Here is a 72,089-nt window from a genome sequence, read left to right as displayed (position 1 = left end):
GACTGCTCTGAGCTCCAGTATGAAACTGGAGATAAGCCAGTTGAATGTCTCTGGGTTAAGCTTAGAAGCAAGAACAATAAGGGTGATGTCATGGTGGGTGTCTGTTATAGACCACCAGACCAGGAGGATGAGGTAGATGAGGCTTTCTTCACTCAACTAGGGAAAGTTTCCAGTTCACAGGACCTGATTCTCATGGGGGACTTCAATCACCCTGACATCTACTGGAAGTGCAATACAGCACTGCACAGACAATCCAGGAAGTTTTTGGATAGTGTCGCAGACAATTTCCTGGTGCAAGTGTTGGAGCAACTAACTAGGGGCCATGCTTCTCTTGACCTGTTGCTCACAAACAGGGAAGATTTGGTAGGGGAAGTAGAAGTGGGTGGCAACCTAGGCAGCAGTGACAATGAGATGGTCGAGTTCAGGATCCTGACAAAAGGAAGAAAGGAGAACAGCAGGATACAGACCATGGACTTCAGAAAAGCGGACTTTGACTCCCTCAGGGAGCTGATGGGCAGGATTCCCTGGGAGGCTAATATGAGGGAGAAAGGAATCCAAGAGAGCTGGCTGTATTTTAAAGAAACCTTATTGAGGGCACAGGAGCAAACCATCCCCATGTGCAGAAAGAATAGCAAATATGGTAGGCGCCCAGCTTGGCTTAACAAAGAAGTCTTTGGTGAACTTAAACACAAAAAAGAAGCTTACAAGAAGTGGAAGCTTGGTCAGATGACTAGGGAAGATTATAAAAATACTGCTCGAACATGCAGGAATGAAATCAGGAAGGCCAAAGCACAATTGGAGTTGCAGCTAGCAAGGGACGTGAAGGGGAACAAGAAGGGTTTCTACAGGTATGTTGCCAACAAGAGGAAGATTAGGGAAAGTGGGGCCCCTTAGAGAATGAGGGAGGCAACCTAGTGACAGAGGATGTGGAGAAAGCTGAGGTACTCAATGCCTTTTTTGCCTCTGTCTTCACAGACAAGATCAGCTCCCAGACTACTGCACTGGGCGGCACAGAATGAGAAGGAGGCGAACATCCCACAGTGCTGAAGGAACAGGTCCAAGACTATTTAGAAAGATTGGACATACACAAGTCCATGGCGCCAGATGCAATGCACCCAAGGGTGCTGAGGGAGTTGGCTGAGGTGATTTCAGAGCCATTGGCTATTTATCTTTGAAAGCTCGTGGCAACAGGGGGAGGTCCCTGAGGACTGGAAAAAAGCAAATATAGTGCCCATCTTCAAAAAAGGGAGGAAAGAGGATCTAGGGAACTACAGACCGGTCAGCCTCACTTCAATCCCTGGAAAAATCATGGAGCAGGTCCTTAAGGAATCCATTTTAAGACACTTGGAAGAGAGGAAGGTGATCAGGAACAGTCAACACGGTTTCACCAAGGGAAAGTCATGCCTGACCAACCTGATTGCTTTCTATGATGAGGTGACTGGCTCTGTGGATGTAGGGAAGGCGGTGGATGTAGGGAAGGCGGTGGATGTGATATACCTTGACTTTAGCAAAGCTTTTGATACTGTATCTCACAGTATTCTTATCAGCAAGTTAAAGAAGTATGGGTTGGATGAATGGACTATAAAATGGATAGAGAACTGGCTAGAGCATAGGGCTCAACGAATAGTGATCAATGGCTCCATGTCTAGCTGGCAACCGGTCATAAGTGGAGTGCCCCAGGGGTCTGTCCTGGGGCCGGTTTTGTTCAACATCTTCATCAATGATCTGGAAGATGGGGTAGATTGCACCCTCAGCAAGTCTGCAGATGACACTAAGCTGGGGGGAGTGGTCGATACCCTGGAAGGTAGGGGTAGGATACAGAAGGACCTAAACAAACTGGAGGATTGGGCCAAAAGAAATCTCCTGAGGTTCAACAAAGAAAAGTGCGGAGTCCTCCACTTAGGAAGGAAGAATCCCATGCACAGTTATAGACTGGGGACGGACGAGCTAGGCAGCAGCTCTACAGAAAAGGACCTGGGGGTAACAGTGGATAATGTTGCTGCACGAATTCCTGCACATGGCCTCCCCTCGCACCCCCTTCATCCATTCAGGCTAACAGTCAACGCACAACCTGACCTTATTAGGGCGTTACCATGGAATCGGCTGCACCTTTGGCTCCCACATCATATATGAGGAATGTAACTGACCAGGGGAGACGAAACTCCCCAGCAACCAGGAAAACTGCAAGTGTCCCCCGGCCAATCCGGTGCTGGCACGAAGCCCATATCATGTTCCTTGGCCAATCAGTTAACCCTTCATGTCCCATTTAGTCCATAAAGAGGGGTTTTTCCCAAGCCCCCACGGAGAGTCTCATCGAAACCAGCCTGATCATCTGGTCCCGATTCTCCCCGCTCATGTCTCCCCCCCCCGAGCGTGAAACGTGTTTTGCCAGCCGAATCGAATAATGCTGTGGATATTAGTCTGGTGAGGAGTTAACTATCAGTCTGTATTTTACAGCTACGTTGTCTGTTTAACTGCCCGTTTGTGTCTTGCAGTTAACTGTCTGTGTGAAATCTCTGTGTGTCTGTGTAAAATCCTTCTGTCTTGCAGGTAACTGGCTGTGTGAAATCTCTGTGTGAAAGCATTCTGTCTTGTAGTTAACTGCTTCTGCCTCGGTGCCTTATAGTTAACCGTCTGTGTGACCCCCCCTTTCTGTTTCCTGCAAGCAACTAATTGTCTGTGTAGCGTAGTGGTAAGTGTCCCTGTCTGCTATGTGGGAGACCAGGGTTTGATTCCCAGGCAGGGAACCACTGTCTGTTCAATATTAGTTTAGGTCTTTATAGTTAGTTGCCTGTTTAATACTTTTTTATATCAATTTATGTTTTGTGCTTAATTGTTTTATATCCTTTTATATTAGTCTATATTTTATAGTGAATTGTTTGTTTAGATGAGTATAACTAGTTAAAAATCTATATAACTCCTGTGTTTAAAATAAAATTCATTTATTCCCTAACTGACTCATTATTGACTCTGGGGGATCACTAACCTGTCGGAACAGATAAAAAGCTGGATATGAGTCAGCAGTGTGCCCTGGTTGTTAAGAAGGCTAATAGCATATTGGGCTGCATTAATAGGAGCATTGCCAGCAGGACGCGGGAAGTGATTATTCCCCTCTATTCAGCATTGGTAAGGCTGCATTTAGAGTATTATGTCCAGTTTTGGGCCCCCCCACTACAAAAAGGAGGTAGACAAGTTGGAGAGAGTATAGCGGAGGGCAACAAAAATTATTAGGGGGCTGGAGCACAGGACTTATGAGGAGAGGCTGAGGGAACTAGGCTTGTTTAGTTTGCAAAAAAGAAGAATGAGGGGGGATTTGATAGCAGCCTTTAACTACCTGAAAGGGGGTTCCAGGGAGGATGGGGCTAGGCTGTTCTTGGTGGTGACAGATGACAGAACAAGGAGCAACGGTCTCAAGTTGCAGTGGGGGAGGTCTAGGCTGGACATTAGGAAAAAGTTTTTCTCTAGGAGGGTGGTGAAGCACTGGAATGGGTTACCTAGGGAGGTGGTGAAATATCCATCTTTAGAGGTTTTTAAGCTGAGGCTTGACAAAGCCCTGGCTGGGATGATATAGCTGAGGTTAGTCCTGCTTTGAGCAGGGGGTTGGATTAGATGACCTCTGAGGTCCCTTCCAACTCTAATATTCTATGATTCTATGACAATGGCCGAAGCGATCGCCCTGCTAGCAGCATCCGCTGCATCACTAGTCGACTGAAGTGCCGCCTTAGCCACCGCCACCCCTTCCTACGACACCGTGGCGAAGTCTGCAGCCTGGTCCGGGGGCAACCCCGAAGAGAACCTCTGCAGAGAGGACCAGAGGTTCAAATTGTACTTCCCCAGGAGGGCCTGATGGTTTATGACCCTCAGCTGTAGGGCATCTTACGCCCGAAAAGGTCCAGCTTCTTGCTGTCCTTGTCCTTGGGGGTGTTGCCCTGGCCGCCTTCATGATCCCGCTGGTTCACTGCATTCACTACGAGCGAACCTGGGGTGGGGTGCATATAAAGGAACTCAAACCCCTCCTTAGGTACATAGTATTTGCGCTCAGCGCCCTTCGAAGTGGGGGCCACTGAGGAGGGGGTTTGCCAGAGGATCTTGGCTATCTTCATCACCCTCTCATAAACAGGAAGGGCCAGTCGTGATGGGCCTGCTGTCTCAGAAACCCCGAAGAGGGGGGTCCTCCTCCTCCGACAATTCTTTAATCCACTCTCCTCAGAAGGTCCTGGTGGGCCCAGAAGTCAAAGAGGGGGGCCTTATGGTCCCTGGCCGCCGTCTGATCCGGAGAGGAGGAGGAGGATTGTGGAAGGGCCCCTGTAGAAGGTCCTTCCTCTGGGTCAGACCCCTCCTCCGAGGGGTGGCCCTGCTGTGGACAGGTCGGTGGGGATACTGGTTGGGCCACCGAGGAGTGAACCGAGGTGGTCCCTTGACCCATCTGTGTACCCCAGGGCCCCCAATATGGCCATTGCCAGGGGCTTTGGGAAAAAAGTTCCGGGAATCTGTGCACGGGGCACACACACACCTATAATGGAATGGATATGAGTAATCACTCGAAGAGAGAACTGCTTTTTAATACCCAAGGGAAAAAAAGGGGGGCAATGAGAGAGAGATGGTGGCATTCACAGAAAGGATTGATGTGGGCTAGGTGGCTGAAGCTTAGTGCATGTCTACACTGCAGTCAGGAGATGTGATTGCCTCACATGGAGCCATACCCAAGCGAGCTTTTATTGGACTAACTCACTAAAAATTGTGGTGTAGCTGCAGCAGCATGTCTAGCTTCCTGTATGTACCCAGGGTCCCAGGTGAGCTTGTATTGAGGCAGCGCCCCTGTGCTGCCACAGCTCCCCTGTTGATTTTAGTGTGCTAGCTCAATAATGGCTACACGTGCTGTAATCACCCCTCTTGACTGCAGCACAGATGTACCCTAAAGGAGATGCAACAATAGAGCTATAAAGCTGGTCTCCCAAAGTGCAAGTTTGTCAGTCAAGGCCAGATCTTGATTTAGTCTAGAGTTCAGCTCAGGCTACAGTTATCAAAAAGCTAGGTCTTTAATTTTGAATGGCTTTAGAAAAAATGGATCTTGACTTATTTCTGATCTTTCCCTGACTGGTTTTAAATTAGTCTGTAGCTCACAAGTCTCATGCTATGACTGCAGCATGACAGCGGGTTATGCCAGTATGAAGTTGCAATCATATTTGGGTGGGGGGAGGGGGGAATCCTCTTACTGGATATGTCTCAGCCAATGTTACAAAACTGGTTTTACAGGACCAGAAGGAGAAAGCATTTAACACTTATCCACTACAGCTCAAGGGATCAACAAAAATAGCTTGGCAAAAGCTCAGGACCCACACGCCTAAGGCACAAGGAGTGCTAATCTGTTATGAACATCTTAATTAACATTTGTGTTTTGAAGATAGTGCTATATTTCATGCTAAATGTTAGTAATGTGGGCTGAGATCAGAATTCCATATTTACTGGCTCTTGCTTCAATTTTTTTTTTTAATGGTGGGTCTAATAGTACTGGGGGTGGGAAACCTTAAAACACTAGCAATCACAACAGACTACAACTGTGTTCACCTAAATGTGATACTGCCTTACAAGGAAACTCTCTTTTTTTCATGTGAATTCAAGTGACACATTTAAGTGACCATGTCTGTATAACAAGTAAGAAGATAAAGAAATACAAGGCAAAGCTTCATGCCAATAGTTTTTCTCACAGCAAGCAGATGAGCAGCTACTGAAGAGTGGTCTGCTATCAAGTATGATGGAAAATGTGCTACTCAGTGCATTTATGACTGCTCGTAACCTGCATTTTGTATTTTAAATGTTAATGTCTCTGGGGCTGAGCACGGTGCATGACTGAATGTGATTGCGTGGAGAACTCCAGCTACCAGTAGGTAACCCAGTTTTTTTTCAGCTTAGAGAAAAAAACTCTATCATCTGTTACAGAGAGTTGCATGGACAAGTGTGTGAGAGCTCTGGGTCATTTAGAGGCTAAAAGGTACTGTCAAAACTTGTGAAGGATTTGTTCAGGCATTTATTGGCTGTTCTGTTCAACCTCATGGTTGAAAATAAAAGTATGTCTGTTTGAAACAGTGAGAGTCATTTAAACAAAATGAAACATGGATCCATGTCCCTGAAGTTTATTTATCTAACATCATTTTACTAGGAAGCAGTAGTGAGATCAAATGGTCAGATATTTTGTGAAGCTTCCATGGTTGTGTGTACTAAACTGGAGTCGCTGATTACTATCAAGCGCACTCAGCCAATTTACTATCTGCAGTACAAAAAGAATCCAACATCCAGTAGTGACACTCTCATATGTTCGACACTGCAGGGGCAGAGACATGGTCACCCTTTGGCAGACTGTCAGTGGTCATTTCCATCCTTTTGGTTTCTTGTTACTGCATTCAGGAAGGCCATAATGCATACACCCGCACATTATAATGCTGGGACTGGGAGCTGATTAATGTAATGCTCACTGTGTGAAGATTAATTAATGTAATGCTCAATGTGTAGAGCCTTAGTAATTTATGGGCCTGATCCTAAGTACTTCCACTATTGTAGGGTTTTATACTGCTGCCCATCATTGAAGTATCTGAACCCTTTCCATCAAAAATTGATAGCAAGAGCAAAGTCTCTAATGGACTTCATGAAGTCTCTGGCATATCTCCCTTTAAGGAGAAGCGCAAGGGGTGGGAAGAGTTTGGGAATCAAAGGGGTGTTTGAACTGAGAGTCCCTTCTGGTAGAAAGGCTTTCTTACACAGGAAGGCCGGACGCTGTTTCTTAAAGACAGCAAGACTGGATTGGCCTGATCTCTGGAAGATTGTTCCATTGCCATTTCCCCTTTACAGAAAATGCTGTGTTCCCAGCTCTCATGTACTTTATCTGGGGCTTTAAGATCTGTATTGTCCCAGGGAACAGTTATCTCTGTGGTTCATAGATCAAAATTCAATATTTAATGTAATAATAACTTGATCACACGTGGCTAAGGTCTGAGTACACCCCAAACAATGACAGTCTCTCCAAACGTGTCACAGTACCTCAGAAAGTTCTAGACTCTCTCAAGTGGTGAAAGGACCCACTGAAGATATGAGGAAACCCGTCTCATCCCCCATCCTCAAAGATCCTTACAACAGATGCTTCCCTTCTGTAATGCAGGGCTCACCTGCAAGGAGCCCAGGGCAAGTGGTCCGCACGAGGTTATGCTCCACATCAACATTCTGGGGCTGAGAGCAGATCAATATGTTTGTCAACACTTGTTTCACACCATACAGGGCCACTCCATCAGGGTAATGCTGGACAACAGCACTGTTTTATATCAACTGACAGGGTGGAGCAAGACCACAGTCCTTATGCGCAGAATTGCTAAAGCTGTGAAACTGATGCATTTTCCATCAAACAGAAATCTCAGCTGTCTGTCTCCCAGGCCTGCAGAATACAGCTGCAGACTCCTGAGTAGACACCTTCTTCAGGACCACAAATGGAAGCTCAGCAATTCTGTCTCCCACAGCATCTGCCAAACGGGGGGTCTTCCAGGAGTAGAACTCTTTGCGACCCCAACCAAAATGAAATGTCACCTTTTCTTCCCTAAGGAGGAGGATATGGCTGCAACTCTTCGTGAGATGCCCTGATAATACAGTGGCCCTGTACTCTACTGTATGATGATCTGCCTCTACCACTAATCCTCAAGACCTTATTCAAACTGCATCAGGAAAGAGCTAGGGTTATTCCCATAGCACCATTGTGGCCAAGACAAGCGTGGTACTCAAACCTCCTCTACCTCTCTGTGTCTCTCTGACTTCCTCTCACAGAACTCAGGGATCCTGAGCCATCCCAATCCCTCCTCCTTGAACCTGAGAACATGGTTCCTAAATGGTACTTAAGCATGGAGCTAACACATTTGGGTAAGATTCAGCCAGTTCTCCTATCTAGCAAGAAACCTAGTTCTCGCAAAACTTACCTTCAAAAGAGGAAACGCTTCTACTCCTCATGTTCTCTTCATTTTTCCCAAGCCTCAGATTCCACTCTCCAAAATCCTGGACTACCTGTTGGATTTAAATACTCAAAGTCTATCAATGAGGTAAATTAGAGTACATTCAGATGCTACCACAGCCTTCCACTCAACCACTGAAGGCTTCTCAGTCTTTGTCCACCCTACATTTGTCCAGCTACATTCCTCAAGGGTTTACACAACTTGTTTTTGCCCATATGGAACATGAGCCCCCAGTAGGACCTATATTTGGTTCTCAATGCCCTGAGAAAACATCCCTTTGAACTGATGGCTACCCACCTGTTCTCTCCTCTGTCTCTCACTCAAGTTTTCATTCTTCATAGCCATCACTTCAGTTAGATGAATGGGAGAGCTCTGTGCTCTTATGGCTGACCTGCCATATACCAACTTTTATAAAGACAAGATCACACTGCAACTTCATCCTGAATTCCTCCCTAAGGTCTAATCAGCATACCACATTAACCAAAAGATTCACCTGCCAGTGTTCTACCCAAAAGCTCATGCCTCCAGAGAAACCAGTCTTCATACACTAGACATCAGAAGGGCCCTCACCTTCTAGCTTCACAGGGCTAACACTTTCCAGGCCTCTCCTAGGCTACATTCCACTAGAGCTCAGTCCACATCTATAGCTCTACTGAAGGATATTCAGAAATCTGTGGGACTACAATTTTGTCTTCTAGTCATACATTTGCCAAGCATTACACCATCTTACCTGCTTCCAAGGATGATACTACTTTTGGTGACAGTCCTCCAAACTGTCTTGGACTTGCCTCTTCAGCTCCCAATTGAGTTACTACTAGAGAGTGTCCTATGGTGGAGCATCCAGAGGGACATATACTAGAAGACAAAGACATTGCTTACCTTATGGTAACTTGCGTTCTTTTAGATGTTTCATCCCTATGGATGCTCCAACTACCACCCTCCTTTCCCTTGGATGTGGAGGCTCTGCTTTCGTGGTCGAGAAGGAACTGAGTATCTGTGAGCCAATGCCTCCTTATATGGCCTTGTTTGGAGGCCCCAAGGTGCTGCTCTGTGCAGGCACGGGCCTAAGTACACTGCCTTGCATTCTCCATTTGAGAGAGCACAGGCACATCCTATGCTGGAGCACCCATAAGCACAAAACATCTTTAAGAACTCAAGTAACTGTAAGGTAAGTAACCTCTCCTCCTTCATCCAAGTTTATTTCCTGTAGGCTTTCTGACATTTTAAAAGTGAAGGTGATTGCATCAATTGAGAACGAAATATATAACTCTTATCAGCATACCACTGGCAGCTAAATCCATGGCATCTCACTATCTCACCCAATAGTCTCATATAGATACTGAACAGAAGGGAATAGTATGGATCCCTATGGGACACTGCAAGTGAGGGCCTTTGGAGAGATGGAGCAATTACCCATCTCCACTCTGAGCTCTGCTGGAAAGGAGCAACTGGAGCACTGGGCCATCTACTCCTGCTATGTCATGTAGGCAGGTTAGTGCAGTACCTTATAGTCCATTGTGACAAAGGCTGCAGAGAGGTCCAGTAGCATAAGCAGGGAGACCTTAATTGTGTTCATGGCCATAAGAAGATTGTCTTTTAGTGCCACTAGATCAGTTGCTGTGCTGTGCCCTATCTGAAACTCAACTTTCTCAGTTATTTTGCCCAGGAATTGAAGACTGAAGACAGAATGATCATTGGAGACATCTTTGGGATCAAATTGGCTTCTTGGGGTTTGGGTGAACTATTGAATTTGTCAAGGAGTTTGGTAATTGTGCTTCTCTGAAGGAGGCATTGACTATTTCCATTCTTCACTAATTTTTACCAGCCAGGAGGCACTTGGATCCATGTCACAGGTTGTGGCTCTAATATTTTTCAGGGTTTTGGCAAGTGTGATGGGGCCAAACTCCCATCAGGGGTGGTAGGTTGATGATTATAGTCTGGTCAGGCAGGACTTTCTTTCCTAGTTAGCTCCATATGTATTCTACTATCTATCAGTGAATTGTGCAAACAGCTTTCCACAGTAGTTGATGCTTGGGTCTGGTGTCTGGGTTATTCCGTTTGGATTTATTATTCCATTATGCAGAAGAGTTCTGCTGGTTGAGATTCTGCTAAACTGATTGTGGAGGAACAGAAGGGCTCATTTTGTCTTCTTTCCTGCCATTGCATAATCCTGTAATGGTTGTTTGTGCTGTTGGCAGAGTGATTCAGAATGTGTTTTGTGCCATAGGAATTCTAACTTTCTGACTGGGTGATTCACCTGTTGTAGTTCATCAGTGATCCATGGTCAGTGGTTCTTGGTCTGTGTGTGAATAGAAAATGGCTTTGAGGCCAAGGTATCAATGACAGATTCATAGATTCCAAGGCCAAAAGGGACCATTGTGATCATCTAGTCTGACCTCCTGCATAACACAGGCCATAGAGCTTCCCTGAAATAATTCCTTTTTTGAACAAGAATATATCTTATTAATAAACAAGAACATCATGTGATTATGTTAATACCTGGACTCTTTATTTGAGTGGCTTATTATCATAGGCATGTTGAAAACCTAGGGAGATCAAGAGTCTTTGGGGGTAGACCAACTTTTGTTGCTCACTACCCTGGTTGTAAGGAGGGATGGCTGTGATCTCTGGCTATGTCTAGACTTGGAAGTAGGGGGTGTGACTCCCAGCTTAAGTAGGCATACTCCCACTAGATCTTATTGAGCTAGAATGCTAAAAGCAGTAGTGTAGCATGGGCAATGGAGAGTGGCAACATGGGCAAGCTGCCGAGTACCAACCTGCCCAGACCCTGTGAGTACATGTGATGGGCTGAGCACTTTAGAGGATACTTGGAGGACTCAGCGGTTGGATGTGCTGACCACTAACTTGTACAGAGGCTTGTGGTGGCCTGGAAGGCAGTGCTTGTTGTGCCACATGCTGGCGGTTTCAGGGAGTGGATCCACTGCAGGCACAGACAAGACTTCCTACCATTAAGGGCAGGTGATGGTGAGGTGCCTCACAACCCTGGGTACCGTCATTGAATGATGTCTTAGTGGTGTAAGCAAGGCCAGCTGCTTTATCTAAAATGAGAACATACATGGTGCTGGTTTTATGGGCTGCTGATCTTGCATTCAGCAACAGGAGCTTCAGGCTGTTTTCTTTTACTGCTCTGTTTAATGATCTTACCAACTGAGCAACTGGTTTCAGGTGCCTGATTTTCAGATTTGTCCTAGTGCATGGTGTTCTTAGGGGACATCTCCACCCGGTGATGGTGGGTTTGGGGAAAGTGTGAGGTAATGGGATTCAAGTTCCTTTGAAGGTGTTGGTGTTCCAGTTCTCCAGATCCCCAGGGCCTGGCAGTATTGTGCTGTGCTGGGGCAGAGCTGAGCCACTTTAGCAAGATAGTATTGCATCTCACTGGATTGTGGCTGCATGTTAGATAAGTGTTATAGGAAGAAACAAGACCTCAGCATCCAGGGCTGTCAGCATTATTACACCCTTCAAAACTACAATACTATTTGCTTAAAAAATATTAATATTGGCTAAGTCCTTTTTCATTACTTAGTTAGGAAGGTGATGGTCTGAGGATTTTATAATTGACTCCTGCAGCATAATTTAAAGGGAAAATTAACAAAAGGGTGAGCTTGGCATGGTACTGCTAACAACCGCTGTTTAAATGAAGAGAAGAGTCCTGCAACTGGACTTTTGAATATACCTTGAAAACCTTGGCCACTATAGATGCTATCTTTTAAAAGCCAATGCCCAAATCTTTAAAATGCCATATTAATATATCCTGTTTACTTTGACAGGGGCAACTGTCTCAGAAGGTGTGCAATGAACTTTTGCCCATTCAAAATGGCACACACAACTTCACATTATCCCAGCCTCTATGAAGCCTGTCATCTCCTCAAAAGCCAGTAAATTGCAGTAGCATGTTCTGTTCCTCGGACAAGCTTGTCTGCCTTTTTTAGTGCCAACATCATTTGAAAGCCATCAGTAACACTGCAGTGAGGAAATCTTTTTTAATCAAATTCATTTGTCAGTTTTCATCTTCCCACCAACACAAAACTTGCTGCCAGGATACACGACTGAGGGATTTCCAAGTCTGAAAGTGGCTTTTTATGATGCTGCAATATTTAGGAGATGTATGGGGAAATGATAGTATCTTGGCGTACTGTTGTTCACTGAACTCTGCAGAGAGGTTTGATTTAGTCTGTCAGAGTTGGACTGCCTCACAAGAATTCAACTGGTCTATAATTATGATCCTGGCTTTGGTTTGCCAGAAAAATCATAGTGCATAAATGTATAATGTTGCTTATTTCCTGCTTCTACACAGCTGCCACGTTTACATTCCGAACCATAAAGATTTCATATGAAGTAACTACAAAAAGTGTTCAGCCTAGTTTCTGGATTCCCTGAAAGGAAATTCCTTGGATGCCGGGTTTCCTAATAGGATTCTCATAAGGCAGTTTAGTACTCCATGAAAGAGCAGTTACATGGATTGTTCTAGATAACGTAATTAGAAGAACAAGTGCCAAAGCTATGTGAACAGCCAGAAGTATCTGTCCAAACTAAACTAATCCAACCTGGAAGAGAATGAGGAACAAGTTTTTTCATGGATTATCAGGGTTTGGAAAATTAATTCTATTCTATATCAGTTCTTATACTGTGCTCATCCCCAAAGTGTCTGAGTGCCTTCCAGCACCGCATTAAGCAACATGACTAACATCTGTTGTGTGTGTTCTCTTATCCTCTCCCCAGCATGTGCAGTGGAATGATTTGTTCTGGAATTTTGTTTATAATACACACACACACACATTACCATATGTTTCTTAGGCATATAGTAGTACATGTTGCACTTGGAGCAGAAGGTAAATGAGGTTTGTGATGATTCTTTGTTCCTGTGAGAGACAATTCTACATTCTCAGAACAGCCCCTGAGAAAGCTCTGTCTCCTGCACAGATCGGCTTTACCCTTACTATACAGTGTTCCATTGTGACAAAGCATAGTTGTTGACCACAGTCTTTATCTGTGAGCTTTAGAGGGATCTTCTAGATAGTCTTGGCCCAGGCCATTGAGCATCTTGAAGGGAATGACTGAGACCTTGAACATGACTCAATTTTCTTTATGAAGTTCACGGAAAGAGCAAAGGACAGATCTGATGTGTTCATGGTAGCCCCTGTTGCTTAGGAAATGTGCTACAGTGTTCTTTACTAGTTGGAGTATCCAAAGGGCTGAGAGCTTCATGACCAGGTATATCACAGTGCTGTAGTGTTGATGGAGGTGATGAAGATGTGAATAACTGAGGCTAGGTCATTATTTGCCAAGAAGGGATGGACTCTCCTACCCAACTGGAGAGGATAGAAAGCTTTACTTGTGGATGCAGTTATGTGAGAGCTTAGCCTCAGTGAGGAATCCAGGCAGCACTCCCATGCTATGGACCGAACTGACAAACTCTTCCACATGCTGTCCTCTGCCTACCTGCATCACCTCTGTCTTGCTCAGGCTTAGCTTCAACCAGCTGCTGTTCAAACATGAGCTGATTTCATCCAAGCACTAGGCCAGGTGTGGTCATATATGATGGACAGGTAGAGCTGCTGGCACTTGAGTCCATGTCATCTGACCAACTCACCTAGTGGTTGAATGTAGATGTTGAATGGAACTGGAGAGAGAATTGATCCTTGTGGAATTCTACAAGTGAGGAGCCTAGTGGTGGAGATGCAGTTTCCCATCATTACTTATTTGATGTGTCCCTCCAGGAAGGATTCAAACCATTTTAGCTTAGTACCCTGGGGCCCTGCTACCTCCCTTAGGTGAGACATCAGTATCATATGGTCAACAGTGTCAAATGCTAAAGAGAAGTCCAGGAGAATGAGAATGGATATCTGCCTTCTATCAATTGACAAGAAGAGATCATCCATCAGTGCCACTAAAGTGATTTCAGCTCCACATTTTGGCCTGAATCCAGATTGTGCCAGGTCTAAGGTATTAGCTCCATTAAGATGAGCTTGAAGTTGGCCTTTGGCTAGCTTCTTTGTGAGCTTGCTTAGGAATGCAAAGTTTGACACTGGGCAGTAGGTGACTAGAATGGATGTATCAGGGTGCGTTTTTTCAGTGTCAGTAGACTATTGCCTGTTTGAAGGAGGAAGGGAAGATTCTGCTTCTGAATGGCGTGTGGGCTATTTTGATCATGAGCGGCACCAGTTATTCATGATTCTCCCTTACAAACCAGGAAGGCCCTGTATATAGGGTTCATAGATCTTAAGTTGAGACTTTTTTAGGGTGTCTGGTGCTACTTGATGAGTGCACATACAGGACTCCAAGAATGAGAACAGGTAGGGAGTTCCAGGTTGTTTGAGAAGCTTTCCCCAACGTTTCTGATGTTTTCAGTGAAGTAGGAGTTCTTCACATCACTTGGTATTTAGTTCTAATGCAGGCTGTAGACGTTTATGGTGGATGAAGCGGTTTACCACTCTGGATAATTCTTTGGGGCAGGACTTGGCAGAATCAATGGAAAGAGTTAGGAAGGTTCTCTTGGCCTGTAATAGAGCCTCAGCACAGACTTGGTGGATAAGTTATGTTTCATCCTGCCTGCATCAGTCTTCATTCCTTGTCCTATGGGTAGAGTGCTCTTCTACTTTAGCATGCTTTAGAATTTGGGGGAGTTCATAAATCCTTCACCGTCAATTCAGGATTATTGGTCTTTCTTGTTGTGTGGGAGCTGGAGGAGCTCTGAACACTGCCTTAATGAGGTGATGGTCTGTCTCAGTCAGTGGTGGTGGTGGTAATTCTGATGGAATAAATGGGCCCAAAGAGATAAAGGTGTTAACATGAACCTATAACTGTCTGACATTAAACAGTTTTAAACGAGGTTCAGGGTTTGGTATACAGAGACCTCAGCCTGCTTAGTATCATGGCACAAACACTATTAAAAATCTTTTAAATGTTTTATAAAAGACAGAAAAGAAGAAAAACAGTTCAAAGCATTTGAAATGTAATTTTAGCAACATCCCTTGTTCCCTTTCTCTTTAGCTGTAGAGAGTCTTTAGAAGGAAAAAAAACTTTTGCTTTTTAGGGAAAAGCGAAAAAGTTAGTTAAAATACGTGGAGCGGTTGTTGTTGAAGTCTGATCCTGTTTCCTAAAAGACAAAACAAGACACACACACACACACAGAGAAATGGGAGAGAAAAGAACAGCAAAGGTAGAAAATGCAGCTTGTCTTTGGTGTTGACTCTTGAAATTTCACTGTTGGAAAAACACAGGCATGGCACATGGTCTTATTAGCCACTCCAAGACCTGGCAACTCCTATGAGCATTGGGCTATTTAGGTCATTTCTTTTAGTTGCCTCTTTCTGCTCAAAATACAATTTTGGCCGATTAAGGCAGACTCTTATTAGACAGAAGGCAAAAGGAAGATAGGGAAGCGAAGAAATAAGAAGGGAAAGGAAAAGGACACAATGAGGGAGAGAAGGGGAAGACAAAATCTTACGTCCCAGGTGGTGTTTGGGATTTAGCCAGTGGAGGTGGCAATGTCAGGTGGCCCATTCTAGTCAGGATATCTCTTAGGATCAGGATGACAAAGGCCCGATGGAGTTATGGTAAAGCCTGGGGTCCCAGACGGTGGGGCTGGTAGCCATGATGGTAAAGTTCCCTGCAGTGGTTGCCGGCAGACAGCTTCTTCTTGATTTAACCACACCCAATCCCCCCAAATACTTTTCTTTTAGGTAATCCAAAAGAGAATGATGGGCAAAATAGCATTGTCCTTGTTATTTTGGTCACCAATTAAGCCTAATTTCTGATGCACCAATTTTAATCCATTGATTTTCCGATGGACCAGCTTCTGTTAGAGAGACAAGCTTTTGAATTTACACAGAGCTCTTCTTCAGACTCGTATAAGCATGAAAACTTGTCTCCCCAACAGAAATTTGTTCCAATAACATGGATATTACCTCAACAACCTTGTCTCTAATATGCCAAACTAGAAATTGTTGTGCTAAAACTCATCCAACTTTTTAACTTTATATTGTCTCTCGTTTCCTTGGTTGTGCTGTGTTTACAGGTGAACTGGAAAGCTAGTTTAAAAAAAAAACAAAAAACTAGAATAGCTTAAGAACCAGTTATAGCATGCCAATTAGTTATAGCACGTAACGTTGTAGCTCATTTTACATACTAAGGAAAAGTGAAGGGGGTGGTCATAATCTGAAATTTGATTTTTAACATCAATTAACATATTTTGATGTGACATGACCAAAAGTTTTCCTGGTATCATGGATCTAGAGGCACAATTATGCTTTTCGTGTGGGACAAACTCCAAAAAGTGAAAACTCCCAGTGCCAGATGGGGGAAGAAGAAGGCTGTACTGATTTTTCACAACACCTTTGCACTACCCTTCCCCTGACCATAACAAGTTCTTACCTGTGTTGTTGTAGCCTCTAGGCCAGGGGTGTCAAACACCCGGCCCTTGGGCCAGATACAGCCCACCAACCTTTTTGCTCCAGCCCCTGGGAGATCTCGCGGCATCGCATGCTGCCGCTAGAGAGTACGATGCCCCGAGATCTCATGGCATCGCGCACTGCCACGAGATCTGTGTGCTCTGGCAGCAGCGCATGGAGCGCTGTGTGCATGAGACACAGCCTTCCAAAAGTGCCTAGTATTTCGATTTGGCCCGCCATAGCAAATGAGTTTGACACCCCTGCTCTAGGCTCCCCGGTCACCTTTCCACAGCCTAGTACTAGCGCACCCCCCACCTCCTCCCCATGTCTCAAACGCTAGGTACCCAGTAGGCCTTTCCTCCACCCCTAGGCGCACAGAAGCATGGCATTTAAAACAGACTAAAGAGCCCCTCAGGGGTAGCCGTGGGTGCTCCTACCCAGCCTGTTGGATTCGCCCAGTCTCTGCAAGCAGGGACAGCAACGACCCTGCTGCTGTTTTTTTTCCCCACTAAGGGCTGGGCTCCCCTTCCCCTCTCGCCACAGCTGTGCAGGAGCTGGGACTCCCCCCAACCCCCGCTGCGCTACAGCCCTACCTCCAGCCGCAGCGGGGACTGGCGACGACCAGGGTTACCCCACGTGCCCCGCCCCGCCCAACCCGCTGCCCCCGCCTTCTGAGAGGCCCGCTCCAGCCAGCCTAGCGCTCCCCCCCGCCACGTGCGCTCCTAGGGCGCGCTCTCTCTGGATCACTCAGCTACGCGCATGCGCTGTAAAAGGCGACGGTGGGACACAGGGCACACGGCCTCCTGCGGGGAATACGCCCCGCCCCCGCCGTTGGAGGGGCGGGCTGCTGCTGTCAATCATGACGGGGCACAGCAGGGTAGGTTGCGCGCGGCAAGCTGGGTTGAGCAACGGAGGAGGCCCCTAGCGTCTCAACCGTCCTTGTCCCTGCTAGCTGCGTGGCGCTCTCCGCAGACGCTCCCTAACGCCAGTCCTTGAGCAACAGTCGGAGCGTGCCTTGATATTGTCAGACGCTCCCTGGCCTTCCTCGAGCCAATCGGAGTCCTTGCCTAGTGCGATGGGCGGAAAGCCAGGCGATGTCTCCTTAGCAACCGAAGCGAAGCCCCGTACCAGCTTCTGATTGGTCGATTCAAATCGATTCTTTGCGTTGGGTCAAGGAAGGTGCACGGTGCCGGCGGCGGGAGGATGCGGCCGGTTGGCGGGATCAGCCCGAGCTTCGTGGCCCAGCAACGGATCCGGCAGCTGGAGCAGAAGCTGCGAGTGAGTGCCGGTCAGGGGTGGGGGGGGGGTCAAAGGTCACGGGGCGGGGCAACGCTCGGGCGGCGTCTGGCCCCGCCCCTTTACGGCGGGGGGGAGCATTGGAACGTCTTGGTGTGTCATGGCAGTGGCGTCATAGCCCATCTCCCCACCCCATAGGCTGTCTTCTGGGGCTGGCCTGGGCCAGGCCCTCCCATTGGTCAGGTCAGGGGGAGGTGGAAGGGGTGTGGAGCAATAATGAGGTGCCAAGGGGGGGGCCGAGTCCAGCCACTGACTCCCCCCCCCCACACACACACACTCTGAGGGGGAGCCAGTGGCATCGCCCAGAGGAGCTGTGCCTGGAGACCAGACTGACCGAGGGAGTGGAAATAGGCCCCACAGTTGCAGAGCACCCGGCCTCCCATCCAGCTTCCTCCTGCTGGGGTGGTGGATGACCCTCTGGTCCAGCTGCAGGTGGAGGTTGATGAGGCAACGTTGTGGGGCTAAGGACGGAGTGTGCCTGGGAAAGGTGCAGCCAGAACCTCAGGAAAAGCCGGAAGAGGGGCTGCAACCTGGCACATCTTACATAGATGTGCGCCTAGGTCTTGCTCCTGTTGCAAAAGGGACAGGTGTCAGGGAAGTTCAAGAACTGCAACAGGCAGCCACCCGTGCTCACAGCCCCATGGAGGAGCTGCCAGCTAATATCCCAGGTGGGCTGTGGAACCAGAGTGGAGCTGGAAGCCGTGGCTATGCTGCTCAGTGATGCACCCACCATGAGGAAGCAAGGCAAGGGAGTAGCACCTGGGCAGGTTCTCATCTCTGTGGCCTCCTGGGTGCTGCTGCTCGCCTGACACCTGGTGCTGTGGCCCCTGGTGTGCTTGGCCATGGGCAGTCTGGTTCAGCTGGATGCTCCAGAGTCCATGTTGAGGAGGAGCGACATGTTCCTGCCCCAAGTTCCATCTGCTCAGGGCGCCAAGATGAGGTGCTGCTCACAGCAGGATTGTGCAGATGTTCAAATATGAACCTGTGGCCTTTGCTGTGCTCCTTGGGTACCTTAGCCACTTCCTGCTTGAACACACCCACAGGCAGAGCTGTATTAAGTTATAAAGGTATGCCTGGCACCCTGCTTCCAGAGTCATGTGATAAGATCAGAACCTCAGTTTCCATTACAAGAAAATGTTTCTAGCCCTCCTGGTTGCTAAGAAAAGTTTGAAAATGTGACCTGAGTATAACCAGTGCTGTGATGTCTACCTGAGTCTATATCTGCCTCCACCAAGGAGATAAGCAGTAGTCACTAGAATCATGGAAGATGCTACCTGGCCTCTTACTCACCATCAGAACAGACCGGGTCTCTGCTCTGGAAGGTCCTCGAATGCTCAGGCAGGGATGCCCCACTAAGCATTGTAGGATTAATTCCCCTTTGATGGGGCTCAGATGCTCAGGGCCTTTTGTTTCCAAGGATCAGCTTGAGGAATTTTGAGAGAAATAGTGGCCATCACCCAAGCACGTTCCATTTAGAGCACCAGAATGAGCTGTCACTCCTGGCAGATTGTGCTTATCTATGTTATATACTCATCCTTCTCCCTTTTAACATGCTTTGAATAGCAGTGAAATATTTATCAATGCCAACATTTAAATTATCATTGGTCATCTGAACTAGGGTCACAGTTTACCAAAAATTAAAATATAAAATTGAATCCATGGTGAAAACTTGAGACACTTCTGGTTTTCCCAGATAACATTCCTTTTCAGCATCTTCTGGCAATCTGAAAAGAGCAATATCATCTGCTTTCCCAACCCAATTTGGCTGTGTAGAAGAGAACCCCCTGTGGTTTCAAAATTGGGACATTTTCTTTGTGTTTACAACTTTTCTCTGCATTACCAGGAAAGTATAATCTGTACAGATCATTGAAATACAAGATTGAGTGGATGGCTGTTCTTACTGTAAACTGCACAAGTTATCAAGAATTTGAGTACTTGTAATAAACGGTGTGTTCACTGATTAAATAACAGATGTGCATTAAACTAGACTAGGGGTTCTCAATCTGGGGGTCATGAGCGGGCTCCACTGACCTTTTTTACTCTTTTCATTTTTTTTATATATATTTCTAGCCTTATGATAGCAGAAGGCATCTTGAAAGGTGAACTGAGCTTTAACTGATGCAGTGATGCCTACATGAATCTGCACATAGCCTGAACAATAGCTCATGGATTTTCAACCTGGGGGGCATCGCACCCAACAGAGTTGCAAAAAGGTGTTGTAAATACCCCCACTTTCCCAAGTTGCTAAACCAGCTAGTTTGGAAGGGAGTGCCAATATGGGAAAATGGGTCTCAATTTTGAAAAAGGTGAGAACCAGTACCTAGACAACTTAATAAATGGAAATATCACTTAACTGATTATAAAAATGTATATTAAAGAAAATAATATTAGTGTAAGTTTATATCACACCACATTCTTACACTGCAATATTCATGCTGCTGAATAATAAGTGCATGATTGTCAAAAGATTATTGGCCTGACTACATTCAGAAATAAATTCAGTTTTATTGCTGAAGGTGAGGATATATGAAAACTAACCTATCAGTTGTTGCTTTTGGGTTTTTTTTTTTTCCAGGCTAAAGAAGAAAGAATAGTTGTGTTGGAAACAGAAAATGCTCTTCTTCATCTGAAACTTGCAGAGGTAATTATATTGTGCATGTTTAATTTCTTGTAAAGTGAGTGGAGATGTATCCATGTTGTTTGTGAGTTGGTGCTAAAACTCACTACCTAAAGAAAAGTTGGAATCCATTTTATCATGTTGAAAACCTGTCATCTTCCAGTGAGGTAACCTTTCAAAAGACTGGGACACAGCATCACTTTTTGTGAGCACAAATTTTTGCTGAAACGTTTTCCACACTTTCTTTAATTGCAGGTGCAAATCAGGTAAGTCAGAAGTACAAGTACTAGGATACATGCCTGTACTTTCATGTCTTCAAAAATGAACTGAGGGATTAAACATACATTTCCAAATTTGAGCACTTTCACACTGAATTACCTGATTTCTGCTTGCAGTTGAACTGGATGTGCAAAATGCAGGTACAAATATTGAGGGTGCAATTTACACCCACAAAAAGGAGGTCACTCTTTTCAAATATTTGGCCTTAAGTAGGTTGCAGGAACCAGCATTTATAATTAATAGGCTTATCAAAGATGCTGTATTGAGTGTCTTGATGGTATTTGGGTACATACATGTCTTGTGTTGGAGGGAGTAAAACAAAATGTCACTGAAGCAGTTGGAAAAGCCTAGCTATGGCTAAACTAACCCACTTCCTTTCATCATACCACAGATTAGAAGGGACAACTATTTCTGGAGCAATTATTGAAATAATGAACAATCCTCATAAACAATATTTTGCCTCTTCAAAGCTGGGACTCTAGAGATTTAAAGAAATTTGAGTAGTTGTTTATTGTGCAAAACCAGTACTGGCTGTGTGGATTAGAGGTAATAGTGACTGTCAATTGAGAAGTTCTAATCCAGGCTGAGTCATTAAATCGCTGTGTGACCTCAGGAAAGCCACTTGCCCTCGCTGTGTTGGTTAACTCTGCTGGATGAAATTGGGTTTAATTAAAAAAATAAGAAGGCCTGACTGCAAGCCAGATGGTGCATCTGAGATGACTTTTGCTGGGTAGACACAAAAAATACTGTACTTTATTTCAGAGAAATCTATTTCTATTGTGTTTTATAGCATTTAGTGAAGATATTCTTAGGAATTTGAACTGACCTTTTTATCTCAGGCATGCAAGATGGAGACCATTCTAGATAGGAAAGTGCATCAGAAGAAAGAATGTATCTTGTAGACAAGACACCCTCCTCCAGAGCCAAAGCCATATGAGGGCTTTTCTACATGGTGTTTAGTCTGCACCAGAGTGTTTTATCTTTTAGTTTGCACTAGTGTGTCATGCACTCACTGACCCATATGGCCCTTGCTGGCTCACACTGAAAGTTCACTGGTGTACATTAATGCAGTCCTGTTTCAAACAGTACTATATTAATTTGCACTTAGGGAACTCTTAGCATGTGCCAGCGGAGTCTATGCGGGTCAGTTAGTGCAGGACACACTAATATGGACTAAAATTTACACCTCTCTTGTGTGGACTAAAGCATTACGTAGGCAAGTGTGAGTTAATATTCTGCCTCCTGGGCTAACGAAGCAGGCAGTTTGTCACAAATCTAGACATTGCTGCTAGAAAAATACATTCCAGAGTTTCACTTGATAACTGCCAAATAAACTGTGTGGTTGGAGCAGATAAAGGTGTATGGGGAACACATTGAATGCACCACAAACAGGAGGAAACATTGCCAAATGGTTAATGACACTGGAAATATCTTTTTGCTTAGCTTTGTACTTGCATTTCTGTTAAGACAGTTACGTATAGAAAAATATAATATAATCTGTGATGGTTTCAGCATTTTCATGATAAACTTCAGATCCTTTCCTCCTCCTAGAGTGGGGGGAGGAATTTCTATTTTACAACCTTGAATATCCTTCCCCTTTCTCCCCACTTTACTCTTTCTTCCCCTAATCTGAAAGCCCCCAGTAGAGCTGGTGCTAATTTTTACCCCCTTGGAAATTTTCAAGGAAAACAAAATAGGTTTTTGAGGTTTCATTGAAACTTTCCATGTGAAATTTTGAATCTTCAGTGACAGATTTTGGCCAAAGATGGGAGTGGTGGTGCTTCATGGGAGTTGTAGTTTGCTCTTTGTGTCCCCATTCTCCTCTAGAAGTAGGAGAATCTCTCTCTAACTCCCATATTGCTTGTTGCTCCCAATTTTTAACACGTAAAAAAATAATCGATTACAGTGATTTGAGAGTCGAATAAGCAGAAACTGCTTTAGCACTAAGGAAAGGTGAAAATTGAGTTGATTCACTGTTCCAGCAGTTATCAAACTGTGGTCCATGGAGTCCTTACAGCGGGCGGAAAGCTGGCTAGTTTAGTAGTCACATAGGCCCAGATCCTCAAAGGTATTTAGGCACCTAAATAGGTTTGAGAATCTGGGCCATTAGTGCTTTTTTTCTTCTTTGTTGCCAGTTATTAAATTTCATTAAAAGATTTTTTTAAATGTAATATTTTCCTGTTTTCCTTTATCATGTAAGCAACTGTAGCTGCTCCAGGGATGTTCTGTGTTTGGATGGGTCCTGCCGTTGCTTTATTGCAGTCCTGAATAGAAGGGGTTCTGCTCTGGGAGACAATTTTTCTATTATATGTGGTCCATACTATGAAAAAGGTTTTGAGAACTCCACCCTGCTTGGATAAGTCCAAGAATCTTTTGGAGAGTATAAATCATTCTTTTCTTTTGTTTTGGCAACAATTCACTGAGCATCATGTTGCTCTTGTTGTCTTCTGTGTGTCAGCTATAATTGGATCTTCGGTTCCACCAAACTGTTGTGGCAAATGAACTGAATTAAATCAAGCCACTGTCTGGTTCGATTTAGTTCTTTATTGTCACTTGAAGTGGTGTTGTTGCAATCTGTCCTGCTATCTTAATTTAAACAACTGGAAACTGCAGTCACAACTCATTTACAGATTGAATGAACTTGCAAGCAAATTCCATAATAGATAGAACTGCACTCTAGAAATAAGAAAAAAAGAGTACAAATACTAGTTAAGCAATGATAGATGTCAACATCTTGTGGGGGGAAATTGGAAAAAGGGGTTAGCTAGTTTCAGTAGTGCCAAGAATGCCTGTAAATAAGAGTGGTGACTGAAAAGTGCTTGTTTTTTAATATTATGTAGGATATTGCTCTGCAGAATTTCACAAGTCCTCCTCTGCAAAGATTTCATAGTTCAGTGATCTTCAGTATAATGAAAGTTGTAGTTCCAGTTCAGTTATAAAACCCATTTTTTTTTCTTCTAGTTTAATTTCGAATAACTTAGGCATAAAATATTGCTTTTCAATTAAGTTTACACTTTAGATTTTCAATATTAATTTTTCTACATATCCTAAAAAAATTGGTTTGGCCACTTTAAACTGATGGCCCATTTTACCACTGTATTATTCGATGTTTACACCAGTGTAGCTCCACTGATTTCAGTGCAGTTCTGCTGGTATAAAACTGGAGTATCAGAGTGGTAAATCAAGGTCTGAGTGTTTAATAAAATTGCTTCAATACAAATGAAAATTCAAGGGAAATATAATCCAATAAAACTTGGCTGAAATAGTAGTACAGATCTGTTTATAGTGACCTAAACCTGGCAATTCAGAGAGTAAGCTGAAACACCATCTTTTCCATTGTGCCTGTGAAGTGCAGCACATATTATATGGTTTTCAATGTCATCTGCTGATTGACAAACCCTGCAATAATTAGCCCTCCTGTTTGGGAATAGAGAAGAAGAGCATTACAGCCTTCACTCCCATTTTTAGTGTTAGTTTGGTTTGGTTAAGGTAATTACATTTTCATAGTTCGAAGGAAAACTACTGTAAAATTTGGTGACTTGTATTAACCCCTTCTTTTTTTTTTTTTTTTTAAACATAAAGCCAATGAAGCATTGTCTTTTTATACATAATGGATAAAACATGGTCTTAGTTGGTTATTTTTTAAAGTATGGTCTTCACAGACTGGTCATCCATTACTGCAAATACGGAATTTACTATAGTAAAGAGATGGCATTTGAGTGCCTGTGTTCTATTCCCTGGCTGCTGCTAGTGTACAAATCTTCTACGTTAGACAAAAACATACACGTACGGAGTTGTGAATCTTCCAAGTGACATTCTTAGATTTTTTTTTTAACAGAGTCGAGGATTGATTGGCAGAGGTACTAATGAAGTGGCACAGCTTTACTTTGTTCATGACAAGCAACAGAACTTGCATAGATGCACGAGCTCCATTATAATCGAGGTTTATGGAGCAATGCAGGTAAAGAATCTTAGTAATAATGCAGAGATACTCAGTGCACTGAAGCAGTTGTAAAATATGTTAAAAAACAAGCAGTCAGTTCTAAGTCTAAGACAATTAATTTCTGAAAGATAGCCTGATGCTGTAAAATCTCTGTACGTTGCATTCCCATCAACTTCATCAGCAATTCCCCATATGAAGGGCTTGTGGGATCAGTCCCATAAGCAGTCTATCATATTTTATTGGTCAGTGTGTTTGTGTTTTACAGTACCTAAAACTGACCTCATTTTCAAGGCAATGAAGACACGAAAGCTGTCCACCCAGTTATATTAAAAGATGTTATACGTCTGTTAAAAGGTACTGACTGCAAACAGGCCGTAAAACTGTGGGTTTCTCTCAAGAACACTTGCAGATGTCAACTTTTTTTGAGGAATATGAGTCTCTGAGTCGATGCCTAAAAGCCTTGTATAAAAGGAGTGCATCTGACCTGTCTTTAAAAAGGAGAAATAACATAAAAGAGGAATGTGGTGTTTAATAAATGAAATGTACTAATCTTATTAGAGTGACCCTTCATAGAAAATCTTGAAATAATATTTTAAATTTTAGGTTAGATAATGTGGCAGAGTTGATTGGGATGCAACACATTGGACTGTGATGGCTTTCTATCAACAAGGAGATAAATGTGTTACAAGAGGCAAAAGCTCTCCAGATACAATTTTAAATTACCAGTATTCCTAAAACTGTAACTGAAAAACACTGGATTTCTTACTCTGTTGTATTCTGTGGCTTTTCAGAGGTAAAGCTGCAGTAGAATTATTTTTAACCTTCAGTGCAATTTATTGTCTTACCATTAAAAATTAGTCAGATAATTAATTCAGATTGAAAGGCTGACTATGTAGTACTAATAATATCAAAATACCAAAGAATAATACTCAGCACTTTCTCATCTTCAAAGTTCCTTAAAAAGTATTAACCATCACAACATCTCTATGAGAGAAATCATTATTAACCCCTTTTTGCAGATTGGTTAGATGCCTTGTCCAAGAACCTAGAAGGAGATTTCCTGACTCCTAGTCCTACAGTCAAACCACACGTCTCTCTGCATTTCATTTATTTTTATTCATTTATTTCAATTTTTAACTCTCAGTCTGAGATGCTCTGGTTGCTCTTACACATAATGAATATTCACATTATACATTGTATAGATGCATTCTAGTAATAATAAACATCCTAACCCACACTATAAAGGAGTCTAATCTTTGTAAAATGCATCTTCCTTCATATCAGTTAGAGGAAGTGGCTCATTATAGAAAAGTCTGAGGATGAGCCAGGTAGGTAGCTATTGAACAAAGTGTGTAAAATGTGCAAAGTAAGAATATATTAATAACCAGTTATTTACTTATTTTTTAAGTATTTGTCTTTAAAATTACTTGTGTTTGTGATTCATAAGCATGCAAAGAACACAGTTACTGTATCTTGGTTTTAGTTGATAAATAAAAAAAGATACTTTGTTCCACATTTAGGGCCTGATGCTGTGATGGTTTGAGCATTTGCTATGAAATGCTGAGAGCCCTTATTTCCTGCAGAAGTCAATTGGAAAGGAGATGACTCAGAATCTTGCAGGATCAGTCCTTAAATAAATCCATTCATTATATGAAATATAAAAATTCTTCTTGGTTGTGATACCTGGCAATAATTATTTACATTACGGATATTTTACCAATTCCCCAACTGCTGTTTTTACATCTTTAGTAAGATGTTGTTTTCTGCTTATTGCACAGAAATTTAAGCAAGAACTGAAGAATCTCCATTCATTTGCTCTTGAGCTTGCAAGAGACTTTCAACATCAATGCAAGAATGATCTTTACCAAGTTTTAGCTGCTGTCCAAAGGATCCAGCTGAAGAATGAAACTATGCAAAGTAAGGCTCACTGCACTTATGTTTCAGACATATAACACTGACCTTACATTTCTTATCTTTTTATTTGGTTTTGACACAAGTGTCACTTAAATTTTAGTATTTTTTTTCCCTTTGGGCTTTTAGATCTTGAGCATTCCTTAGATTTCGGTCTGAAGCAGGTATTACCAAAAATATGTATATAATCATATATTTTCACAGGACAGCATGCCTGACAATAGTTTGGATCTATTTTTTTATGCTGATTGCAGCTTCTACTAGACTGCTGAGTTGGCCCAGTTCTAACATTTTTAATGTGAAATTTTCAGGCTTGTTATCTTGACTATTTTGGAATAGTAGAATAAAAAATGCATTACGTTAGCTGAAACTTTGTACTTTTGACTGTACCAGGGAAAATCTTAGGAAATTTCAAACTTCTCAGAATAATGTCAGAACACAGGACAAACTGGATTTTTAATTTTTTTTCTGATGTTTTTAGGGGGAAAATATATACTTCTTAATTAAAAACAGACACACAAGGAACTGTGTAAAATGACACTATAAGGACTACATTTTCAAAACTCAGTGCCTGTTTGACTTGCAGAGCGTGTATGAATGCTAAAGCATGCATTTGTGTGCACAACACTCTTTGTATGTGTAACTCAGGCACCAAGGCCTTGATTATGCAACTAAACCATCCAATGTGGACCCCCGCCCTGCACATGTTCAGAACTTATTGATGTCAGTGGAACCCCACACAGGCCTAAGGGTCTGTGCTAGCAGGTCTGATGGCAGGATTGGGGCCCAGATTTTTGAAAATGTAAACATAAAGGTCTGATTTCATTAACCCAAAATGCAGGAATAAAAAGTAAAAACCAAAATGTGTTGACCACTTAACAATTCGCATTGCTATACCCAGGTATTGCAACACATGAGATAAATTGTCAATTTTTATGCTGCAAAAAATCAGTTAGGTCTGGGTCTTAATTTGACCCCAGTAGGATTACTCATATCACGGTAGCAAGCACAATGCCCAGTGGCAAGCGTCTGCAGAATCAGTCCCAACTAACTTTTCCCTGGTAGTCCGACAGATGAATTAAACAAGGACTATGTACTCTGCATGGATTTAGAATTCTCCACTGCCAAGATGATGAAAACAATTAAACAGACCACCTTTGATACAGCAATGGAGAACAAAGTAGAAAACTGAACCACGATTAGGCTGAATGCTCCAATTTATTAGGCTGTGGGGGGCAGTTAGCCCATAAACAAATACAATGTAAACTAGTTTAAACTAGTTTAAAAATATTCTGTATAGGTTCCCACAGAATCCTCTGGCCTGTTGCTGTTGACAATCCTTAATACATTCTGTGATGTCACTTCAACACTTATCTCAAAATAGCATGTTGGTGCTTGGGTGAATTTTGTGTTCTTAACTTGCATTTTGCAGTTCATTGTTATTAATTATTATGTATTAAGGATAATATTATGTACCCTGCAATATAAAATATTAATGTTCTGAATTAAGCCCCAATCCTGCATTGTAATCTATGTGGGTGCAGCCACTGACTACAGTGGATCTGTGTAGGAATACAGCAGTTCCACCCATATGGATCAAAATGCAGGATTGGGACCTTATGTAACAATGACGTTTATAAGGATGTCAGGAAGTGGCAAGCTATTAACTCATGGAAAATGTTTTCAAATGTAACACTTAAATATTAATAATGGTAAATAGTAAAGATATCCAGCGAGGCCCAGCATTAGCACAAAAAATATTCTCGTGGGATAGATTTGGGTTTGAAGAACTCAAAAGACTGACCAAATGCACACAAATTCTAAGTTTTTAAAAATAAATGCAAATATGAAAGGTAGGAGGGACTTTTCTGCTGTAAATTTGTTTGACCCAAGCAAAATGGAACTTGGCATGATACAAAGGATATGTGGTCAGATATCCATATCCCTCTCAACTAAATGAGGTGGGGGTAAGAAAGAGTATGAATGATACATTGTCAGTATTATAAAACTTAACCAGAATAGGTTCACGGATCATCATGGAAGGGATTCTATCTGGAGACTAATCCATTTGGTAAAACAAAATAAAATTGGTGGGCCAATTACACAATCTTTAGTATACTTAACTAATATAAAGAGACCTATTCAGAATTATTGTCCTGAGATGTACTTACTACTAGCAATCCCAAAATATGTATTCCAGGGAGATCATGTGTTACCTGTTTAAACTCTTATATAAAAGAGAGGCTCAAGCTGACATGCTTGATAGGCAATTAACCATAGAAGACATGTACAAACATTCTGAGTATGTAAATTGCCAGACTCTGATGGATATACAGTGAACTGTAAAACAGTTGTAAAATAACTGAGTTGAGTAGCCCCCTTATTAGAGATATTTAATCTCAGTCTGAAAACTAGACATTGCCATCTTTGCTATGTGAAGTATGAATAATACTAATTTCCAAACCAGGAACAGACCCATTATTCTGTCCTTATTGCCATAGTTCCTTAGTTAATATAGATGCTATCATTTTAGTAAAAATATTGACAGATTGACTGACAGGAGTCCTCCCAAGACTCATATAGCAATGAAGCAGGTTTTGTGATGGGTGGCAAATTTTTGAACATTTAAGACTCTTTAACTTAATCCATCATACAGATACTATCTGAAAAAGGCCATATCAGTGTCTGTGGACACAGAATAGTCTTCAAAAGATGGAAGAACTAGTATTGTCACTGCTTGGCAAGTTAGCGGTTATGAAGGAGCAAATTCTAAATCCTGTAAGTGACCAAGTGAGTAACTGGGGGAGGAATTATTATACCACTCCTAATAAGCTACACATAAGTTTTATGAAAGCCACTGTGGTCCAGTCTCCTTACACAGGCTCCTCCTTCCTGTGGTGGGGAGGATGGAAGACCATGTGGAGCAGCTAATCCTCTAGCCCACCCAAGCACTGTCATTCAAGACCTTCCTTCCCCCAGGAGCTGAGCTCTGCATCATGCAGGAGATATGCATTCTCTGCATGGCCACTAGGAATCCTGTGTTCATCCACTTCTGCACAGCCCACCCTCACCAGCTCTGCAGCCTGGGATGCCCCCTGTGCCTGGACGTAGGGGGGCCTGGATTTGGGTCCAAATGAATGTTCTCCCCAGACTTTCCTGTCCCTTCAAAATGTTCCTTCTGAAATTAAGAACAAAACCAAAAAGTCTGCTTCTTTAAAAACTTGAATCAAATCACTCTCAGGTTCTTGTGGGGAGATTAAAAACCAAACTAAATCTCTGCATAGTATAAAAATAATGCAGTATCCTAAAGAGCAGTATTACAGACAAATAGAGCATCTGATAAAACCTATAGATACCATCTGGTTAGGACTAAACCAATGTGTAATGAAACCAGTTACTCAGGCTAGTGCTAATCATTTTTAAAAGATAATTAATTTTAGCCCTCTCCTGGAACCTCTCTTTCAAGATAACTGTAACAAAATCAAAAAAGCTAGCAATGTGAAACGTATTGTATCATGGCTCTCTATTCTAGAAGGCAGGGGAACCATTTTCATTGAGTTTATTGGCCTCATTTTAAAACTTGGACCGAGTATGGAAAGAAAAGATTTAAAATTATGATATTAACATGATGTTTGCAAACCATCACTCACGTTCATTCTGCTTATACATTATACCCTTTCCCCCACCCTGTGTCTGTCTTGTCTACTTAGCTAGTAACCTTCCAGGGGCAGGGACTGTCTTATTTTGTACAGTGCCTAGCACAATGGAGTCCTGATGTTAATTTGGGTTCCAAGGCACTACCATAATACAAATGTTAAATAATAATAAGTAACTTCTAGAGTGGCTCACAGCTGCAATAAGCAGGAATCCCAGGAGAACACAAATGATAATGGTAACAAATGGCCTGGTTCATAAACAAATAGTTCCACACAAGAAAGGCTTAGAAGTAATTGCCTGTTAGAAAATGGGCTTTGTGGAGCTTCCATTAAAAGGGTTTATCTCTGCTGCATATAAAGCCTCACAAAACATGAAAGGCATAAAATTATGATGCTTTACTCCTGTATGGGAGTGAGTGTTGGGAAAGCATGTATGAAAATACCAGCTGTCAGGTGCAAGAACTTGAAATAGGGGCTTATACAGTGCTTGGATAAACACAGGTTGTCGAAGACCTTAATTTGTTTTCTTCGGATCCCAAGGAATCATCTGTCTTTTTTTTAAAAAACAATTGTGACAGCTTAGCGATCTTTGTGACAAGCTGGCTGTTGAGTTCTGTTTTCACAATTACTTTCACAACAAAAAAGGCTAAAAAATATTTTTTTTAAAAAACTCTAAAGCATGGATTAAGTGGAGCAGAGCTTGTAATGTTCACCAGACCTCTCGCAAAGGCTCACCTCACAGAGATCACCTCTAATAACTAAAACCATTTGCTTTCCAGCTTGCTAAAAAAATAGTCCTATGTGCTAGTTCTTAAAGAGGATTAGTGTATAAAACAAATGAGAAATTTTTACATCATGCTTTAGATATGAGGGGCTTCACTTGAAAAATCTTATGTGAGGGAACTGTGCCAAGTGGTCAAGTTCAGGCTTATAACAGAAAATGCCTTGCAGCCTAGCCGGAGGTCACTGTTAAAATTCCATAATACAATTCCTTCTCTGTTGGTTTCTCCAAGAAAATTCAAGAATTGAGTGTTGCTGCATATATTTTTTTTTTTAAATATTACTGTCTTATGTGCCCAAAAGGAGTAGTATTCTATTTTGACTTCCAGGATAACACTGAAAATTTTAACCCCTCTATTGTTTAGGTTTAACCCAACATTAACTCACAAATGATTTCTCAGACCAAGTTAGTGTTACTAGCTTTACTGAATGCAAGAAAGGGACCATTCTCCATTCAACTCCTGTCTTGCCTTGCCCCTCCAACTGACAGCTTGAGGCACCCCTTCCTAATTTGCACACTGGAAAGTACCTAAAGGCTGACAGCCTGAGGTGTACGGATCTGGAATGGCAAAAATAAGATCTGAGAAAATTCCAATATAAAACAAATGTTTAAAGTTTTCAGATTTTTAGATTCTAGCAGGGAGTATAATTCATATGCTTGCCAATTGAATTTTAAGATCTCAACATAACTTCTTTATAAAAAGGTGAGTACGGCCTGTTGGCATTATTGCTAGCCCAATTCTAGGGCTACATTCCTGGACTTCTGTACCTCTTCATCACTGGTCACCTCACTCATGATTTCTTGCTGGGGTTCCTGCGGGGTTGCTTTCTCTGATAGTTTACAGGTTTTTCTCATCTGCCACATGGATCTTTCTGTGTTTTAGGCCCTTTCAGTGTGAATGTAATTAGGTTGAAACAAAATCTTCTGTGAGGTTGGAGACCTTTTACTCTGTCCTATACGTCTTTCTTCAGCTTGTGTGAGGAGGACTCTCATGGGATTTCAAAAGATTAAGCTTTCTATAAAATCCTAGAAATGAAGAGTACTCAGCATTTTATGGAGAACATTTTCAGCTCTGTTTACAAGGGTTTAGCAGCACAATAAATGAGTTGCATGTCTAACTCCCTGCCTACTGTATTGAAAATTTATGCTCAGCTGAACAAGCAGAGGCATGAAGCAATGACTCTTCTGCCTTTGTTATATAAGTATAGACTCAATTTTCCAGGACAGTCGGACTCCAGTTCCATCCCATGTGAAGTATTTTCTCAAAATACTTCATGTCATTGCAACTTGCATAAGATTTGTACTCTCCTGTCTATTTGCCAAGAGCAAGTTCATGCCTGTCTGTTCATGCTAGAGCTCTCCCCAGCTTCCATCTTTTTAACTCCTTAATAAGCCACCCACTGTTGCAGCTGCCTTGGCACTTTCCCTCTGCATAGGAGGGGAACACATGCTCTTATTGATGCTTAATGAGCCTGCAGTAGAGGTGGTTAGAATGGAGTAGATCATCACCTGTTTGCTCAGTGGAAGAAAAAGCACATCACCAGCGCAACATGTCTGATGTCTAACAACTAAAACAGCAGGAATCCCAAGGTGGCCCCTGTGCATTGGTCTCTCACATGGTGATAGATAGCTCTGGCCTACCTGGACTGGCAGATCTGAATGATCTTTGAATGCCTCTTACATCTAATAATTTAACATTTTCAGGGTTATATGTGTGTGTGTCTGTAGTAATTGTGCTCCTAGTTCACTTAGGTGCTACTGAAAATCCTACCTATATACCCAAGAGTTTGGGTTTTTAAAATGGCTTTCTTCTTCCAGCATTCCAGACAAAAGCATTTGATCTTGAGCAGTCTTTACACGAAATTAACGAGAGATACCAGCAAGAAAAACAAAAGAGAAAAATACTTCACAACAGTTTAGTGGTAAGTATCTATAATGAGAGAACCAGTGTGACCTGGCAATTATAGGCATGATTTCCCAAACATCATAACAAATGAATATGCTCGTACTTGATGTATCAGACCCTTTGTCTATATACCATATGCTTCTTTACAGAGGTACATCAGCTTTTTGCAGCAGTCATACCATGTTGTTCCTAATCAGAAATGTCTTTTAAATGTAGTACTTGTGCCCATTATTCTAAAAAGGAGAATCCTTGGAGCATAACCTAGTCTCCCAGTTCTCCTCCCTCACAAACTCTTATGCATGTTCTTAAAGTAAAGCATGAGTATGTCAGGATCAGGGCCTACATGCATATCCTCTTTTATTGATTTGTACTAAATACATTTTTTATATTATAATCCAAGGAACTGAGGGGAAATATCCGAGTGCATTGCAGGATCCGTCCCTTACTGCCTTTTGATACTGCTTCTGGACACTCAGTCCCACAAGATAGGTAACTTACTTCTGAAATACTATTCTTTTAGTTGATGCATAAAACAACGTACAGAGAGAACAATGTGGGGTTTGTGCGGGGGAGTGAAAATAAACATTTTCTTGGTTTCTTGCTTTTTCTGTACTATGGGAGGACTATAATCTTACTATAAAATATATATTATAAATATTTATGAAGGCATTGCCAACATCAGCCTTCTCCTCCTCCTCCTATCAAATTGGTAATGTGACATTAGAGAAGGAAATCTCTCATTTTTCTCTTGCTTAGTAAAATAGTTGTCTTCCATGTGGTGTTTTGTGATACTGTGGATCAGACTCACTGCTGGCATAAATAGGTGCAATTCCATTGTTTTCCATGGAGTTGCATCTTCCTACACTACAGGGGGATTTGGTCCTATAACTCCAGTTCATTATACAATTACCTGTAAGTGTCAACACATCTTGGGATGAAAGAGGAAAGGCAGGATTAGGTTTGAGTAAGTAAGAAGCAGGTAGTTGCTTAGATGGCTAAAGGAAAAGAAGAGAGGGATTAAAATAGCAAGTGAGACTCAGGACAGAGCTATGTAGGTGGCTAGACACCAACCACACTATGATCTTCTGTGGTCAAGAAATGACTATCCCTAGAAACCACAATTTAAAACCTGTGTGTGTGTGTGTTTGTGTGTGAGAGAGAGAGAGAGAGAGAGAGAGTGCGTGCGAACGCACCAAGGTATAAAGCTGCTCCTTAAGGCCCAGCATGTAAGAGGGCACAAGGAGAACCTAAATCCCCTGCCTATTTCTTGGCTGATCTGGGAGCTATAAAAGCACAGGGGATGCTGCCAGGATGGCTGCTCAGATGAGTTTGTGTCCTCTCCTTCTCCCCTTACTGAAAGCTGCAAAGGCCTTTAGTGTTTGTTAGTATGTGCAAAGTTGTTCATTTTGAATTTTCCTGTTAATAAAGCTAACCATGAGGAAAGGGCCTTAGACATACCTGTAGTCTGGAGTTTTATTTTACCTTCCCTAGCTGATGTATCTATCTGCCTGTTGGCTCAGAATATATTTGAAAAGCCCATTTATTTTTGCCAAATCTGCTAAAAATATAAAATAATTTTAAGCATTAAAAAAAAACATATTTAGGAAATTTCAAGAAGCCTGATGAGGAAATTTTATATAATCTAGGCTTGTACCTGTGAGGAACCTGATCACTGTTTCTGTGGTCCTCTGAAATAATAATACGTTGAGCTGCAGAATCTCAATGCAAAACAGAATAGATAATACCATACATATGATCGCTATGTCAAACTTTTCTTAATGTGCTGAAACACTTACACGCATGAGTAAATTTACACATCAGTAGTCCCAGTCAGTTTTGGACTAGAAATGTATATAAAATTATTTATGTCAACAAATGTTTGAAGAATCCGATCAAATACTTTAAAAGAAAGTGTCTTATCTAGTTGAATTTACTAAACACCCCTTGTTTTTTATTTTGCCATTAGAGTTTCTGCATCATTAGAATGGTTTGCATATAGCTGTATTCTTAATTTGGTTTATTGTAAATTTGCTTGTTTATGTAAAGTCCTTTATTGTGGTTAATTGCAATTTAATACTATATCTATTAATAAATAAACTATGTAGTTACTTTGTGGTTATGATATTACTACAAAAGTAGTGAAAATTCCAAGATTCGTTTTCAAGATGTCATTCTTGACATTTTTTAGATAATTACATAGTTCACAGACATTCTGAGTGTTTTTTGGAGATGAATGAAAAAAATTATGATTTTGTTTCTTCCTCCCTTCCCACCCCAATAGGCACAGAAAGCTTTCGGAAAAAGTAGCACATGCTGCTGATGATGTGAGTATATTTAATAATAAAAGTATATTCAGAATCCGGAACAAATTAAATGATAGTAGAAAAGAGACAAACGAAGGGGAAATGTCTAAAGCACTTTTGAATGAGAAGGGCAGTTCATTGTTTGTCTACCTGCTTTGCTTCTTCACGCAAAGTAATTTGGTTTGAGTAATGAGCAATGAAAACAAAATGTAAATTGTTGTGGTGGTTCCATTTCTAGTGAGTAGCTAGCTCTGTGTCCTGCTAGCCAGTAGACCCATGTTCAGGAGCAATTTCAGAGTTTATATATAGATTCCATACAGCTCAGGCCCCACAAATTACTATTTCACTACTGATCAATATGGGTATCAATATGCATCTGGAAGTATCCCACTCCTGTGGATCCTGAATAGAGTTTCACCACATCTTCCCCTCCAATTTGATCCCTGAGCATTTTTTATCCCAAAGTATGTTCAACATTTATCAGTACAGGACAAAAGAGTGGTCTTAATTCTGCTCTCAGTTATGCCAGTGTAAAACTGGAAATAACTCCATTGCATCTAATTATTCTCACTTATCCCTGTTGTATGCCAATGTAACTCCATTTACTTTGTTAAATTACATTTGATTTGCAGTGGTGTAACTGAAACGAGAAAAAGGGCCAGTGGTGTTAGGCTTTACACTGGTGTAGCTGAGAGTAGAATTTGGTCCATTGTTTTTGTTTGAATCCTAATAAACAGAAAATACTGAACATTGCTAAGACATTGGCAGATGAGTTTTGGACATATTTAAATATCTATTTAGGGTCCAGAAGACACTCCCTTCCAGTTTAGACCCATGTTAAAGCATCCTGGAACCAAGCATGTTGACATTGTCCCTTTAAAGGAGTATTCATACATTGATTTCTTTAGTGGAAAAGTAAAAATGATCTAGGCAGATATTTATGGAAGAGTGGAACAGTCTGAGTGAACAGCATAACTCTGCAGCAACTCTAGAGAAAGTAGGATATGTGCTTTATTGTTCAGTATGTTCTCAAACATTGTTAAAAGTGTCATACTGCTACATATAACATAGGTTAACCAAATGTCAGTCATGTCCTCTATCAGCAATGCACACCCTTAACAGGCTGGCAGTGTTTACATGAAACAACCCACCCTGCCAGCAGATGTTGATTCTTTTGGAGAAAGCATCATCTTAGGTTTTCAGAATCAGTGGCCAGCTCATTAGCAGGTGATTTGTGCTGCTGGATCCTGGCTTCTGATAAGCCTTATGGTGCTGGTGGAATGGAACCTGGGTTCTGCTGGTGCAGCCATGTAGGGAATCAGACCTTGTCTCGGTGTGTAATTTTCAGACTGCTGCAGACTTCCTGCCGTCCTGTTGAGCAGCTTGTGCTCACTGTAACTATTTTAAAAATGTCAGACCTTTTTCATTTTTGTTATTACAACATAGTTTGCGGATCAGGATGGAAATATGATATCCAAAGAGTTAGCACAATCACCAACAAAATATTATATTCACGCATGTTAAAGGGGCCTGGCTTAAATCCATGAGAGCAAGGAGATTGAGAGTTGAGGCTGCAAATCCAGATGACCTTCCAGCATTAATTGACACCCTTACCAAATTTAAAAGTTATGAGTTGAGGGTGGAGTATAAGCTCAGGTTCTAGCCTTAATTTTTTTAGATGCTATAGTTTTCAGTCAGATGCTATGCGTTACTTATATGGTGTGTAAGTGTGTAGCCAAATTTCCTTTTCTTAGGGTAGTGCTTAGAATGCAATTGAAAAGTTTCCAAAGTATCTCATGCATTTAAATCTTCCTAATTATAGCTGTACTAGAATGGACACTTAGATTAATACACAATTAGGAAGCTAATGATATATCTGAAGAATTAACTAGAAAGAATAAATATATTGGGAAATAAATAATGCAAATAATATAATTATGTAGATAGTGTTGTTGCTGCCATGACTTACATATTGTACTGTAGAATGCAAAGTCCATTTATGAGCTATTAGGCTTTAATGTGTCAAGAAGACCTATGTAGATAACTTTTAGTATATGGATTATTCCAGATTGTAACAATCTCGTGGATTATATGACAGGCTAATTTATAACAATTTACTTATATCAAGGCCTAGGTTTTAGATCATATAGTTCATAGATCACTGACTTTATAAACTCCAGTGGGCCAAACTGTCCTTATGCTTAAAAATCCTTATGAAAGATCCCAGGAACATGGTTATATGCAAGGGCCTGGTTTTAAAATGAAATTTCTGGGAAGCTGTGTTTTGTCTTTGTAAAAGACTCTGTTGGTTTGAATTTTTTTATTTGAAATTTACTGATTTTAAAGACTCCAGTTTCTGATGGCACATCCTTAAAATACCATGTCCTGACATTTTTTATAAGATTAAGGTTTTTTTAAGAAAATCTGTTTTTTCTGCTTCCGTGTCATTGTTGATAAGGGACTTTTCAGCTAGGGAGAAAGTGAGTATAAGGGGGGGAAATATAATTGACTATACACTACTGACTGTCAACTTTACAAAGTAAACAAACTTGGGAAAAAAAGAGAAAAAATGTTTTTCACCAACTTCTTTTGGTCCTAGTAATCTAGGTGTTATGTGTAACTAGAGTAGTTATACAGTTTTTCAAAGACAAACATACTTTTTTGAGTTGATGGTGTCTCTTTAATTACAGCCCAAATACTTTTGTTTTTGGAAATGAGTTAGCCATTCCCTAGACAGACATTTCTAATTTAAAGGAGTTTTGGGCAAGACAAGGGAGACACTCCTTGCTCCTGTTATAGGTACTGAGCTGAATAGTTCTCTTATTTAAATTGATAGGCTGTAATTATGACTGCCTTTCAGGACTTTTTTGCTCATCTCTGACGATCCTGAAGGTGCAGGTTTCAGGTAAGGACAAAAGTCCTAGCTAGACTTCAAACTCAGATGTTTTGACGATTCTCAGATGATTAGAGCATCAAATTGGGTGTTAATACTCCTGGATTCTATTCCCTACTCTGTCACTGACACATTGTAAGATCTTGAGCATGTCATTTAACCTCATTTTCACCATCTGCTAATGGGATATAATAGTATCTACCACACAAGGATGTTGTGAGGCTTATTGTTTGTACTGTAAAATTATTGTAGATACAGTGATGAGGTACTCTAATAGTGTAAAATATGATTATTTATTGCATATCCCTCCTCCATCTCTGCAAGACCCTGTCAACATTAGAAGCACATTAGCCAGAACCTGGCTAGCACTGTTTCCTAAATCATTGTAGGTAGGGCCTAATCATATTATAAAATATTTTACAAAATTGTGCTTGTAGCATGGTTAGACACCTAGCTACACCTGTAGAGCACATATGCAGCATAAATACAGGTGTGTTGGGGGATCAAGTCACAAGATAGTTGTTTCTCTACATAGTAAAATATGGTTTGCTCTTACAGATGGGGTCTAACTATGTTTTGACCACATCCCTGAACTATGCTTGAGCTCTAGATATGTCGTGATTCCATCCTGTCTGTACTACAAGACTGAGCTGAGTTTTAAGCATGACAAAGGGGACAGTTGCACTGTAACCCCAACACAGATATATTTTAGCGGTGGGTGGACCCTTGCTACCTACCTGTCAAGAACTGTGTTGAATAAGGTTTTGCTTTACACAGATTGAACTGTATGTAGGCAGTGCGGAAACCTGGACAAAATGACCTTGGATTTGGGGTTTTTGAGACTGTTCAGAGAAAAGTAAAATTCAAGTAATTTCCATCCTGTTTATTTAGGGATTCTTATAATTAAATCTGGAGAAGAGGCAAGTGATCTTTTTTACAATCTTGTATGTCTTGTCTTTAGAGTCATTATATCAGCTCCAAAGTATAAAAAGGGTTTAGGTTTTTATTGGATGTACAGCACAGTATTTCTTTTCAATTTCTGAAAAGATTGCTGAAGATTTTAAAGCCTTAGACTGCATCTATAAATAAAATCATTTTCATATAGAGAATCTGGCTATTGCATGAGAGCTCCAGGGTGAGTGTCTCGAAGGCATTTTCTTATTTAATTCAGATCTCTTGGTTTGTGAGATTTGAAAGGGCATATGTCTGGGTTTTCAGATTGTCTCATTCAACAACATTTGCTTGGCAAGGCTGCGTCTTTGTTTTCATGTGTAAGCCTAACTGTTAAATTGAACAGTAACAACGACCTGAGCTTGTCTCTTGAAGCTTGCTAAGTGGTGATGGCAGGTGCTTCTTAGAGACTCTCTTTAATAGAAGTTATCAATCTGTTTAAGCTTTGGAAGGATGTGGGTGTTAGGTGTGCACCAGGCTGACCTTACTGGGGGACAGATCAACACAATGAGTAGCCCCAAAGTTGTGTGGCTGCTTGGGTAAAGGAGAGCTTCTATAAATGAGGCTAATACCTTCTGCACTCTGCAACTTCTTATCCTCTACTTGTTCCTGTTTCTCACTGAGCATGTTCTGCCTATGGGATTGACTCTAGTGCCTTTGGTCTGTAGGGAGGAGAGATCAACTGGCTGCCTTTTTTTCTCTGTTAAATAACTTTTAAAACCTCTTCTCTTTTGGGGTGGTCAGGAGGAAATGGGTGGTGGAAGAGAGCCTTACTTCCAGTAATGAAGATGATGCAGAGAGACTTCCATTGTATTTTGGGAATAATACTGGGTGAATCCTTCTCTTCTTGGATAACAGCTCTGTTATGGGCCTGTCAGCCCAGCAGACTTCATCTTTGCATCTCACAACTCATTTAAAAGTCTTACCTTGGTTCCCTGGATTTCACGTTGCCAAAGCGCCTCACATTGGGGTGTCAGGGACAGACTGAGAATATTTATGCTGTATCCTGACATCATTTCCATGAGCCTAATTGCCATAATGGCATTTGGACTGGGCGGAGTCTGACTCTGCCACTGGAAGAGGAAGCACCCTGTATAACAACCGTAGTGATTTCATGGCCACTATTGACATGGGAATTGCCCCCTCTGGATATGGCTGTGTATCTAGAAAAACTTGCAGAGCTTCAGTAGGCCAGCGGCAATGGAAGCTGTCTTAAGCCATACTGAGCCCCTAAAGAAGGAAGGTTACCATATATGCCCTTATCAAAATCTCTGCGCACAAACACATTTTTCCTTCCTATGCTAAACAGTTGGGATTTTTTTCTCTCTCGTTATCATCTTGGAAGGAAACTCGTCTGAAAATAGATTCTATTTCTGAATCCAAAAATATTTTTGTAAATCCACTGCCCCATCTCAGACTCCTCACTTTCTCTGCACAGCCAGTTGATTGCTTTTCCTGTTACAGTCCCATCTTTCTGCCCTCTTCATTTGTCAGGTACACCAGCTAGCACTGATATGTAACTTAGACCAAAATTTATTTCTCTTCTAAATTTGCCCAATATACTGGCCAGCGTATGTCAATTGAATCTAGAGGGTGAGTTTTGCTGTAAATAGATCAGCAATGGTACACCAGCACTTACTTGTCTGGAAGCAGTACTGTTGGTAAATTCAGCGTAAGAAATTCATGTATGTAGTGTTGTTGTCTCTGATTTATTAGCTGCATGTATGCTGGGCATATAATTATGTAGAGACATTGATTCAACAATGTATGCCATCATTCAGAGTATTGGCGACACACTCAGCTACTGGTTTGAGTTCTTATTTGAAAGGTATTAGTGTTACCTCGCCAAGTTAGTTTTCTGATTCTGTGTTATTGGAAACATAGTAGACTTTTCTTCTGTGCTCCCAGCAAAATCTAATAAAATCTCAGGTAGCTGTGAAAACTCCTTGGAATTGGATGAGTTGTTGTTAAAAACATTTTATGTGCCACCCCTTGTGCTGCTGGGGAAAATATTGTTAATCTTTGCGATTTTTATTTATTTTTGTCTGAAGTTAAAAAAACATTTGAGGGGAGCAGAAAAGTACTTCAGGATTTGAGTTCTTGTGTAACTCATGCCAAGGTGCTGCGATTGCACTCTGCCTGGGTTTAAAGAGCCACTGACACTTGGGAAACTTTAAAAACTACTACCTAATACATTTAGAAATTGTATTTTACTGAAGTCTCATTAAACATCAGCAATTTTACTATGTTCCTTTTCTCCACTGTGGATTACCATGATATTTCTAGATAATTTGCATCTGCGGTTCAATTGTGGGCACAAAAATAAGAGTAAATCATCAAGTCCAGAAATGGCATTTTGCATATGAGGTCTTCTGTATGAATAAAGAGTACCACATGCAGTTAAAATAGTTAAGATGGCTATGACAAAGGTTATTGGTCCTTATGATTTAAGGTAGAACTATAGGGGGAAAAGTCCTGAAAACAGTTTTTTTCTGTTAGGTTTTGAACAGTCAGAATTTTCTGACTGGCTCAGTTCCTGCATATAAACTGGTTGCTGGCTATGGTCTTGAAGAAAATTATTACTATTTATTATTATTATTTATTTGTATTGTGGTAGTTTCTAGCAACCCTGGTACTGGACCAATACCCCCATTGTACTAGCTGCTGTACAAACACAGAACAAAAAGATGGCCCTTGTCCCAGAGAGTATACAATCTAAGAATTTACAATTTAAGTGGTTAGCTGCATTCTGGAGATTTTGTGCTTTTTCTCTGACACATCAAGAATTGTTGATTGTTGGAAATAAGATATAAAGTCAGTTCTACACTTACAATGCTGCAGCTCAGCTGTGCCACCATAGTGCTTCAGTGAAGATGCTACATACAACAATGGGAGAGCTTCTCCCGTCAGCGTAGGTACTCCATCTCCCTGAGTGGCAGTAGCTATGCTGACAAGAGAAGTCCTCCTCTTAACATAGCACTGTATACCTCAGGGGTTAGAGCTGTATAACTACCTCTCTCAGGGGTATGAATTTTCCACACCCTTGAGCAACGGAGTTATATGGACTTAAGTTCCTAGTGTAGACCAAGCCTGAGACTAGGTATTTTTTTCCAGTGTGATAATTCCTAAATTCCTGCTGTATGTTAAAACTTTAAACTCAGTAAACATATATTGTCAGGAGACAAGGTGGGTGAAGTGCTATCTTTTATTAGACCAAGTTCTGTTGGTGAGAGAGACAAGCTTTCACACTTACACAGAGCTCTTTTTTGGGTCTGGGAAAGGTAATCAGAGTGTCACAGCTAAATACAAGGCGGAACAGATCATTTAGCATTAGTAATTAACACATTGTAAGAGACCATTCAAAGTGAAGTGGCCTGTTAACACCTTTGCCGCAATAGGATAAAAAAGGTGGATTAGCGGGTTATAGATTGTTGTAATGACCCATAAATCCAGTATCGTTATTAAGACCATGATTTTCAGTGTCTAGTAAAGTTATGAATTTAAGCTCCCAGGCTCGTCTTTTGAAGGTATTGTGCAGGTTTCTTTTGAGGACAAGATTTGAGAGGTCAGATATGGAGCTATCGTTTTGTGAAGAATGTTCATCCACAGGTGACCTGGTGTTTTTGTCTTTCATCATTTTTCCATGAGAGTTCATTCAAGAGTGTAATGATTGTCTGGTGTCACCAACATAGTAGCTATTGGGGCATTTGTGCACTGGATGAAGTACGTCACATATTGTGAAAAGCATGTGTAGGACCCATGGACCTTGAAAAGTGTGTTGTGGTGGGTGTTGGTCATTGTAACAGTGGAGATATGTCTGCAGGTTTTGCATCTGTTTTGTCAAGGTCTGGTGCTGCTTTGAGTTGGTGGGTCCTGGTTTGTGGGAAGCTTACTTCTGATGATGATCTTAGAGAAATTGTTGGGGTGGTTTGAAGGCTATCAGAGGGTCTTCTTGTTGTTTGTATTTGAGATGTGTGTGTGTGTGTGTGTGTGTATGTATATATATCTATGTTCTAATTGTAACCTCTTTGTTTTTCTGTTAGGAAACTGTCCTTGTAAAATGCAATCGTCCTGGTCATACTTTGATCAACAAGACGTTTCAGTTTGAAAGGTGGGTGGTCTTGAAAAGCTTTCTGGATTGTTGTGAGATTCTGTAAATATGAAAATTGATTTCATAGCAGCAATTAATAGAATAAACATGCTCATTTTTCTCATTTATTTGGTGATCAGGTACTTCCCATGACGCAGTACACTGCAGAAATTAGATTAGATAGTATCTTCATCCTACAATTCCAAATGAAGACGAGAGCTAACATTCTAAATTTAATATCTATCTCAATTACTTGTATGGCCCTCATCACAGTGGTATCCTGAGCTCCTCACACATTGTTAATCCTCACAACACCACTGTGAAATAGGAAAGTACTATTATCCCCATTTTACAGATGATCTGAGGCACTGGGTAGATTAAATAATTTGCCCAAGGTCACAGAGGACATCTGTAACTGAGCCAAGCATTAAACCCAGATGTTCTCTCTTCGAGTGATTGCTCATATCCATTCCAATGTAGGTGTGTGTGCGCCCCGTGCACAGATTCCCGGAACTTTTTTCCCTAGCAAGCCCCGCATGGCCAGCTCAGGCGCCCCCTGGAGTGCCGCGCTCATGTCGCGGTATAAAGGGCACTGCTGGCTGCGCGGGTCCCCAGTTCCTTCTTTCCGCCTGTGACGGTTACTGGAACTATCGCCTCTTGCTGTGTGCAAGTAGCTCATTCCCTCGTTGTTTGACTGTTTTCAAAGTTTCTTGTTATAGTAGTAGTTATAGGGTCGTCAGTCCATACGTTCACGTCGCATTACGCCATCGTGGAACAAGCGAGGGAAGACGCAGGGTTCGGCAGAGCCGTGCTGTCTAGATCAGGTCACCGATAACTCCTACCCTCCTCCAAGGTACGGCTACGCAATCACCTACATTGGAATGCATATGAGCAATCACTCGAAGAGAGAAAACAAGGTTACTTACCAGTAACTGTTGTTCTTCGAGATGTGTTGCTCATATCCATTCCAAACCCACCCCCCGTCCCCGCTGTCGGAGTTGGCAGAAAGAAGGGACTGGGGACCCGCGCAGCCAGCAGCGCCCTTTATACCGCGACATGAGCGCGGCACTCCAGGGGGCGCCTGAGCTGGCCATGCGGGGCTTGCTAGGGAAAAAGTTCCGGGAATCTGTGCACGGGGCGCGCACACACCTACATTGGAATGGATATGAGCAACACATCTCGAAGAACAACAGTTACTGGTAAGTAACCTTGTTTTTTGAGTCCTAGTTCAGTTTCCTGTCCACTAGTCTATCCTTGCTACCCACAATGTATAATTATAGTGGAGCGCCAGCTCTGCTATAATTAAGGTTGAGCGTCACTTTCTTTTCAAAGGTGGACTGATTTAAACTATCCAAAAATCCATGTACTGACTTGGATTGTCTTGAAATTTGCCATTTCTCATGCAGATGCTGGATAGTGTTGGTGGTCCAAATTTCAGATCATTTGAGCAAGGGATTCCGCAGATACACACACCCCTAAAAAAACAGCATTTTATAAAAATTAACTTGTTCTTGTAAAATTATTTTGTCGACAGTTGGGGCTCAAGTTATGGCTCTGATGCTCCCTGCATTGATCTCAGCTGCCCAGGATTTATCTCAATTAGTGCATGATACCCATTGCACCTTTAAGGAAGCAATAGTGAAAAAGTTTTTAAAGGTAGTTTAGAACTCCAGGTCCACATGCACCAAATTTATGTTCTAAAAGAATGAAATGCACGTGCCACAAGACTAGAGTTCTGTTGAAGCAAGAGGTTTTCCAGTATGATGTCTCAGTAGTTGCATAGCTCAAAGTGACATGCTTAATGCAGAGTTAAGGTTACGCAGTGGTGCCTGATGCCCCTCCAAAATGTGGAGAATGGCTAAACTTAAACCTCTGAAAACCAGGAAATGAAGAACTAAGGTAACACAAACTTAAATCTGTGAAAACCAAGAAATACAAAATTAACGTATTCACTGCATCCGCAGCACAATCTTATCTCTGCCCTCCTGGAGCAATACTCCAACACACCAATAATACACAAACTAGCCCTCTGGCCTCACAGATGCTGCCGAACACTCTGGGAGAGCACATAAGCACTGTGAGTTTAGGTCAGGTGTAGCAAACAGTATCTGCCTACATTCAAACACTGAACTTACTCCACACAAACCACCTCAGAGTGGCAAAATGTTGCCACCCCTTCACCCATGTCCTGAGGATTCCTTCTGAGTCATTGCCTTCACTTACCCCTCACTAAGCCCTGGAAACCATTGTCATGAATGCCACTAGATTGTTGACTATCCCTGTGGCACCTCTACTGACACAGCCTACAGAACTCAGTGCTGAAATAAGGTATGCTTGATCCTTCAAAGTACACTGGCAACTCTTCTCCTAACAGGCATAGTTCTGCCAGGCTGCTTCAGCTATTCCCTCCACCATACAATACGGCTACAACTAACACACTGAATGGCAGTTGGAATAACCTACAGATAAATGCTGCAATTCAAATCTGTGGTGCACAACACAGATAATGGCACATTTTCCTGATTTTCAGAGGTTTGAGTTAGCCCCTGTCTACATTGTAGAAGTGCAAAGGCATCACTGGGCAACCTTAACTCTGTGTTAACAAAGTTTTTGGGCATTTAATATAGGTATAAACTCCTGGTGTTAAAGATATGCCACAACATATTACTGTGTTTGCAGTACCTTTGCAAAGCACTCCAGAGGTGATGTGATTCTGGACATGTGGTGAACATCCACATAACCAGGAGAAGGATTTAAAAAAAAAAAAAAAGTAAATCCCCTCCAAAGAATGCTGTTCTTGGGGAATGATTTTTCAGTGTCCCAGCACAGCTCATTTTTATAAACAGTAGAGCATATGGTTCTTATGAACTCAAAATGTTTATTTTTTTAGCAACTTTTTATGGAACTAATAAATGTCAAAATATTTTATTTCAGTTCAGGAAAAAAATTCCATCCTTCAGCATTTTATGCTTTTTATAATTTATCAGTAAATCCGTTAACAAAATAAAAAAAAATGCTAATAATTTTCAGAATGAAATTAGCATTAATAGCTGTTTGGGGAAGAATCTGTCGTCTTTCAAGTAGAATAGGTAATTTTGTACAAACAGATTCCTTGGGTTTACTGTACCTTCCATTGTCCCAGATACTTTAATAAAACAAATCTGTTTCTAGCCTTAGCCAGAGAGTCAGTTAAGTTGATATATAAAGCAGATAGAACACAACAGGTTGAAAAACTCCTTGGCACCAATTGAGGGCAATTTGAGTATTCATATTCCATATAAACACCTTCCAAACAGTCCTGAGAGAATCTTTTGAGAGATGTTTTGACATGTTCTAACGAAAAATATCAAATCTGTTCAAGACAAATTGAGATTGAGCCTAGTTGCCTTAAGATCTAGGATTTGGTGCTAATGAATATTTCAAATGGTGTGGGTGATAAATGAAGCAGAGAAAAAGCAGTTTGGAGATGTTTTTGTTCAACCAAATTGATCTTGAAGATCTGACATGAAAAGCATGCTACAGTGTATTCAGGAGATAGTTTTGTCATTCAGTAACTGTTTTCTCAAAATAAGTGCTTTACATATCTGCATATTTATAGGTGTCTCTGTTTTGATCTCAGCATATCAGTGGAATGGCAAGACCAGCAGAATTTGTCCATCAAGCCAGACAAGAGTCTATATTCTGATTAAACAGGAAATACTTTTTTATACATGTAATTAGATTGTGGAACTCATTGCCACTGGATACCATCTAAATCAAGAATTTAGAAAGACTAAAGGAAGACTGCACATTTTCATGAGTAGCAAGAACACCCAGAGTTATACTAGTTAGTGCTAACAAAAATTTTGGAAGGGATATAAACCTTCATATTTTAGGGGCTAAAACAATCTCTAGCTATTCAGGATTAGATGAGACTTTCACAAGAGGCAGATTATCCCACATCTGCCTACTACAGCATTTCTTATACCTTGCCTGGAAATCTCTGGTTCTGGCCATTGTCAGAGACAGGATACTCAGCTAGATGGAACTTGGATCTGACTGAGTATGGCAGTTTTTATATTCCTATGTCAGTGAGTCCCCAGACACAGATGTATCTGTAGTGTACACAAACACTTTAATCTGCATTCATGCATGTAATGAACAGAGTGGCCGGATCTTGGTCAAATATGCACCTGTAGAGCCTTATTGGTAATGGTAAAGAGCAGAATCAACTTGAGTTCTGTAGCACTTTAAAGTTGTTTTTACAGAACTCCAGTTGTTTTTGCTGTATACAGACTAACATGGCTACCCCTCTGGAACTCTTCTACATAAAGAGCAGAATGTGACTCTCGTTAATTTACATTTTTAATGTAGCATATACAAACTGCAAAATAGTTGATCACATGCAAATTAACTACTTTATGTTGTTCACTGCTATCTAAATTCCTGCTTCTAATCGGTGCCTAATGGGTCAAAATCTGTCAAAAAGATGCATCACTCATTAGAGAATAGGGTTGAGTAGGGAAGGAAGGAAGGAATAAGGTGGCATTAGGAATAAAGTTTGTGCTAAGAGACATCTACTACATTTATATGTCAAATTCTTAAGTATGGATAATGATTTTCATATTGTGCTTTGTGCGTCTTGTTTAAACAATACTCTGTACTTGTTTCAGGCTGTAATCTATAGGGAGTTACATTTTCTAAGAGAAGAGCTGAATGAGTCAGAATGTCCTGTATTGTTATCAAAACCTCCTCCATTTCATGATTTGTTATTTTCAGGTGTGGATCCTATGCTCTTACCACTTTGTTTTTGAAGGAGTTTGAAAAATGTGTAGGAGTTGGTTTAAGTATTATTATTGTTTTGGTCCAAGAGTTATGTTATCATTGCTACTTATTAAGGAAGAACTAAATTCGATTTAATTATTACATTCCTCAAAAAAATTGTTTTTAAAAGCAACACACAACTCTAAACATAAAAGAAAAACATCTGTTTCTGTGCAGTGAAAAATGCTTATCAGAAGGAGGGTCTTGGGGTTGAGGCACTGAACTGAAATTTAAGAATATTGGATTCAATTCCCTTCTCTGCCACAGTCTTCCTGCAAATCACATTATCTCTGTGCTCAGTTTCCCATCTGGAGAATGGAGCTAATAGCACTTCCCTGCCTCACAGGGGTGTTGTGAGGATAAATTAAATGATGTTTGCGAAATGATGAGATGCTTGGTGCAAGAGGCTATATCAGTACGTATTTAATAATGAAAAGGTGAAATGTTGGTGGTGCTGACTCTGCAGTGGTCAAATCCTTCACATATGTACCATGCCTCCTTAAACTCATGCTTCAGGGTTTCAGTGGGTCATCTGCGGGGGTCAGGAAGGGATTTTCCCCCAGTGTATTTTGGGAGGGTTTTTAATGTCCTTCCTCTGTACCATCAGAGATGGCACTGGCTGGAGATGGGACATGGGCAGGGTTGGACTAGTGCTCTGAGGTGGCACTGAGCATTCTCTAAAGTGCATGGCTCACTAGTACTTACTCACATGCTCAGGGTCTAACTGATTGGCATATGTGAAGTCAGGGAAAACATTTTCCCCCAGTTCAGCTTGGCAGTGATCTTGGGGTTTTTTGACCTTCCTCTGCAGCATGTGGGTTTGGGTCACTCGCCAGGATTATCTGGGTATATCTCACTTAATCATTTCCCTGCCATTGTGGGGGCCTCGAGTACTGGTGCACCTGGGTCCTTCCTATTCTCTCACTGAGACACATAAAGGTCTAGTCTCCAGTGGGCTGTAATACTTTGGTCTCATTTTGGTTGTTGGATTCAATGTGTGGGTGCTGGATGTTGTTGGTGGCCTGTGTTATACATGAAGTCAAGAGTAGATGATCTAAAGTGGCCCCTTCTAGCCTTAAACTCTGTGACACTCTGACATGTCCTGAGGGGGAGCACATGCTCAGTAACCACATTCTCTGGGAGAGCAGCTGGTGCCTTAGGGGATGACATAAGGGAGTACCTTGCCTCCTTAATATCATAACACAGGGAACAGGGTCTCCCACAGCCAAGTGACAATTGGGAGAAAACAAAGTGAGTCAGTACAGCTGGGAGACAGGAGCAGTCCAAGGAGAATGCTGGGGCCTGCTGGTTGGGTGGAATTAGCAGAATGATAGTGACTGAGGCACAACCCTATATTGTTTTTTAAATCCCTTTTAGGTACTCTGTTCCCAATCTGCCTGTCTCTCTGAAGCAGCTCTGTGCGTTCAAGGAATTCATACCTCAAGGAATTCCGCTTCCATTAAAAATCGCATTGTAATAAAGACCAGAGCCCCTCCCAAAGACGGGTAGAATTTAGGAATGCTGATTTTCAGTCCCCTGTTCTAACCACTGGACCGCCCTGAACAAACAAACTACTACTTTTTTTGGATCTTGGCTTCTCCCCTGCTATGAGCTATTTAGTGTGTGCCTCCCTTCCAGTATATACCAAAAGCAGCTCAGACTTCTCCACAGAACCTAGTACTTGGCTGTTCCCTAAGTGTTCTCCAAATTATCTGCCTCAGCTACCTGAACAAAGTAGCAGCTCTAGTAGCTCAGCTTTACTTCCTTGCCTCTTCATTTCCTGATTCAGAAAGCCAGTTTCAGAGCAGCAGTGAGTAGTTTCCCTCTACTGATCTGTCTGTCTCAAAGATAAATAACTATTCTAAAAACCAATCTGTAATTGTTTTTTGTCGTAGAAACACATCAGTAAGACTTGAGTTGTGGGTTAGAGGCACACAGCAACTGATTTATTTTTTTCTGGTCTGTGTTCTTACACTGGAAATACATTAATCATTTTTCTTCAGTGAATCATTCCTTTTTCCCCCCTCAGAGTTTACAGCGCTGTCGAGTCTCAAAACACAGTGTTTGCAGATGTGGCTCCTTTGCTTACATCTCTGCTGGATGGGTAAGTTGAAAAGTAGGAGGAAACAATATAAAGGGACACTCCCAACTTGAAATCCAGTCAGTTTTATAAAAATGACTTAAAAGGTTATTCCCCAAATCCTCCTGCCAGTTTTTGTGGGTTTACCATCACATTTTCAATGTTGTACTCTTGACAGTCATTCAGTAATAGTAATAGGGTATTCACCCACTCAAACGGGAAATCATGGAAGTGACTATTTAGAAAATGTTATCAAAGTGAGCAAATTTGAAATAAATAGGTAAAGTTATTTTTCTCTGGTCTCTTTCAGTTTTAGTAAATGTAGGGGCTACTTATAACCAAAGTTAAAAAAAATTCAGACAAATACAATTTCTTTTAACTACATTTGTTTTCTTTTACATTTTAAAAAAATCATTACTGGTTCTTTGAGATTCTGTTGTTTTTGTTTTTTCTTCATAATAAAAATTTATGCTATGCTAAATTTTAGAAGCATTTAAAAAAAAAATAATAGGGAGTGTGACCTCCCTTTCTTCAATAGCATTTAGGATCTTAAGAACTAATGATCCTCAGTCATAGATGTTGAGACAGCATCAAATAGAAATCCTGAAGTTAAAAACAGGTTTGGAAACTACATTACCGGAGACAAATACTGATACACGTTTTTAATTACTTCTGGCCAGCAAAACCTTGGGGGCCTGACTTTCATGTAAATTAAGGCTAATTTACACTGCTCTGGCAAAAGGACCTTGAATTAAGTGTCATTGTAAACAGTGGAACTGAAACAGAAATCTATGAAATACTTCCTTTCCTCTCTTTTTCTTTCTCTTCCTTGCCCCATCCCACTCAACTGTGGTTGTTCTTTGTACACATAATTCAGATTCTCCTTCCTGACATTGCCTCCATGATGTCATGAGTCATATGGCTAGTCACATGGCCATGGAACCTCTTTTTTTTTTAATAGTGACAACCATTAGGAAATACATGCTTATCCCTTGAGCTTGGCATTCCACAGACAAGCCTACAAGTACCTTTCCCCTTAAACTGCCATAGCAGCTCAAAGTGACCTGCCCCTGAAGTGGCTGCTGGACTATTCCCCCAGTGTGTGGGAGTCTTGGGCATTTCACGTGCTCATACAGGGCACGGGGCATGGAAGGGCCAGCTGGTGATAAGAGAACATACTTTAGGGGACAGATCTTGAACGTGATGAGTTCTTCTGATCCAAATGGTCTTTAAGACACTGTTCTAACCACTGCAACTTAGAGCAGCCATAACTTTCACCTCGAACACCACAGGATCAGAGGAAGACCTAGAGGTGGCTTAGAATTACTGTTGTCTCTCCCCACCCTTCCAGCTGCAGAGCATGAGCTTGTCTCGGTTCAGGATTGTGCCCTAGGTCCCTACCTACTTATCTACCTATGTGTGCAGCACTTTGCATTAATCCCAATATAGGTACGTGTGCATATTGAGAGAAGCATCACCTCTTAGTATGCTCCTGTCTAAAATCTCCATTCTGAAACCCAGAATTTTCATATTCATTTAGGAAATGTTCTCTTATTGAAAACGAAAGATCTGTCTCTTTTTTCAGGATGCTCCATTTAAACAGAAGCAGACTACCAAAAAAGGAAAGGCTGCCTGTATCAGTCATGTTTCTAAACAGTCTTCCCATTATAAATGTGAAGCAGACATAATTATTTTGATCCTTGCAGCTATCTGTCCCTTCTGGCTGCTTCTGATCTGAGCTCCCAAACATCCACTTACAAAAAAGGGAGTTGGTGGTGGGTTGAAACATATTTTTAAAATTACATTGTATTATTTTTCAGTGTAAGCATATAGGAAGAAAAGATCATTTCCTTCTACAAAATAGAAAAGAAAAAAACAGCCACACTCACAGAGCAGACTTCAAAGTTTAGAGTTAGCAGTACAAGCTCAGCATGGGACTAAAATAACATCACCTTCTCTCACAAGATTTAAGAGTCAATTGTGCTCATTTTTTTAAGAAAAAATAAATTTTTCTTACTTTGATTTCCTTGATTGTGTTTCCCCCCACCACCACCACCACTCCCCGCACACACACACACACACACACACACACCCCGCAACCTGCTCCTCCCCGGTGCTAACTCTATCATAGTGAGCATTCGGGGGCTTTTAGATGCTGAGTGCCATTAAGTTTAATAGTAAAGTCTTTTTAAGAACAATATAACTGTGAGCAAATGTGGAGGAAACAGTTCAAGCACAGAAATTAGGATTTACCAGCATTTTTCACAGATTAATAAATTTGGGATAAAAATGGTATCAGTGTATTTAAAGCCACACTGGGGTAACCAAAAATAATCAAAGTAGATAAAACTCAGTCTGTGTCAATTCTGTCACTTGTCTCTCGTTCTGTTGAGTCATCAAACAATTTATTCTAAATCTAGCCAATCTGGATTTAATACCACCATGGCTAGTCCTAACTCTCTTTTCCCTCAGTGAAGCTCTTTTTTGGTTTTAGCAAAGAGGGCATATAATTGGATTATACCTCAACTCAGGATCCTTGATACTCAAGGTTATGCAAGTCTACATGCCTTCAAACTTTTATATTTAATCCCATCATCTGTACAAGTAATCAGAATTGTTCTGGCATTAGGGATGATGCTGATTTTTTTTTTTAAAGAGTAAATGGCTAACAATGAAAAGGGAAGCTGAGGTAACAGGAATATGTGGAATTAGCAACTTTTATATATCCATACTTCAAAAAACCAAACCAAACAAACAAAACTTTTCAGACGTCCAGCCTCTCTTTTCTGGGGAAACCCAGCTAACTACAAACTAATGACTCTCATTTTGTTTCCAAGCATGTCCGTTTTATTTTTAAGACACCAAGTCTGTAGAACTGTAGAACCTATATCTTGATCAGACAGTGTACTTTAAGGGTGGAATTTTCAAAAATGGATTGGCCTGCCTCAAAAGTGTTGAAATTAGTGGGAGTTTTGCCATTGATTTCAGAGACAGCAGAGCTAGGTCAACATCAAATGTTTTTGAAATCCCATCCTCAGGATTTGCAGCCTGAGTTTCCAATTCTTCCATTTTTTATATGTTCTTCACCTTGTTTTCAGTTGTAGTCTGAATCCTTTAGCCCATCAAGTCTAAATCCAGATTTCTAGATATTATAGTCTTCCAATCTTGCAGACTTGCTCCCCATCTGGGGCAGATCCTTAGCAGGAGTAAATTGTCATATCTCCATTGACTTGGATCTAAGACAGTTTACTGCTGCTGAGAATCTGCCCTCTCCCTATGACTGCTGCACTGCTATCCGTGTTCCTCCTCCCCATCCTCATCTAAAAAACTTCCTTAGGTGCAGGAAGATTACTTTTTAACCTGAGAACATAACTCTCAACAGTGTCGGTATGTCAAATTTTGTGATCGGAAAAGATAAACACATTTTAAAAATAACAGCTGAGTCAGTGTAGCTCAGCAAAGCACATCTTTTCTCTTGCCTGCACATGCCTGAACTAGCATTTTTAATACAGGACAAAGATGCCAGATTAACAGAGCTAACTTTTTAAATCCTCGCCACAAATTGGGTATCATCTAGGTAGTGGGACTGCAAATGTCCTTACACTTTGCCTGTCAGACCTCAATATTGTCTTCACTGTTTTTACCTCTGGGCAACTAATGCGTGTGAATTATCCAGAGGCAAAAGCACAGTGGAGACAAGGCACTTTGTTTTACCGTGAGGTAAATTAGGTAACATCAACCACAGGCTGGGTTTTGTGCTGACCTTGCCCAATTTACCTCATGGTAAAACTAAAGTACCTTATTTCTGTTGTGTTTTTACCTCTGGATAGCTCATGAATGGTAGTTACTCTGAGGAAAAACGTACCTTTATTAGCAGTGAGAAAAGGCCCTAGTTTTTACTACTAATGAAACTAAATGTACAAACATGTTAACTGCCACTTTGCACTCACCTTGTATAGGTATAAATGACTACACATTGTGCAAGGTGGTGGGGTAGCACGCGCTTTATCTTTTATCTGTGGGCTGGAGTGAAGCATTAGGAGTTCGGACCCCTGGCTTTCCATTCCTGGCTCTTCCACTTATTTGCTGTGTTAACATGGTAATGCTAAATTATTACCTAGTTATTACTTAGTCCTGCCTCGAGTGCAGGGGACTGGACTAGATGACCAGTTGAGGCCCCTTTTAGTCCTACATTTCTATGATTCTATGGCCTAATCACTTAAGGCTGATCTACACATAAACTTGCATTGAAATACAAAAGGTGTGAATTAAAACCAGTTTAGTTATTTCAGTCCAAATCTGTATGTGGCCACTCTTGTTTTGAAACAAAAGTGACGTTAGGCAATGTATGTAACAAATGGACTACTTTAACTAAATCAACTTTAGCCACTTTTATTCTAAAGTAAGGGTCCCCAGACAGACTTGCATTGAAATAACTCATTTGGTATTAATTTACCCCTTTTGGTATTTTGTTGTAAATTTGTATGTATACCAGTTCTTAATTTTGTGGCTTAGGTTTCCCACCTGTTTTTTTTTTTTTTTTAAATGCATCTCAGGGATGTTGTGAGGATTACTTAATTTAGGTTAGCAAAGGGTTTTGAGATCTCCAAAAAGGCCCTCTGGAAGTATGGTTTATTAATAATTATTTTATTATATTTGTATTTAAAATTTAATATTTTAAAATAGTGATACATTTTTCCAAATACTCTTTGGTTTAACCATTCAAATACCAAATTAATTTGTTGAAAAAGAAGCCACTGGCATAATAAAATAAGGTCCTTTTGATTTTCAGGTACAATGTGTGTATTATGGCTTACGGACAAACAGGGAGTGGGAAGACATACACAATGTTGGGACCACAGTCTGAGGATGATGTCACGCTCTCAATAGAAGATGAACCAGAGCTAGGAATTATTCCTAGAGCTGCAGAAGAAGTGTTCCGGTATTGCTGACCATAGGAATGAGAATAAAGTTTGAGTGCCCGTTTTTGCATTACCCTTGTATGCAAAAGGAAAAAAATGCACATTGTTTCAGTATTGTTGTAGCTGTGTTTGTCCCAAAATATTAGAGAGACAAGATGGGTAAGGTAATATCTTTTATTGGATCAGCTTTTATTTGTTAAAGAGACAAGCTTTTGAGCTTACACAGAGCTCTTCTTTAGTATGATATTCTTGCTATTCAGATTTAACTTTTGAAGATGATTAACATTTAATTGTAGCAGCTTTGGTAGCAACTCCATAGTTAAATTTAAATCTAAATGTTCATTCTACACTCTTTCTTAAACCCCCTCTAACATTTTACAAGAGTAACTCAGTGGTTTGCTTATTAGAGTCCTTAAAATAAGGGAGGAGAGTGGTTTTTCTGGAATTTGGAAAAACATTTGGTCATGGATATTTATTTGCTATTAGGCCTTATCTATATGGGATAGCTTTCTTTGGTATAACATAAGGTTATAACATAAGGTGTTAATTTAACCCAATATAGTTATACTGGTATAATTCCCTGTGTTGACATTCGTATTCTGATTCAAGAGTGCTTTTTTTCGGTTTAGCTTATGTCGCTTGGGAAGGGTTTAAGCTAAACCAAAAAAAAGCCACTTTTATATTGAAATGAGTGTTTAACTTGGAAAATGTTCATGTATAGACAAGGGCTTAATGTATAAATTCCCTGGGTTTATTTTAGCCCCAGTGTCTTGTGCAGTTTTCTTCATCCTCTCAGCAACAGTGGGCCTTCACATCCTACACTTCACACACAGATACTGCTCTTTCGGTCTTAGGAATTGGAGAGTTTTAAATCCTTTGATATATCCCAGGAGTTATTCAGGGCACAGTGGTAACAAGACATCAGAATCAGGCCCACAGAAACAGATAGATAGTATAGGGCAGGGATGGCCAAACTGCAGATAGCAAGCCACATGCGGCTCATTTACAGTTAAAGTGCGGCTTACAGAGCCCCATACACACACACACCCATTCTCCTCCTACCAGACTGGGCTGGGGAGGTCAGGGCTTCTGCCCTGCGGTGGAGTGGTGGGGCTATAGGAGACGCCTGCCGAGGCTCGGGGCTTCAGCAGGTGTGAGTCTGAACACCTGCCAGGTGTGCCATAGGAGGCAGAAGCTCTCACCACTCTGCTGCAGGGCTGAAGCTCTGAGGCCCAGCAGGCACACCCCAGCTCTTGAACTTCTGAAGATTGTTGTATGTGACTTGGAGAATCAGTTAGTTTGGCCACCCCTGGTATAGGGTTTAAATGCAGTCAAAACAAAGTTATTTTCTCCCTGTGACATACTTACTGTATAATTTAAGCGTCTAGATTCTTGTTCTTCAACCTTTACATTAACGTTGAAGGCGACAGACTCTCATGATGGTGGTTGTTTGATGAGTGCTTTCATCAGATTATAATCATTGCTGAGATGAGACTGTTTCTTAAGGATGGTTTACTTAGGATTTGATTTCAGCCTTTTTAGCTTTTGTTTCATTTTCTTTTCTGTCATTTTTTCAGGCTTATTTCAGAAAAGCCACCAGGAAGTAATTGGGTTGAAGTTTCTGTTGTAGAAGTGTATAATAATGAAATTTTTGATCTTCTGGCCAAAGACAGCTGTGGAACAGTATTCGGCGTTAAACGTGACATTGTCACAACCAAGGAAGGCAAGAGCGATGTTCCGTTGCTTACCTATGAGTGAGTACACAGCACAATAAGTAAACCATTATTGTGAGATTATGATACAGTGTTATTACAATATGTTCAACTACAAGGTACAAGGACATAATTGTTGGCACTGTTGAGTTTTTCTAAGCATACATTCTTTTCCTTAGCACATAAAAAGCACTAGATAATTCCATTTACTATTAATATTTCAGTAAGAATTCAGTTAATCAGATTTGACTTCCAGTCTCAATCTGAATATTCTGCAGTAATAATAATAACACAGTTAATATTGTTTTATATTTATATACCACCTTCCCTCCCAAGATGCGTTATAACAACTGTATGTCCCCTATATACAGCAGCCCTGAAATGCAGTCAGCTGTAGGGCAGGGATGGCAAAGCAGTTCTTAGCACATTGCAAAAAATGGGAATGCTGTGAAAAAGCCCTATAGAACTGACTAGAAAATGATAAACTTTTTGTAGATTTTTTTTTTTAAATCATTCTATAGAATTTTATGAGAAAGGATAGCACTTTGTATTAGATTTTATGGGATTTTGGAGTAACTTCTATAGAATGTGTTGGTTTAATTCCTGTTAAAGTCTGTGAGACTTTTCCATAACGGCAATGAAGGAAATTATGCTCAAATACGCCAGAGCAAACCCTACTCTTAAGAAAAATGTCATAAGTCCTTAATATCCACACAGAAAGAGAGAGGATTTCATTTTATAAGTGCTCCCCCAAAATACCGATCCATAGTAGACATCATAGCACTCTGCTTATCTCATTTAGAAGGATGAAGGGGGTGTTGACGCTGTTGGATTTTGAACCTGTGGTCCCAAAGAGGCTAGGTCTTTTAAACCAAACGTGTAGGTTGCTAAGCCATCCTTTCTGGTTTCTGTTCTTTATATTTTTAGATACATTTTTTTCTATAACATTGGGTTTGATTCTCCTTTATACCTGCTCTGGCAGTGTAATGAGGCTTAGAGTGGGCATCATCTGCAGCTGCGCTACTGGAGTGGTGTAAATGAGAATCAAGCTCACTATATATACATATCCAGTATACACAGCCAATGCATATTATTTCCCTTTTTTTCCATAAGTCTTCTAGCTACACAATGTAGACGTTAAAAATCATATTCTAACAAGTGAAGACCGGTTTCTGTCTTGAACAAATATATTGCACATACTGCTGGTAAAACAGCACAATTAAAAATTGGGGAGAGTTTGAGGTGACAGGCAGCAGTGGTGGCACCTGTGGGATGATGTTAGCAGATAGAAGGAAGGTGTTGGGCATTTCATTCCTAGCCCAACAAAATGTTAAGAGGATTCCCAAAAGACCCGGTTTGACACACAGAGGGTGCAAGGCTACTCAAAAAGTTCTTTGGACAAATCATGCTGTAGGTGTCTTTGAGGACAAGAAGAGGCTCGTGAGGGTAAAGACTAATTTTCTTCTCTGAAAACTGTCCATACTGAAATATTCAGCACAAAACCATAAAATGTTCTGTTGCTGGTGGAAACATTTTTGTTTCCACACTTCCCTAAACATAATGCTTGTCAAAGGCTGTTCTATGCTGCTTCAGTAGGAACTGGAGTCAGAGTAAGAAGTATCTTTTTCTTTCATGGATTAAAACAAACTGCACTCCCAGTGGAAATTATTGACGTCAATATTTTTATCTTGTGGGTTTTAGTAACATAAGCAACCTACTTGAGGTTTCTTTGTGTGGTTTTATATTATTGCCAGAAAACCTTGATAAAAATACAGCCAATGTTCTGGAGGGTTGAATAGATATAATTCTTTCTCTGTGGCTATTTGTATTTACTGACATGTTTTCTGTCCATTGAACTGTCCATACAAAATTGAAACCCACATGGAAACTGTAAAATTGCTTTTTCCAGAATCTAGGATTTGTAACTGTACACTCTCTGTGGAATTACAGTCACTGTAGTATTCTAGAAATGCTTATTTTTCTTTTTATTTATTTACAGCTACACACACTACTTTTAGGGTTCATTATAATAAAATTAAATGTCAAATTACTGAATACAAAAATCTTTGGGTTAAATCTGATTTCCACCCAAATTAGTGCATCCTCAGCTGCACTCTATGCTCCTGAAAAGAGGCAGAGAGTGGACTAAGGCTCAGATTCACCTGTACCTTTAGGAGCACCCTGGAAACACTCTTGCTCTCAGTCCAGCACTTTATGGGCTCTTTCTCACTTCTGAGTTCTTGGTCTTCTTCCTCCCAGGTGAGGCAGCCCATACAACTCTACCAGCACAGCAGGCTATCAGTTGTGCCCTGTGCCATTGCCCACTGCTCTGCCTCTGATTCACTGCACCATCCAGGCACCATCTGACTGAGTGTGGGATCCCAGTGACTCAAAAATCTGGCTTTAATTAATGCTTGAAAAATAGCCATTATACCTACTTTTGATCAAGGGAGTTCTGCCTGGCTAGTTGTGGACACATCGCTTTTCCCAGGCTTTTGGGGAGGGGAAGGTGTGCTGCAGACTTGAATTTGTGCAATGAGGGTTAGAAACTGGCTGGAATGGCTTTTCTTTGTTCTTCTAAGTCTTTGGGTGTCTGCTTTGTCTATTTCCTTAATTTTTAATATATGGCAAAGATGCTTAGAGGTTTGGATAAGCACCTTCTGAAAATGTTTATCTATATCAATCAATAAGTATTCAGTATTTATATTTGATTACAATAAAAGCAACAAAAAAGAATATAACAGAAAAGAACATAAACAGAATTCATAAACATATTTGCATTAATAATTATGCAAAAAAAAAAAGATTAACAATGAAAAACAAACCCGAACAATGTAAGGAAACCATTGAGGAAGGCTACCCCCTGCTGTCTGGAGTCTAATGTAAACAGGTGGCATTTTCAATAAAAACACATCCTCATTTGTGATAACATTTAATCTAAAATGTATTGGCCCACCGGGTCTCATTGGCTTCTGTATACATTAAATAGAATACAGTGGTAGTTTTCCTGTTAACATGTACATCCCACTGAATCAGGCAAACCTCATGTTCTTCCTTCTTGTATGTGTAAGTTGGCATTAGAGAATATCCAGGCCCAAATTTTCAGCCTAACCACAGCATGGCCTCTCTGTCTGGAGGCAGGTCCCTGAAAATCTCTCCACGTGCAAGTGTAATATCTACAGTATGATATAGTTCATTTAGTAGTTTGTTGGACTCCTCTTAGGGAAAAACTTTTTTCTACCTTATTTTCAGGTTCCAGATATCAATCAAGTTGGCAAACCTACCATCAGTTAATAGATGTCCCACATGAAAACTCATTTGTGGGCTCCACTCTGATGAATTCTTTCCCTGAGGTTTTTCAAATCCATGCCTCCATTCTTCGTGTCAATTTTAGTGACCCATAGACTTTTTACTTCGGTTAAGAGGACACCTGAGCTAGGAGCCATGTTAAGTGAACAACACAACTGAACTTTTTCCAGTGGTTAGGGCAGTAGTCTAGGACTAAAGAGACCTGGTGCAATTCTCTACTGTGCCCCAGGCTTCCTGTGTTACTGTGGGCAAGTCATTTAGCCTCTCTCTGCCTCAATTTCCCATCTGTAAAATAGGGATAATATCTCCTTACCTCACAGGGATGTTGTGAGGACACATACATTAAAGATTGTGAGGTGCTCAAGTACTATGTTGAGGGGGGCCATATATTTTAAATACAAGGTGTCCAGGTTACTTAAGAACATAAGAACAGCCATACTGGGCCAGCTAAATGGTCCATCTAGCCCACTATCCTGTCTTCTGACAGTGGCTGGTGCCAGATACTTCAGAAGGAATGAACAGAACTGAGCAATTTTTTTAATGATCCATTCCCTGTCATCCAGAGACTTACGGGGGGACAGAGCATGAGGTTGCGTCCCTGACCATCTTGGCTAGTAGCCATTGATAGACCTATCCTCCATGAACTACCTAATTCTTTTTTTGAACCCAGTTATACTTTTGGTCTTCACATCATCCCCTGGCAACGCATTCCACAGGTGCGTTGTGCCAGCATATTCAGTATGAGGCACAGATTCATCTTGGTCTGAAATGGTACATACGCCAGTTGAAAGATTCTGCAGGGCAGCAACTGGTGGAGATAAGAGTTAGCAAAGGGGACAAAGGGAGCATTTTGGAGACAGGATTGGGAACAGTGGGAGGGCACAAGGGGAAATTATCAGATTCGTGTTCAAGTTGCCAAAAGTGCCATTTGTCACTTTTACTATCAACTTACACTTTTCTGTTTTGCCAGGACTGTTGAAAATGCTGTTGAATTCTTACAGCTGGTTGATAAAGGTCTACAGCTAAGGGTCAGACATCCAACACTGGTGCATGCTCATTCCTCTCGCTCTCATCTGGTAGTGACATTGACCATAACCACAAAGGCTGGCTGTGCAGACAGCTTTGGTAAGTAGGATAGTGCTAAGCTATAGCTAGAGCCATTTGTCTCAGAAACGCAGGATTTGGGTTGAGGGATTTTCTTCTTGTTCTTTTCTCTCTTCTGACTGTCTCCTGCTACAATCTCTAATCCCCCTGTTCTTTTCTATTTAACCTTTTTAACTGCTTTTCTAAACAGCTCTTCAATATGATTGCTGAATGTTGCTGTGTTTGAGATGTTTTCTCAACACTTCTAACAGTGTGTAATGATTTTCATACACTGCTATTAGTACTTATGGGCTTGCAGTGTGAAACAGTCTGTGGTGCATCTGAGTAATCCAACCTGCTTAGGTCATTAATTCCAGCCCACAAAACGAGCTAAAACAGAAGGTACTGGGTTAATCCATCACCGTTGCATTTTTTTGCTTCCCACTTTGTGATGTTAAAAATAAACTTTCCTCATTTGTTTGTTTCCATAATCTAGCTCCTCCATGGGCAGATGAACAGTCCAGTCAAAGGCTAAGTAAAGAGCTTTTCTGCACCTTTCCACAACAAATGAAAGATGATAAACTCATCTTTCCTTCCAGAGCCTCTTCGCCAGCACAATTTGAATGTATTGAGAAACTGAAGTACATCAAAACTAAACTACAGTTGGTGGATTTGGCGGGCAGTGAATGTGTTGGTAAGCAGACCTTTTTATGACAAGGCTATTTTGAATTGAGAGCATAGAGCTTTCCATCCCTGGAGATAGTAACTGCATTTAGCTTTTTAACTGAATATATGTGCTTCTTCATAAATGGTGATTGAGACACATGCATCCAAACTTAAATGAAGTAATTGGGCCTGATTCACCACTTCGTTACTCCAGTTTTACAGTGGTATAGCTTCATTGAGTTCAGGTGACATAAAGCTGAAGTAACTCAGTGGACAGTCAGGCCCCATGGTGACACTCAGGGTGTACATGCACAATTTGTTCATACTGTTTTTAATAATTGTATTTTTACAGTAAAAATGTATAAAAATTAGCATGTTCTTATTTTTGTATAAAAATGATCAAAGTGCATAAATTATTTAAATATACTAAATATTTGTCACAAGCAGACCGCTGTGTGTGGGTTTTTCTGCCTGCTTATGGAAAATATCTGGAAGGAAGTTGGTGTATTGAAAAGATAATACTGTTTTCATTGCTACTTCAAAGCACTTTCTTCCTCCTCCATGCACACAATAATTTCAAAAACTTGATTATTTCCTAAAGGACAAGCTTTCTTACCAAGAAAAGCCACGCAGCTAAATGTACCATTCCAGAAATAATGTTTTGAAAACTGAACCTGTGTTGTGAAAGAACCCTTTACGTTACTGCCAAGAGTTCTTTCTGCTAGTCACTGTTAACTTTTGTTCTATAAAAAACATAACAGAATACATTATTTTTTTAATTTGTTGGGGGCGTTAGAAACCTTTTGGTGAACATGTAGTTGTCAGTACTGTGTGTATCTGTTCCTTCAGTTCGACCAAGGGAAGCATTTGCTACTCTGTGTTCTCAACAAGCCAGATCCTCAACAGATGTAAAGTGATGTACATCAGCACTGAAAAGCAAGGGAGGCGTAGGGAATGAATGGTCCCTCCTAGGACTTGTCTACACAGAATATTACACAGGTTTAACTGAGCTGTGATGTTCCATTGATTTTGTTAAACTGGTGCAACTTTGTGTGCAGACCAGGCTTTAGAGGCAACCTTTCCTGGGTTGCTACTGGGGCAGTGCAGCTACGTGCCACCTTTTACACTGGGCTAGAGATAAAACGACCCTAGCCCCTTCTGCAAAACTACTACTGAAGATCATACGGAAAATACTTGTACCTTTTTAGAAACTAGTATACATAAGCATACCTCACATTAATAGCTACCTTCAAGTCCAATATGCAGTCTTTGTGCTTGCTGCTATAATCTTGAGCTGTGATCCCATCAGTTTAATGGCAGTTCAGTTCTCCCATGAGAAACATCCAATGGACAGCTACTTACTGCAGGATATGATCAGAGATGGCACTTTTCCTTCTGGGTCACTGTGAACTAGTGCCCCATGGCTTAAGGGGTACTGTCCTGCTGAATTGTCTTTCAGGATTCTCTCTGAATTAGCACTGAATCAGTACTGACATGAATGGACACAGGAGCTATTGTACAACTGGAGAAGTATAGATGGGAAATAAAACCAAGGTCCCAGACCACACATGATTATTAAAGATTCTGTAGCACTTTTCATAAGAATAGAAGTATTGCTATGTCTTATTGAACAATGCAGTGCTATTGTGCCTTATTAAACAGCTGCTGGATTTCACCTCACAGGTGGCTACCTTTCAGTGGTGGGTGATGTGATTCCTATGTGTGGTTTGTATATCAGTTTTTAAATTAGTAAAATGTTTTTGAATTTTTCCAGGCAAAAGGTACTTTATAAATATAAGGCAATATTCTCACTAACAAATCATGTGTGGTTACAACTTAGTAACTTCTTCATATATTAATGTACTTGTCAGATTTATATTGACATGACTTAATAACAATTCTGTCACTGGTATCAGAAGTAATTTTTTTTCCAGTACTTGGAATATGTGGTATTCATAACAGGAGGAATGGCTTTCAGTTGTATTTTCACAATTCATGTGAGGGAGTGAAGTCCGGAAAAAAATATGCATATATATTATTCTGACTTCTTAATATGTATATATGTGAAAATGGATATTGGATATTTTTTGCAAAAGACACTTTAGTTAAATATAGCAAAGATTATGAGGTGCTCAGAAATGACAGCAATGGGGCCATATAAGTACCTAAGGGATAGAGTAAATCATGTTTATTACTTGTCTTTAAATGTGTTATTAAAACAAAGAGGTACACTTCAGGTCCAAGTGGTATACCACGCATAGAGCTTTTGTGCATTGAGCTAGCAGATGCCTGGAGATGACATAGAAGCTTTGCTTATTTTGATTGTTGTTTGTTTATACTGCATTAGGTATGTCTGGAGTGACAGGAGTAGCCCTGAGAGAGACCTCATTCATTAATCGTAGCTTATCTGCTCTGTCAGATGTACTTGGAGCAATAGCAGAGCAGCGCTCTCACATTCCGTATAGAAACAGCAAACTTACCCACCTACTCCAGGACTCCATAGGTGATTATTTCTTTTGCTTTTTATGTAACAAAATTGAGTTAAATTTCTTCTTCCACACCCTTCTTCACATTTTATTAGGAAAAGAATCTATTTTTGTTGGATTTTTGTGAGTTGATCTTTTCCCATTGATGCTGTGTACCGTGGTAGAACAAAGGTTGTGTGGGAGGCTATAGCAGGGCACGGGGGTTCTATTCTGGACTCTCTCTCTCACTGATTTGCTTAAATCATTTAACTTTCCTGAGTCTTGGTTTTCTTGATGGTAAATTGGTACAACAACAATGACCTCCCTCATAAGATGTTGTGAAGCTTAATTAATTAATTTAAGGTTTAATATCAAGTGAGTTGTAAAAGGTAAGCTTAACTTTTCCAATGTGTCTCAGAAATTTGCAGAGGTCATGGCTGTTCTTGCTGCTCAGAATGCACAGTACCAAAATAATAAATGGAGACATTCCAGCATTCACTTAGGTGCTGCAACTCCTTTTGGTATTTGGATGGGCTGCTCTCTGCTAACATTTCATCCAAGTGTACGATAGTGTTAGCAAAAAATCAGTGTAACCCGCTGGTGAGTGCTGTGTCCTATCCACAGAGTGTATGATTCTCTTACAGCCCCTAGCTAGAGAGATTCAGCTCAAGCTTTAGCAGCTTCTGCTTTTAGCTCTTGAGCTGCCCAGTTCAATCTCAGGTATGGTGGCCATAAAATGAGCACAGATTTTCCAAGAGGATATTGTCTTTTTTTGACACAGAATTCTAATTTCACCTCTTCCTACATTAGAATCTTGGGAAATGAGTACACACCGTGAAAGGCAAAATATTGAAGCTTAGCGAAATATCTGTAATAACTTTTTTTTTTTTTGAGAGAGAGAGAGAGAGAGGGAGGGATAAAATTTGCCTATTTTCAAATTCTGGAAAGTAAGACAATGAGTGGTGAAGAGATTTGTATGGGCCTGTGAGGCAGGAGATTTGGGTTTTAATGCAGGTTCTAGTACTGACATGTTGTAGGACGTTGTACTTGTTACCTAAACTCTGAGTGACAGTTTCCATCCTATGGCACCACGAGTCATGTCAGTTATTCCCAGGCATGATTTTGGGAATGTCCTTAAGCTTCCACCATGAACCCTTGATAGTTAAAGCTTCCTTTTTTTAGTACTTAGTGCAAGTGATCTCTTCTGCTTTTAGATACGCTGATTTTACAAATATAACAAAGCATTCATATCCAAAATGTATATGTAGACTTGTTAGTGAAAGGGGCTAAAAGTTCTCTGTCACAAATTGTGAAAAATTACAGTAAATGAACAACTAGCTCCTACGTGGCTCTCCTGTAATGGCCCCATATGCTTTCAACAGCTCTGTTTATATAGTGCTCTGATTCATAGAACTGACAGCAGCCTACTCTGGCTTCTGTGAAGTTCAGCATGTCAGTATTTAAAAACTTACTGAAAAATAAATGTGTGCATATGTGTGTGTGTTTACTGTTTTTAGGGGGCGATGCTAAGTTGTTGGTGATGCTGTGTATCTCCCCCTGCCAGAAGTACTTAGCGGAATTATTGCAATCCTTGGCATTTGGAACTCGCGCTCGGCAAGTTCAGAGAGGACAAGTCAAGAAAAGAAACGTGCCAATGTCAAGCAAATCAAAATAAAACCTAAGGCTCCTGTGGATTAAAGTATTATTAATGAGTTCCTCAGACTGAAATGTATCTTGCTGTCATAAAGCCATGCTTTAAGATGTAAACTGCCAGTTAAAATAAACACTCCTCAATATGTCATTAGCAAAGCCATAAACCTGCTGATAATGATCTTGTGCCAAGGATAAGAACAGGTATTGACAAAAGCTACCAAGCATGATGGATGGCATGGCATAGAAATATATTATGCCTTTTATGGGAGCAACGTCAAGACACAGTTTTAGAGCAAATGTTTAGAACTGGCAAATAAGTAAAACTAAATCAACAGTGCACTGATCCTGGACAGTTTGCACTAGAAGGGCTGAATCTCTGTCCTATTAGTTCAATAGAAAACACAAGTCTTTAATTACTCTGTTTCATTTCAATACCTCAAACTTGGTGGGAATATTTGCTTTGATGTGTGGGTTAAAATCAAGCACCTGTCATCTTGATGAATTGCACTCCTCTCTTTAGCATTGGGTTATTCCTAACCCATTCCTATTCCCTCAAGAAAAAATAGGACCCAATCAACCTAATTTATAGTACCGTGCTTTAACTACTAGGCCAGGCTTCTTCTAGCTCCTTTTGCCATCTTTCCTGTGCTGAATGTGTATGATAGTGGGTTGAGGTTTGGGAATGAAATGACATTGGGGGAGGAGTCCTAAGCAATTTCAAATAACATTAAAGATCAAAAGAGATTCTGAGGTATGTAGTTGGGTTTTAATAACATTTAATGTGTTATGTGTTGTTTGAATGCTCAGCAGAGACCCATGATTCACTCTGACTTTTTGCCTCTAGTGTACTGCCTCTAGACTGAGATAGAGGTCATTGGTGGGTCACTGTGACAAGGCTTAAATTGCATTTGCCTATCCGAAAGACTTAAATTAATAGTGATCCGAGTCTCTTAACCTCTCCCAAGCATAAATATTTATCCAGAGATTATATAGCATACTACTATTGGAATTTCATCCTTGAATGTGTATCAGCTGCTACATTGCACGTGGTGCTCTGGTATTGTGTCTGACCCCTCAGCATACTAGCACTGTAATTGTGTGATGTCTGAAAACTCATTTTCCTAATAATGTGGCCAGGTTGAAATTCCTGGATTGGCTTTACCTGATTTTAGCTGTAACACAAGAAAGAGCTAATCATTTTCTGGGTGGGAATCTATTTTCATGTGAACAAGACAGAGGACATAATGAAGTCCAAAGGTTGCTAAAATAATCTGAGAGGAGAAAGGGTTGGCCTGAGTAATGTTTGCGTATAAAATGAAATGCATAATATAACACCATTTGGGATCTGGGTTATGCTTTTGAAATCTCACTAGGCACCTATCTGCATCTTTAGCTACCTCAATACCTTGGAACACCTGGCCTTAAGGCATTTTTGAAAATTTTACCCCCAAACTTTTATTTTTCATAAATTATTATGTCCTTGCCGCAGCTGTTCTTCAAAGGTAGGTATTTATTTACAAAATCTACATGATACAAAAACTAGCAGTAATGTATTGTTAAGATTGAGAAATAAGTCATGTCAGCAAATCCAACAGTTAAGTTTCTACATTATCATTAACTGCCAGATTGCACATATGCAGCATTTTCTATTCCTGTTTTCCTTGTTACCTTAGTGTATTACTCTGTTTGATCTATATCATAATATGTACAGGATATGCAGTGCAGCAAAGTTAACATTACTCTAGAAACCTTCAGTTTTGGAATTTCCTGCTTATAAGGATTTGATTCCTCAATCTCAGTGTTGTATTTGATGTCCCTTTATTTTTACAGCAGGGTGAGAGTGGGGGAGATAGCCTGTTTCTAAATTGTAGCATGAACTGACATGGCTTTAACACAGCAATGTAAATTAGACTCCGTTATGCTGTAAGACTCCCTCACATCCTCTTAAGGAAACACAGGGGGATCTAAATTGGTGGAAACTGAATGCTGAGGACTAGGAACAGGTGTAAGTTAAAAGAGGTGGCCTACTTTAATTTGTAAGTATTTACAGTCTCCTGGTAGCTGCTTTCCTTTTTATTCCTCTTTTCTGGCCTTAACGCCTTGTCTAGTCTAAAATTACCATCGTGGTAGGGCACCCAGTTACCATAGGGATGATAGATGGATGTGTGGCTAATGAACTGGGTATGGGACTCAGAGGAGTAATAACATGGTTGTGTCCTAACTATATTGTAACATGGTTTAGTTGTGCCAGTCCAGGCCAGATCAAATTGTGTTGTAACTGTGTTCTGGGACCCGTTCTATGGGACCTTACAAGAGTATGGAGAGAATAAGTTTGGTAGTGTTTCTGGGATGCTCAGATAATACAGTAACTGAGCTGTAAAAGTACCTTGCTGGAACTAGGTTCTGTCGGGGTTGCATTAATAAAAACCTAAGTGCTAATGTGTCTTAGAAAAAGTGGGTTTATTATGAAAAATGCAAACAAATGAAGGGTAAGAATTATAAAGTCATAACCAATGTACAGTCTGGGTAAAAGCCTCCTAAAATAGGGTAAAACCCTTAATTGAGCCAAAATACATACACAACTTAGAGTTCAGCTGTTCCTTTTGTGCGCTCTTTCTAGCATTGCTGCTTCACTCTCTCTCTCTGATTAAAACGCTCTAGCCTCCCTGCTCTGGCTTTTGCTGTTCAGTTATGCTGTTGGGTCACTAGTGTTTGGGTGTGACTATTGCAGCTAGGTCTGTTTGTGCCCTCTCCCAGGCTGGCTACAGGCCATTAATATTTGTATACTGAAGATATTCTTGTTGCACGTGGAACATATTACATCTGGTCTGTACTAAAAAGGTCAACACAGCTATGTTTTGCTGATATTCTGATCTATTCCCGGTGTAGATAGAGCTGTATCACATCCATTGATGTTGCGATCATCACTCAGAGAGGTGGTGTTCGTACATCAAAAGAAAAAAAAATGTTCTGTTGGCATAAACTGCATCTACACTCTGAGGTTATGCCAGCATGGCTATGGTGACATAGCTGTGCCAGCATAGTCCAGGACTTGGTCTACACCTAAACTTGAGGGTGATCTAGCTTTGTCGCTCAGGACTGTGAAAAATTTCACACCCTGAACACTGTAGTTAGTTCAGCCTAATCCCCGGTATTATTAGGTAGTACTGGGGTCAGGCAGGTATAGGGCTGCCCAAAACTAAATGCCCACCCCATGAGATAAGGGGCTGAACCATTGAAACTAGGATAAACCTAGCTTCTGGTATAGGGTTTCCACAGGACTCTTCTGTCTACCTAACTGCCGCCTGTTGGAGAGGTAGATTACCTACAGCAATGGAAAAAAACCCTTCTGTCAATGTAGGAAGCATCTATACTACGGCATTACAGCAGCACAGTTGGACAGCACAGTTAGTGTACTCATGGCCTTACTCTAAATTTATTAGATTATCATCCCCCTCTTTCCAGTGTATGTTGTCCCTGTTAAACTGCCCGTTTAATCAGAGGATGGCATAGCCACACCTTCTGCTAACCTTTTATTTGTAGCAGATAGGATTTTTTTTGAATGGTAATGCAAGCCATCACCATCATCAAAGTCCAGCCTTCATCACCTTTCCTCAACCAGTCACCAAACTGGGTATTTGTGGTATCTACTGTTCTTTGTACTTGTTTTTTCATCATTCCCAGCTTGAAAATGGTACGGTCCACAACAAAACAATATAACTTTGAAAATTCCGACTAGGTACTACCAAAATGGCCTTCCCAAAAATATTATGTGGAGAAAGCTGAGGTACTCAATGCCTTTTTTGCCTCTGTCTTCACAGACAAGCTCAGCTCCCAGACTGCTTCGCTGGGTGGCACAGAATGGGAAGGAGGCGAACATCCTGCAGTGCTGAAGGAACAGGTCCAAGACTATTTAGAAGGATTGGACATACACAAGTCCATGGGGCCGGATGCAGTGCACCCGAGGGTGCTGAGGGAGTTGGCGGAGGTGATTTCAGAGCCATTGGCTATTATCTTTGAAAGCTCATGGCAACAGGGAGGTCCCTGAGGACTGGAAAAAAGCAAATATAATGCCCATCTTCAAAAAAGGGAGGAAAGAGGATCCAGGGAACTACAGACCGGTCAGCCTCACTTCAATCCCTGGAAAAATCATGGAGCAGGTCCTTAAGGAATCTATTTTAAGGCACTTGGAAGAGAGGAAGGTGATCAGGAACAGTCAACACGGATTCACCAAGGGAAAGTCATGCCTGACCAATCTGATTGCTTTCTATGATGAGGTGACTGGCTCTGTGGATGTAGGGAAGGCGGTGGACGTGATATACCTAAACTTTAGCAAAGCTTTTGATACTGTCTCTCACAGTATTCTTATCAGCAAGTTAAAGAAGTTTGGGTTGGATGAATGGACTATAAAATGGATAGAGAACTGGCTAGAGCATAGGGCTCAACGAGTAGTGATCAATGGCTCCATGTCTAGCTGGCAGCCGGTCACAAGCAGAGTGCCCCAGGGGTTGGTCCTAGGGCTGGTTTTGTTCAACATCTTCATTAATGATCTGGAAGATGGGGTAGATTGCACCCTCAGCAAGTTTGTGGATGACATTAAGCTGGGGGGAGTGGTCGGTACCCTGGAAGGTAGGGATAGAATACAGAAGGACCTAAACAAACTGGAGGATTGGGCCAAAAGAAATCTAATGAGGTTCAACAAAGAAAAGTGCAGAGTCCTCCACTTAGGAAGGAAGAATCCCATGCACAGCTATAGACTGGGGACCGACGAGCTAGGCAGCAGTTCTGCAGAAAAGGACCTGGGGATAGCAGTGGATAAGCAGCTGGATATGAGTCAGCAGTGTGCCCTGGTTGTCAAGAAGGCTAATAGCATATTGGACTGCATTAATAGGAGCATTGCCAGCAGGTCGCGGGAAGTGATTATTCCCCTCTATTCGGCATTGGTGAAGCCGCATTTAGAGTATTGTGTCCAGTTTTGGGCCCCCCACTACAAAAAGGATGTAGACAAGTTGGAGAGAGTCCAGCGGAGGGCAACAAAAATGATTAGGGGGCTGGAGCACAGGGCTTATGAGGAGAGGCTGAGGGAACTGGGCTTGTTTAGTCTGCAAAAGAGAAGAATGAGGGGGGATTTCATAGCAGCCTTTAACTACCTGAAAGGGGGTTCCAAGCAGGATGGGGCTAGACTGTTCTCGGTGGTGGCAGATGACAGAACAAGGAGCAATGGTCTCAAGTTGCAGTTGGGGAGGTCTAGGTTGGACATTAGGAAAAAGTTTTTCACTAGGAGGGTGGTGAAGCACTGGAATGGGTTACCTAGGGAGGTGGTGGAATCGTCATCTTTAGAGGTTTTTAAGCTGGGGCTTGACAAAGCCCTGGCTGGGATGATATAGCTGAGGTTAGTCCTGCTTTGAGCAGGGGGTTGGACTAGATGACCTCTGAGGTCCCTTCCAACTCTAATATGCTATGATTCTATTATTTCTTCCATCAAACCACCGTCAGCATGAGGGAAATAAGATAGTAGCCACCAGTAGCAAGTATATTTTTTAGAAACCCTCTCAGTTTTTGGGCACTGACACTGATTGTTGTTTGGCATGAAAAGATGTAACATAATTCTTGCTCTAGTTCATGCCATTAAGACCACAGCTGCGTAGGCAGTCATTTTATTGCCATTAAAAGGTGCAGCACCATCATCATTAGGAAACGTTAAGGAGTACACATTACATTTTTCCCAGCAATGCAATTTATTTTGACATATGAATACGGACGAGTCCTTAAGGGTCAGATTTAGAAAGGTGTTTAGTTGCAGAAAGATGCCGACAGTCAGTGGGAGCTAGGCACCTAACTCTCAAGTGCTTGCATCTGTAGATGCCTAAATACCTTTGAAAATCTGGCCCTAACTCACTTTTGAAAATGGGATTTAGGCCAGCTTGTTGCTTCTGAAAATATTACCCCTTAGTAAGTGGTTTGATTCCCCCCCGCTCCCAAAGATGCTGAGCACCAGCAGTGCCTGTGGGCATAAATGGAGCGCTGATTGTCTACACTTCTGCACATCAGCTTGAAGATTTAAAAAAAGGAACAATTAACTGTCTTGCCCCTTTTGCCAAATCTTAAACTGAAACTCAACTTTGTTTGAAGTTTGATTTTATCTGTATGTAGTGATTTATGTTGTGTGGTGTCCACATACGGCTTCATGCCTTGGCTGCCACTACACCACAAAGAAAGGCTGTTTTTGCTTTTTAGCCAGGGCTTGAAAAAAACCGTACTTAGTACAGGAATGCTCACACATGTTTAATTTATTTTTAAATTAAATTTTAAATTAAGTTTTAAATTTTAAATTTTAAATTAAAAACGGAAGCTATTTTATTGAAGTGCTT

General features: G+C 41.0%; 1 protein-coding gene across 1 annotated transcript; it reads left to right on the top strand.

The window, feature by feature from the left end:
• The first annotated feature begins 17,120 nt into the window (after nucleotides 1-17,120).
• On the top strand, nucleotides 17,121-66,577 carry KIF25 (kinesin family member 25). The gene is made up of 15 exons (XM_067535806.1): nucleotides 17,121-17,677; nucleotides 20,271-20,336; nucleotides 24,430-24,552; nucleotides 26,313-26,451; nucleotides 32,701-32,804; nucleotides 33,189-33,277; nucleotides 35,070-35,112; nucleotides 42,979-43,046; nucleotides 49,858-49,932; nucleotides 54,701-54,850; nucleotides 56,408-56,584; nucleotides 60,822-60,976; nucleotides 61,431-61,628; nucleotides 63,948-64,103; nucleotides 65,583-66,577. Exons 1-15 carry the CDS (start codon nucleotides 17,603-17,605, stop codon nucleotides 65,738-65,740), a joined length of 1,776 nt encoding a protein of 591 aa, XP_067391907.1. The 5' UTR covers nucleotides 17,121-17,602; the 3' UTR covers nucleotides 65,741-66,577.
• The last annotated feature ends 5,512 nt before the right edge of the window (nucleotides 66,578-72,089 follow it).

This window comes from Emydura macquarii, unplaced genomic scaffold (assembly GCF_026122565.2).
Source record: "Emydura macquarii macquarii isolate MOO-44397 ecotype Brisbane River unplaced genomic scaffold, CSIRO-AGI_Emac_v2 contig_3517, whole genome shotgun sequence".
Taxonomy (NCBI): Eukaryota; Metazoa; Chordata; order Testudines; family Chelidae; genus Emydura; species Emydura macquarii.
Note: the sequence above shows the minus strand (reverse complement) of the source record. Positions and strands in the feature narration are given on the sequence as shown.

Excerpts from the sequence above, each read along its gene's own strand:
- KIF25 (XM_067535806.1), top strand. The coding sequence starts at position 17,603 with ATGCGGCCGGTTGGCGGGATCAGCCCGAGCTTCGTGGCCCAGCAACGG. Across the intron at positions 32,805-33,188 it reads TACTTCACAACAGTTTAGTG|GAACTGAGGGGAAATATCCG; the intron begins GTAAGTATCTAT and ends TTATAATCCAAG. Across the intron at positions 61,629-63,947 it reads GGCGGGCAGTGAATGTGTTG|GTATGTCTGGAGTGACAGGA; the intron begins GTAAGCAGACCT and ends ATACTGCATTAG.